Here is a 72,089-nt window from a genome sequence, read left to right on the forward strand (position 1 = left end):
TTCCAAGCATGCTCAGTGCCGCAAAACAGATCCCTGCACACGGATCTGTGTTGTCCTGGATCCGTGCTTCATAGAGCTCCATGTTAATTCCAGACGTGTAGCTGCGGATCCGTGCGTGTCCCTGTGCCTGCGTGTTTTTCAGATGACACAAAACTGCAACAAGTTGCGTTTTTGTGCATCTGATAAAATATGCAGACACAGCGATCCATGAGAACATGGTGACATCTGGATGCACACGCAAGTCCCATCCGTCACCACTGAAAGTCAATGGAGACGAAAACGGATCCGTGTGCATCCAAAGTATGCAAGTGTGAAACCAGCTGAACTCTATATAATGATTGGGGCTGGACCTAGATCTCTCCACAGGTTTTACCTAAAATCACTTTATATTACTTCCCCTACAATTAGGGCTCATACTCACTTGCGAGAAACTCACGTCATTCTCGTGCCAGTCTCTCACATGGAAACCTGGCACTGCCGCCGGCACTGGGACCGGAGGGGGCGGCTGCATAGAAGTACATGTAGCCGCATGCTCCGGTCCCTGTGCCGGCGGCAGCGCCAGGCTTTCATGCGAGAGACTCGCACGAGAATGACGTGAGTTTCTCGCAAGTGAGTATGAGCCCTTAGCAGCAACAACTGACGTCAGCTATCCTCCTCCCTGTAGTGTTGTCCTGAATCCTCCTCAGTCCTGACTTAGGCCAGGTTCTCATTGCGTTAATGGCCCTGCGTTCCACAGGATCCGTTACATAGCGGCACTAATGCTGTAACAGATGTGTTAACGCACCCTTTGGCAGCAATGATACCAATGCATCCACAATCGACATGATGCGTTACTTCATGACGCACCCTGGAACGCGGTCTGCAGCATTTGGGGGTGAGTCATGAAGTAATGCATCATGCGTTTGGATGCGCTAGTATCATTGCGGCCAATGGGTACATTAACGCATCCGTTACATAGCGTTAGTGCCGCTATGTAACGATCCCGTTGAACACAGGGCCATTAACGCAATGTGAACCTGGCCTAACACTATGAGAAGATGATATACCAAACAATGTGCCGAGTCTCTCCTCCTACACATAACATATACTGTATGTATATGCCATGGATGAGGGGCCAGGAAAGTAGATCTTTATTTGGGACTAAGGCCGGGGTCACACTGGCGAGGAATACGGCCGAGTGAGAGGCGCTAAAAGCACGCATTAGACACGGACCAATGATTCTCTATGGGGTCCCTCGCACCAGCCGTATATTTCTCATCCGTATCCTACGCTCCGTGCCAATCTCAGCATGCTGCGATTGTCAGCGTACTACGCCCATAGTACGCCAATGCAAGTCTATGGGTGCGCAAAAAATACGCATTACACATGGACTACACATGTAACTTGCGAGAAATACGCACCCGGTGTCTTTTAGCAAAGCCGGCAATTCAGTGCGCTATACAGTAAACTCACACTGACAGTTTTAATAAAGAAACGAAAGAATAGATATAGACACATATAATACATATAGAATGCATATATATATATATATATATACATTCTATGTGTCTATATCTATTCTTTGGTCTCTGTTATAAACCCTGTCATAGGGCTCCATTATATGTCCATTTTGCAAGCCTGCGAGAAAATCTCACCATACGGATGCCATACGGATTACATACGGATGCTGACATGCGCAAAATACGCGACCACACCTTGATTACGGATGACATACGGAGCACTGTATAGGGACCATTCATCCGTATTACGCATGTAAACTACGGACCGTATTTTGCACAGGTTAGTGTGACTCCAGCCTAAAGGTAATGCACAGGTCATTGCAGATGATGACAAACACATCCCCCTACACAGTCACACGCCATATATGCCATGGAGGAACTGGCAGGATATATTTGGGACTGAAGGGTTAACCCATGTGCATTTATTCACAGTCCACAATTACACCTGTCCTCCATGAGTCACAGTCAGGCTTCAGTAAGCTGAATGTGATAAGCTGCTGCCAGGCGCCAGAAAAAAAAAAAAAAAAGAATCGGCTCATTCTCCCTGCAGAGCCGGCTCTTGGTATCGGATCGTTCACAAACGACACAGACTGGACTGGACGCTGTAGCGCCAGCAGCTGTCAGCTGTGAGGTGCCGGAGTCATGGCTTCGTGGAGGTTTCTCCAGCTCGTCCGTCAGGTTCTCCCCCGGGGAGCAGCGGCTCCCAGGACCGTGTACCTCAGCAGACCATGCGTCAGAGCAATGAGCGCCGGTGGTGGGTATGACCGTCGTGTGGACAGTGCTAGCCGCCTGCTGTCTGCGGTGTGTGAGTGTGAATTCCTATGTGTGAGGCTGGTGTCCCCTGTGAAGGGCATAGGACGGGACAGTGGACGTGACTTTGCAGCAGTGCAGTAGTGTGCGCCGCCCATCCGCACATACTCAGCCTCACAGTGACAGCAGGTGACAGCCAGGACCGACCTGGAGCACGGTGTCTGTCAGGCTCCTGCACAGGTGACACCAGCGTCGGACTGGAGCACCTTGGGCCCACCAGAGAAAATCATTCTTGGGGCCCACTATGTAGCTACAGAAAAATAAATACAAGACCACCAATTGTGCGGTAAAACACACTAATATCCGGGTATAATATAAGGTAGTACATGTCTTAATTATGTAGCAGGGGTTGGGGTAGAATCATAGAGGGGTAGCCTCCCTCATAAGGTATAATGCAGTCCCCACCATAGAATATAATGTAGGACCCTCATAGGGTATAATGCCCCCCCCCCCCCAGAATATAATGTAGCCCCCTGAGAGAATAATGCAGCCCCCCTTAGAGTATACTGTAGCCCCCTCATAGAGTAATATGTAGCTTCCCAGAACATAATGTAGTCCCCTGAGAGAATAATGCAGCCCCTCACAGAATATAATGCAGCCCCTCTCCACCCCCATCATTGTCCTCATAACCAACTCCATCATTGCCATCTCCCACCCAACCCCCATCACTGCCCATTCCACCACCTCAATCATTGCCTCCTCCCCACCACCATCATTGTCCATTTCCTCACCTCCATCATTGCCTCCCCCCACCATCACTGCCTCCCCCCACCATCATTGTCCATCACCTCCATCATTGCCTCCCATCACCTCCACATCATTGCCTCCCATCACCTCCACATCATTGCCTCCCATCACCTCCACATCATTGCCTCCCATCACCTCCACATCATTGCCTCCCATCACCTCCACATCATTGCCTCCCATCACCTCCACATCATTGCCTCCCATCACCTCCACATCATTGCCTCCCATCACCTCCACATTATTGCCTCCCATCACCTCCACATCATTGCCTCCCATCGCCTCCATCATTGCCTCCCATCGCCTCCATCATTGCCTCCCCCACCACCATCATTGGCCATCACCACCATCATTGTCCATCACCTCCATCATTGCCTCCCCCACCATCGTCCATCACCTCCATTATTGCCTCCCCCCACCACCATCATTGCCCATCAAAACCATCATTGCCTCCCCCCACCACCATCATTGCCTCCCCTGGCCCCACCACCTTTCTCTCACTCACTCACACACACAGCAACACACCACATGCAGACACACAGCACAACTCACTTCTCCGCAGCACATCTCGGCGTCCTGCTTTCTGCCCGGCAGCTTTCTGTCTGGGACAGTGCGCTGGATAATGACGTCATCCAGCCGGGCAGGAAGCAAGCTGCTAGGATGTGCTGCGGGGAGGTGAGCTGTGCTGTGTGCCTGCGTGTGTGTATGTGGTGCTTTGTGTGTGTGGGGCTTTACATGCGGGCAGTGTTAGCTGCAGCCTGCGGCTAACGCTGCCTGACGTTAAATAGAAATGGTATTCATGCCCATAGCGGCGTGGGGAAGCGTGAATATTCATTTCGCTTTAGCAGCGGGGACAGGATCCTGTCTCTTGCTGCTGCTACGCTGGCACAGGGCGGCCCCCCCTTGACTCAGGGGCCCCATAGCCACTGACTGGGGGCCCCTCGAGCAGTGGGGGCCCTAAGCAGCTGCTGGCAAGTATGCCAGCAGGTGTCTGTGCCTGGGCCCACCGGAGAATCCTCTGGTTCTCCGGTGGGCCAGTCCGAGCCTGGGTGACACCTCTCAGGAAGCTGTGACCATGAAGTCGCAGCTGCACCCTCTGTATAGAGCAGATTGTCATAGAGCCACTGTATACCAGCTATTGTCCTCTGTTATCAGCCACTCTCAGGTCACTTCTCTTGTCCTTTGTTTTTCCTTTGTATTCTTGCTGTGATCTTTCTTTTTTGTGGCTTTTTTCTATGTTTAGGTATCCCCACTGATGAGGAGCAGGCGACCGGCCTGGAGAGGAAAGTTCTGAATGCTTTGAAGAAAGGAGAGGTAAGTGACATAATGAAGAACATAAAGAAGAGTGACATGTACGACTAGGATCAGGATGAGCCGTGTTCACACACTTGCATCTTACACTTAGTAGTGTCTTGTTTTTTTAACTGCTTTCTTGGATTGCATCCAGGTAGAATAGCAGACTCCCCTCCTGTCTGGGCGCCATTCTCTGGCTGGCTCTCTCGTCCCCCGCTGTCTCTCTGGCTGGCTCTCTCGTCCCCCGCTGTCTCTCTGGCTGGCTCTCTCGTCCCCCGCTGTCTCTCTGGCTGGCTCTCTCGTCCCCCGCTGTCTCTCTGGCTGGCTCTCTCGTCCCCCGCTGTCTCTCTGGCTGGCTCTCTCGTCCCCCGCTGTCTCTCTGGCTGGCTCTCTCGTCCCCCGCTGGCTCTCTCGTCCCCCGGTGCTGCGGCTCCTTTAAATGTCCTCCAAGCCGCATCAGGGGCCGCATGTACATCCGGTGTCACCGCTGCAGGCCGGATCCGGCGGCCCGGCTATTCGCCGCAGGCCGCCGGACCCCTGACACTGGATGTCTGAAAGAGGCCTAATGGGCCGTATTTCTCACTCTTCCAAGTTGTCCACGTTTCATCTTGAAGTGAGTGAAGCAGCCCGTAAGCGGCCGCTGATTATTCCATAGGAGTACGGTAGACTGTCAAATGAACGCTTGGAGACCTATTGCTGACACTGTTGGAACGGCACAGGTGTGGAAGGGGGGCTTTATTTATATAAGGAGTTGTCAAGTCTTGAACAGTCCCTTTAATGTCATTGTGTGTTTATAGGGTGGGAGGGAATTGGCTATGCCCACTTCTCAAAGTTGTCTGAGCTGGTTGGACAAGTAAAAAGTGTCAAGAAAATACGATTTGCTTTCAGCAACTAAGAGTTGTGCAAAAAAATTTACCAATCAATTTTACAGTAGAATTCCGGTGACACTTGATGAATCTGGGCCAGAGTGTGACTGAAGAGGATTGTCTGTGTTCTGCAGGGCTTGGGTCCTGGTGACATGCCCTATACCTTGTGTTGGTGTAGTTGCTATTCACACCCCCTGTAATTTATGGGATGTTATTAGTGATCTGCCAGGCAGTCTACCCACAGGGAGCACACGCGTGCTCCCTGTGGCCTTTCGCCATGCTTCTCATGTATTATTAGCGCTATTTATTTTACTGGCTTATATAGCGTCACTAATTCCAAATTGCATTACAGATATTATCACTGTTCTCATTGGGGCTCAAAACTCACAATCTATATTCCTATCAGTATGTCTTTGTAGTGTGGCAGGAAAATTGAGAACCCAGAGGAAACCCCCGCAAACACGGGGAAAACATACAAGCTCCTTGCACATATTGTTCTTGGTGGGATTTGAAGTCAGGACCCTATAACAGAGTGGAGAACTAGGGGGAGAAACTGCACACTTTTTACAGCATACAAGGCAGAATGGGAAATCTAGTTTTTCCTGAAATGCAGAGCCTCCTATAAGGGTTATTCAAGTGTTTACTATGGCTTAAGTATAGTGATGAGGGAATGTGCTCTGATGTCTTATCGGAGCATCTGGGTGTGCTCGTATATTACGTTCGAGTTCCTGGGGCTTCATGATTTGCGGCTGTTAGGGAATCCTCACGTGTTGAAGCTGTCTAATAGCTGCAAATCATCCAGCCACAGGGACTCTAACATAATATATGAGCACTCCAATATGCTTGGAAAAGACCTTATCCGAGCACATTCGCCCATCACTTCTTATGGTCTAACATGTAGTTAGTTGCTAAAGTCACTCTGCCAGCACACAGCGGTCACAGACTGCACCTGCTGGCGAGTTGGCAGCTTGTGCTGACGTCCTGTCGACAGAGCAGCAGCTTCTCTTCAGCTTTGCTCTGTTGACAGCTGGCTCTCTGCTGCCTTACTGCGGGGAGCCAGCTAAAAACTAGTATGACTACAGTCTTGCCCCATCAACAGCAGCCCAGAATAGCTGCTCTGTCATGGAGCAGCTGGGTAAAGCAGGTAGTTGTCTGAGGCTATGTGCACACGGTGCAGATCCGGCCCTGCGGATTTGCAGCAGAACTGCATGTCATGTACAGTACCATTAAAGCCTAAGTGAAACAAAATCCGCAGTGCACATGATGCTTTTTTTTCCACGCGGATTTGGAGCGGAATGAAAAAAACAGCATGTCACTTCTTTTGTGCAGTTTTGCTGCACTTTTCCACCTGCTCCATTCTAGAAATCCACAGGTGGAAAAACACAGGGGGAAACCGCACAAAACATGCAGTGAAACCGCACTAAATCCGCAGGAAAAATGCAGGTCATTTGACCTGCGGATTTAGTGAATTCCGTGCGGAAAATGCCTACACAGAATACGCACCGTGTGCACATACCCTTAATTTGCAACTACCTCACCATTAGTTTATAGGCTCAAAGTTAAAGTGTTCTTGTTTCCTTAACACACAGTAAATGGTGAAGGTCAGAGATTAGACTATGTACTGTATACATGGGATATATTGTGCTGATTTCATTGGATTGATCGTGTACCTACAGCAGTTCCTGTCATGAGGTTCAGGCCTTGTTCCAGTTATTCCTTTGTTTCCAGGAGAAGTAAAGCAAATGACTGACCTTATGCCATTGTTGATAAGGCTAAGTGCACACGTAGCAGAAAATTTCTGCTCAAAAACCTGACTCCCTTCCCAGAAACCACGTCTTTTTTGTCTTTGCGTTTTCCACGCGGTTTTTGCGCGGTTTTTTCCGGCGCGTTTTCAAAACTCATAGAACTACCCAGAAACGCGGAAAAATCCGCGAAATGAATGAGCATGCTGCGTTTTTTACCGCAATGCGTTTTTTTTGCGGTAAACGCATCAATGTGCACAAAAAGTGCAAAATGCATAGAAATGAATGGGAAGCTTTTTTGCCTTTTTCCCGCAGATTTTTTGGCAAATCCGCGGGGAAAAAACGCGAAAAAATGCAGTGTGTGAACACAGCCTAAAGGTCAACGTCCATAATGAGACCTTTGCAGGTACTTCCAGTGTATCTGGATATCTGGCAAGATATTATTAAATTAGTTTTTTTCACCATCTTTAAATTAACTTTTGTGTTTTCTGCAGGTAAATGTTATACCAGTGACCACTTATAACGTGTTTTGTCTTTCTAAGGATCCTTTTAACGTCCAGAAGCCAAAATCCTATGCAGGAACCAAAGAGAGTCCACACATAGTGCCATCTATCAACAAGCAGAGACTTGTGGGCTGCATATGTAAGTTTCGTTGCTGCATATTTCATTTCAGTGTACTAAACTTGTAGAAAGAGTGATTAACTTCTTTCTAAAAGCATTGGCTCTATGTACAGATCTGCCATGAGCACAGGTCACTTTGGGCTCTATGCCAGATATGTACGCTATGCTGATCACACGGAGCAACCTCTGTGATGGTGCACTCGGCTGCAGAAGCCTGACTGATAAAGTTCAGAGTATTTTTATTCTGCTCTATACAGCAGGGTTCCCCAACTCCAGTCCTCAAGGCCCACCAACAGATCATGTTTTCAGGATTTCCTTAGTATTGCTCAGGTGATAATTGCTTCACCTGTGTAATACAAAGGAAATCCTGAAAACATGACCTGTTGTTGGGCCTTGAGGACTGGAGTTGGGGAACCCTGGTATACAGGATGCAAAGTTTCCACCTCAGTTTGAAACGTTGCATGCTCTATATGGCAGAATAAAGAGGTCTTGAACGTTAGGGCTCATACTCAATTGCGAGAGACTCACACGATTCTTGTGCTAGTCTCTCGCATGAAAACCTGGCACTGCCGCCGGCACTTGGACAGGAGCATGCGGCTACATTTATTCCTGTGCCGCCGCACGCTCCGGTCCGAGTGCATGAGAATCGTGCGAGTTTCTCGCAAGTGAGTATGAGCCCTTAAAGGGAACTTGTCACAGTTTTTTCCCATATTAGATAAGGTCAGTACTCCGAAGCCCTTGAAAGCTAGCAAGAGAATGGGCTCATGAGGATTAAAGGGTCTCAGCTGTCGCTTCCCCGTCGAGCAGTCCAGGAGATAACGTATCTCCTAAGCAGAGGTCCATCAGCCAGTCCTTGTACTATCTGCAATAATGCAACATTCCTGGTTGTCGCTGTTTCCCTCTAATGTGCTCTCAGCAGTACCAGCTTCCCCTGTTCTAATGATGTCTGGAGGCGAAGGGAAAGGGTGAAGCTATGGGATGGAGGCAGCACAGGGAAGTGTACTGTGTAAATGCTGTCTCTAAGGGTACTGTCACACTTGGCGATGTACCAGCGATCCCGACCAGCGATATGACGTGGTCAGGATCGCTGGTGCATCGCTAAGTGGTCGCTAGTGAGCTGCCACACAGGCAGATCTCACCAGCGACATCGCAGGGGTCGGGGGTCGCTACTTACCTGTCACACCAGGCGATCCTGCGTCCTCACGCCCGGCTCCACGCGTCGCTCGTCGTCACAGCAGGAAGCTGACGACGAGAAACAGTCCTGGACGTTCTCGCGCGATCAGCGATAACCAGCGGGGGAGCCGGTCGTAGGTAAGTATCAGACACAGCGATATCGCTAGCAATATCGCTATAACGTCACTAGTTATAGCGATATTGCTAGCGATATCTCTTAGTGTGACATGCCCTTAAGGGCTTGGCCTCTGTGCTGATATTAGCCTCATGCCTTTTATGCTGAAGCTGGGCCTAGTGCTTTGTGCGCTGAAGTTTATCTTCAGGTATGGAAGCTAGGCCTTGGACCTGTAGACTAATGCTAGACCGCATGTCTGATCTACGTCTCATGATTTGACTTCAGTTAGCAGCTTGTCATGGCTGTACAGGGCCTTATGATTGGACTTGAGAGTTTAACTGATGCCGACCATTTTATGGTTGAATAAACAGATGTTTTCACTGCTGTATCACCATACCAGTATCAGCCTAACTACTCCATCCGTAGGAAGTTATATGGTGTTGATACAACACATTAACTCCGTGAAGACTGCCCTCCAACTGTGCCTCATTAATTGGCTCCTTTAGGTGTGGGATAGTCTCAGATGTACCACTCAGAGAGGGTTATCCTGAGTTCAGATTAAATTTAAGTCTTGAGTCAGGTCTCGTGCCTTCAAGCGGAGCCCTAGCCTGGTCCTCAGAGCGTGCCTTTGGGCCTTGGCGTTTACACTTTGTCTCTAAACTCGTCTCTGGTTAGAGAGTCCTTGTGTCTGGACCCAAAACCAGCTTCCTTTGCCTCATTCTTTGCAACTTGGCTTTGCCAAAGGAGCAACTATAAACGGGATAGCCTAGCTTTCTCTTTCGGAACCGGAGTTTCAATTTGGCTACTGTCCATGCTCTGTCTAGTCAAAGTTTTCAAACTTTGTCCTTAAAGGAAAAGAGCGTGATTTTTATTTTAATTATTTATATAATCAATTATTTTTAGTTCAAAATTAAATTAACTGTTTAACAGGGTTTTTTTTTCTTACATTTTTCTTGAATCCTAAAAATTCAAAATAAATGTCTGTGGACTCCTGCGTGTGCCATGTATAAACATCCCAATGCTCTGCCCATTTATCCGTATACTAAAAAGTATTTGTTTCATCTTCGGGCAGTCCTGTTAGTAAGCACATGCGAGTTTATTATTGGGCTGTAACAGTCCTCATTGCGGGTAGGATGGTGATAGCCACTACCACTTCTGTGCAATAGGAAGTGTTTAAGGCCTGTTTCACACTTCAGTTTTTGTGTGTCAGTTAAAATCTGCCAAAATGGCGGAAAGCGGATCCGTTGCTAACTGATGTGAACGGATGCCACCGGACCGTTTTTTTTTTTTTTTTACGGATCCGATGAATGAAGAATTTTAAAGGAACCGCAGCCCAGAGAGAGAGAGAGATTTTTTTTTTTTTTTTTTCTTCCAGGCGCCAGAACAGACTTTAGGGTTAAATTTCAGGCTGAGTGAAGTCTTTCGGGATGCGCAGTGTGAAGTGCGGATCCTGCCACCCGAAAAAACATTACATGCTCCGTTCGGGCATGTCGGCAGACGGCAAAATTTTGGCGCATCCGCAAAAAAACGGATCCAACGGATGGCCGTCCGTCAAGATCCGCCGGTAATGCAACTCAATGGGAAAAAAAACATCTGCCAAACAAAATGGCAGATCCGTTTTTTTTTTTGTTTTTTTTTTGCAGAACGGCAGATCTTGGCTGATGGACAAAAACTCAAGTGTGAAACAGGCCTAAGGTCTTTTCTATGGCAGTGGTGTTTATAAATATAACTTGTCTAACAATCGCTCAGTTCATTATTGCTGTTGGAGTACAACAGAGATGGAGCTGGGGCCATTAGTGTTTCTTGCATATGAGTTTCTAGTGCCTTGCATAGACGACCATTTGCATCCATCCTTTGGTGGTACTTTGAAAAATAATGGAGGGTGGAGTTGGTAGGGACATTTTAACCACTGTGAGACCATTGTGTATATAGTTTATTGTCTAGTGTACCCTTAAGTGGATTAAATATATAATTTAACCTTGAGCTGCTCTGTCCACGAATCCACACGTCCGTATTCTCGGTTTTAACTTTCCATGCTACCAAGGCTGTTTTTTGGACCAATGTAATCCTGTTCACAGATCTAGCTTATACAGTATCTAATAAGGAACTGGTGGCAGTCCTACCAAGTGATAAGGTTCTGTTTTACTGGTGCTATTGAAAGGGGCTTGTCAGGGTTGTGAGCAAGCGTGGTGCCATGTTAGCGACTACGTGGGCCACATCCTCACTCACTGGGCCCATGTGGACATGGTTTGTCTGTGTAAAACTGCCAAGCTGACCTTCCGTGTCCTCGGGGTGTGGAATGTTGGTGCAAGTCAAGAGACTGTACCATGTTATCCCTCAAATGTAATAGTGATGTCAGGCTGGCTGGCGAGGTACGGGTCCTTCACAGGGGGTTTTTTTCTCCTTTCTTATGGTGCCAAGTTACTAGCAGGTAGATAAGTTGATAACTACATGCTTGTTCTGCCCTGCCCTGAAGTATTCCAGTTCAGTGGTCATGGACTGCGCCTGCTGGCTATACTCCTGGGTCCGGTTAAGTTGATAGAGCAGCTCCCTCTTCCTTATCTGCTGGAGAGCTGGCTGTCAATCAGTGTGATGGCCCATTGACAAAGCCGAAGAGAGCTGCTCTGTCAACATGGGGTCAAAGGAAGCCTGAGCTGGAAGAGATCACAGAACAGGTAGGTAGATGCCCAAGGTACTTGAATAACACCCGAGTATTCTTGGATAACATGTCATCTGAGCATGCTCGCTCATCACTACTGATGCTTTTTTTATTTTTCTGGCAGCCAGGCATTCAGTGTGTTGTCTCTGCAGCTTTAGAACGTAGTGTTCAGTTTTAGCGATGGCTGGATGTGGCCATTGAACCACGATGAACAATAATGGCCTTTCCATCTACTGAAGTGCAGAGCTTATTCACTTCAGTAGGCAAGGTCATCAGTATCTTATAGGGAATCTGGCGGGTGATACAAGCAGCCCGATCCAACAGCATGTATCACATTAGCTGCATGATGGCAGCCATCTTTGACTTGAGAAAACACCACTTTAAGTGCCACCAGGAATCAAGCTGCATGGGACAGGCTGGTCCCTGGAGGCTTCTCCCTACTCGCTGCCCTGGAGTGGCACATACAGTGGGGCAAAAAAGTATTTAGTCAGTCAGCAATAGTGCAAGTTCCACCACTTAAAAAGATGAGAGGCGTCTGTAATTTACATCATAGGTAGACCTCAACTATGGGAGACAAACTGAGAAAAAAAAATCCAGAAAATCACATTGTCTGTTTTTTTTTTTCATTTTATTTGCATATTATGGTGGAAAATAAGTATTTGGTCAGAAACAAGCAATCAAGATTTCTGGCTCTCACAGACCTGTAACTTCTTATTTAAGAGTCTCCTCTTTCCTCCACTCATTACCTGTAGTAATGGCACCTGTTTAAACTTGTTATCAGTATAAAAAGACACCTGTGCACACCCTCAAACAGTCTGACTCCAAACTCCACTATGGTGAAGACCAAAGAGCTGTCAAAGGACACCAGAAACAAAATTGTAGCCCTGCACCAGGCTGGGAAGACTGAATCTGCAATAGCCAACCAGCTTGGAGTGAAGAAATCAACTGTGGGAGCAATAATTAGAAAATGGAAGACATACAAGACCACTGATAATCTCCCTCGATCTGGTGCTCCACGCAAAATCCCACCCCGTGGGGTCAGAATGATCACAAGAACGGTGAGCAAAAATCCCAGAACCACGCGAGGGGACCTAGTGAATGAACTGCAGAGAGCTGGGACCAATGTAACAAGGCCTACCATAAGTAACACACTACGCCACCATGGACTCAGATCCTGCAGTGCCAGACGTGTCCCACTGCTTACGCCTGTACATGTCCGGGCCCGTCTGAAGTTTGCTAGAGAGCATTTGGATGATCCAGAGGAGTTTTGGGAGAATATCCTATGGTCTGATGAAACCAAACTGGAACTGTTTGGTAGAAACACAACTTGTCGTGTTTGGAGGAAAAAGAATACCGAGTTGCATCCATCAAACACCATACCTACTGTAAAGCATGGTGGTGGAAACATCATGCTTTGGGGCTGTTTCTCTGCAAAGGGGCCAGGACGACTGATCCGGGTACATGAAAGAATGAATGGGGCCATGTATCGTGAGATTTTGAGTACAAACCTCCTTCCATCAGCAAGGGCATTGAAGATGAAACGTGGCTGGGTCTTTCAACATGACAATGATCCAAAGCACACCGCCAGGGCAACGAAGGAGTGGCTTCGTAAGAAGCATTTCAAGGTCCTGGAGTGGCCTAGCCAGTCTCCAGATCTCAACCCTATAGAAAACCTTTGGAGGGAGTTGAAAGTCCGTGTTGCCAAGCGAAAAGCCAAAAACATCACTGCTCTAGAGGAGATCTGCATGGAGGAATGGGCCAACATACCAACAACAGTGTGTGGCAACCTTGTGAAGACTTACAGAAAACGTTTGACCTCTGTCATTGCCAACAAAGGATATATCACAAAGTATTGAGATGAAATTTTGTTTCTGACCAAATACTTATTTTCCACCATAATATGCAAATAAAATGAAACAAAAACAGACAATGTGATTTTCTGGATTTTTTTTTTTCTCAGTTTGTCTCCCATAGTTGAGGTCTACCTATGATGTAAATTACAGACGCCTCTCATCTTTTTAAGTGGTGGAACTTGCACTATTGCTGACTGACTAAATACTTTTTGCCCCACTGTATGTGTAGATGTGATTTCAATGGCCATTTTTACCTTCAATGCAGAAATGAGCAGTACTGGGACAAAAACTTTAGAACCAGCTAGATACTGAATGCAAGGTACTTAAATGAGGGTCTCTGGATCCTCTCATCAATTTTCTGGTAATAAAATTGGCTCTTGTCATTATTGATAAAGTATTTATTTTAAATTCATCTTGCGATTCAGAAAAGTGAACAGTTAGCTAAGCTAATGAGATGTGAACCAGACTTTGGAAAAGGCAACTTATTTTGTAGCATGGCTGCAATTCTTATGAAGGTGAATGGATGTAAAGTAATTTAACCCTCCTGTCTGTCACATCTACAGATTATTACAAAGATGCACTAAAGCTATCAAACCTGATGCAGCTCTTTGATATTTAGCGGTTGCCCACTACTGGCTAACCCCAGTTTAATCCATACAGGACCCTAATCTAATATATAAAGCTCAGTGTGTGTGTGTGTGTGTCCGGGATTGGCATCTGCACCATCGCAGCTACAGCCATATAATTTTGCTCAGTCATACACCTGGACCCCGAGAGCGTCATAGGCTATGTTGTGAGGTGAAATTTTAACCCCACGCATTCCAATTCACCAAACAATTTTGCCTATTCTTATTATTTCTATGGTGTTATCGTCCTTCTGTAAAGCTGGAAATAACACAATTTATTACCGTGCCAACACAGACCACCCTCTGACAGACTGCAGGGGGAGCCCAGTATCACACAGGATAGGATTAGATACGCTCAGCAGTCAGTATCACACAGGATAGTATTAGATACACGGCTCAGCAGTCAGTATCACAGGATAGGATTAGATACACAGCTCAGCAGTCAGTATCACACAGGATAGGATTAGATACACGGCTCAGCAGTCAGTATCACAGGAAAGGAATAGATACACGGCTGAGCAGTCAGTAACACACGATAGGATTAGATACATGGCTCAGCAGTCAGTATCACACAGGATAGGATTAGATACACAGCTCAGCAGTCAGTATGACACCGGATAGGATTAGATACACTGCTGAGCAGTCAGTAACACACATGATAGGATTAGATACACAGCCGAGCAGAAAGTATCACACAGGAGAGGATTAGACGCACAGCTTAGAAACAGGATGTGCCAAAGGAGAGGACATTTCCATTCCAAGAATTCCACTCATTCCATCTGATTTGTTTTTTGATTTTAAACGCCTCCAGTTTTCAGTTCAACTGCTATTTGCAATGTCCATTAGCAAGGCTCAGGGACAGTCCCTGAAAGTAGTAGGGATCGATTTGCAATCTCCATGCTTTTCTCATGGTCAACTTTACGTGATCTGTTCAAGAGTTGGAACTGCCAAAAATCTGTTCATCTTTGCACCGAAAGGAAAAACCAAAAATGTTGTTTATCAAAAGGCTCTTGAATGAGTTGAAAATAAAATACTGGGGCGTGGCCTATGCCTTGTACCATGAGGACATAGGAACCGGGTGCTCCAGTGAAACCCGCAAAATCCGACTTAATCTGCGGCGGTTTTGAACCATCCAAGCTCAGATTCCTCTTTATTAGCTTCCCAAAAAGCTACAGGATCTTTCAAGATCATTTTGGACTAATTTTGGCCCTTATTGAAGTTGTTGCGGCCTATACCTCATTGCAGACCTGAAGCCAGGGACTAAATTTTCTACATGAGGCCTGGCTCCTCCTCCCCTCTCTCTCCTAGGAGATCTACAACCACTGGAGACGCCGCAGACCAGGAGAGGAAGACCGGGAGGAGCAGGTGCCACTGCCGAATTCTCGTCACCGGGACACTGCCACGCCTGCCACGCCAGCAGCTAAAGAGGTGGGTCATCTGCAGTGGCACAGAATCCCCCTAGAGCTGACGAGCACAGCAGGCTCCGAAAAAGCTCTGAAAGATCAGCTAGCCAGCACTGATATAGAGACAAGGATCACCGCTCACTATGAGCCAGGGAGCAATGCTGTGGTTCTAATTGTGCCTACATCAGGGAAAGGTCTTTCCTTAATAGACGGCTGGGAGCTTAAGAAGCGAACTAGTAATAATACTTACCACAAACTTTATTAGCAGGGAGCCGCTGTGGTTGTACATACTGAGGATAACAGACCCTCACATCCCTCTTGCCCAAAGAAATACTAAAATCTGAGGAGGGGTTAATCACACTGCCTGAGTGGGAAGCCCTGTTGTGTTACTATAAAAGCAAGGGTTAATCTCACTCCCTTAAATGGACAGAGAGCTAAGTTGTGATAACAACAAGCTCAAAACACACAATTCCTATTAGAGAGACTGGTCTGGGGAACACTCAGCACAATAGCACCACCTGGTGGCTTATATCTTAAAAGGTGAAGCTCTTTTTCCCCATACTCTTTGTGAACCTATATCTTCTAAATCAGCCACCACTACTCAAGTAAAAAGGGGGAAACATAAAAACAAACAAGGGGGGTGAGTCGGACAACGCTTTACACATCCATAAAATCTCTCCTTATCTCCAGACTGAGCACCACTAGAAACAAAGGTTCCTCTCCTGCCTCAAAAATCCCTAACCTACCAAGAGGCAACAAAGCTCTCCCACAACGCCAAGTTAACAGCGATAGAGCTACTACTACTAATAGAAGCAGATCCCGCTCACCACGCAGGCTTAACTCTCCCACAAAGCAAACCTACTACCCCCAACACATACCCCTAAATACTGGTAAAATTAACCAGTTCCTCGTGGAGATAGACACTTCTCAGAGACTTAAAAGAAGCGCTCCAGGAGTGTGGGGAAATGTTCATACCTCTTCACACAAACAATCTGGCTCGGACGAAGAGTCAGAGGTTATCTCTCCGAATTCCTCCCCCGCGAAATCCAAGGCCAAGAAAAATCTCCCAAGTTACAATTATGAAGAAGATTTTCCATCTTTAAAGGGTTCCAAAGCAAGTCTCGAATCGCTACAGGGAGACGTACTTTCATACTTGGTTAATCTATCTGAAAAAATGGAAAAAATGGGAAGGGATATGGACAAAAACTTCAAAGACCACAGTAAACAGCTTGACCTCAAATTAAATTCAATCTTCGAAAAGTTCTCTGAAAAAATTATCAATCATGAAGAGAGACTACAAAAACTCGAACGCAAATCAACTGATTCGTCCTTTGACTTAAAGGAACTTTCTGCTGAGGTCTACAAACTCAAACTCTCAGACGTGGAGGATAGAAGCCGCCGCAACAATCTAAAGATACGTGGCATCCCGGAAAGCATTCCTCCAGAACATCTCTCTGACCATATTAAAGATATCTTCAAAACAGCTATCCCAAACCTCTCTTCTTCCGATCTCGAGATAGACAGGGCTCATAGACTTCCACGGCCATCAAAACTAGCAGCTGATATCCCCAGGGACACAATCCTGAGGGTACACTTCTTCCAAACGAAGTAAAAAATTCTAAAGTACCTAAAGGACCAAAATACATTCCCGGACCCGTACAGTGATCTGAAGGTCTTTCCTGACTTGTCAAAATTCACATTGGACGCTAGACGCTCCTTTTCCAGCGTCACCTCTGCTCTCCGAGATAAAGGAATCCCGTACAATTGGGGGTTCCCCCTCAAGCTCCTAATCCGCCACCAGGGCAAAGTTATCCCTGTCTTCACCCCAGAGGAAGACGCCAATTTTCTAAAATCCATCTCCAGACCAAGACAAAATACTGGAAAATGATAAATAACTTTAATGTCTACTAGGTTCTTTTCACGTTTACATTGGGTTTCACTATTACCCGTCCATGTGTAATACCCCGAGTGCTTAGTAGCAGTTCATTATTTAGTGTTCTGCTTATGTTTACTGTTTATTGTTCACAATCTACTTTTCTCTTTACAGGTTGTTTCTTTTGCCGATACATACCGATTGTATTCGAGTATTGGTTTATTCTCTATCATTGTATTCATTTGCTCCAGGTTCCAAGCTACATAGCTCCTTACTGATCATCCCCATACCTAATCCAAATTAGATCTATCATGAGTTTTAAACTCACCTCCTACAATGTGAAAGGCCTAAATAGCCCATGGAAGAGGTTCTCCCTCTGGAGGGAACTAGAAAGATCACACATTGACATTGCATGTATTCAGGAGTCTAAGTTCATGATTAACAACCATCCACACCTCCACCACAAAAAGTTCCCCCACATTTTTACATCTTGTGGCCCTCAGAAAAAAGCAGGTATAATCACTATGATAAGTTCTTCAACTCCCTTTGAAATCATAGATGAACATAAAGATACTAACGGTAGATACCTCATCTTGATCTGCAAAATTAATGAACAAATCTGTATCCTAGTTAACCTATACGCCCCCAACCGGCACCAGCTTCGCTTTCTAAACAAGCTCCTGAAAATCATTTCCAAGGTTAGAAAAGGTGAACTAATTCTAGCTGGAGATTTCAACATTACACCGGATAGCACTGTTGACTCTTCCTCACACACCCGTAGTCCCTCAAATAACCTAAATCAGTGGATCTTTAAAAACGAACTTTTCGACGTCTTCAGGTGTCTAAACACGTCGTCAAGAGAGTACACTTTCTTTTCAGACGTACATCAGTCCGCATCCCGGATTGATCTAATCCTTACAGACGTGTTCACTCTCCCCAGACTCCAGGAGGTTTCTATAGGCAAAAAGTCCTTCTCTGATCATTCACCAGTACACAGTCTTATTCAATTAGGTCCCCCTCTTAAGAAAGCTAATATGTGGAGATGTAACTCCAACATCCTTCACGACACCTTTCACAAGCAAAAAAAAGAAAAGGCCATTTCCCAATTCTTCCTAGATAACAAATCCTCCTCAACCAACCCTTTCAATAATTGGTGCACCCACAAGGCTGTACTCAGAGGTATTTTCATTGATATTTCATCAAAAATTAAAAAAGAGAATAGAAGGAATATCTTGGAAGTCCAAACCAAAATCCACAATAAAGAATCCGAATTATTAGCCCATCATTCCCAATCTTCCTCTCTCCAACTTGAACTCTTGACTCTGAGACAAAAGCTCAAATCACTTATCAGCACTCCTTATGATGCTGTAGTAAAATCCTCAAAATTTAAATATTATTCTGCACTAAATAAACCAACTTCTTTCATGTCAAATAGGGTAAAGAATAAAAGAGTTCACAATAGAATCAACAGAATAGTAGCCACCTCCAAAAACGGCATTCTATCCCACCCCCAAGACATAGTTAACGAATTTGCCCAATTTTACCAAAAATTATATAACCTCAAACCAACTTCTTCCTCTTCCCAACCTAACTCGCAAGATATCAATGACTACCTCAACTCAATCAATCTTCCCTCTTTATCAACCGACGACCTGGCCTTTATGTCTGCCCCTTTCTCCCCTATTGAAATAGAAGATACTATTAACAAATTCCCCCTCCACAAATCCCCAGGCCCCGACGGTTTCAACAATTCATACTACAAAACCTTCCGTAAACTCTTATCTCCTCACCTTGCAGAAGTATTCAACTTTGCCGCAGTCTGGGGGCTATTTCCAAAGGAAATGCTTGAGGCCTCGATTGTCCTGATTCCAAAACCTAAAGGTAACCCTGAACTAATGACCAATTATCGCCCCATTTCCCTCATCAACACAGACATAAAACTGTTCTCCAAAATAATAGCCAATAGGTTGAGTAACTTTCTCCCGTATCTTCTGGCCAATGACCAAATGGGATTCACCCATGGGAGACAACCCGCAGACGCCACAAGGAGATTAATAAACGTTATTAGGTACGCCAACTCAACTAAAACTCCAACAACTTTAATATCACTAGATGCCGAGAAGGCCTTTGACCGCATAAATTGGGACTTCCTTAGACACACACTTCTCAAATTTGGATTCAATCAAAAATTAGTGACCACTATTATGGCACTATACTCAAACCCAAGCGCGAAAATAACCTCCAACAATCATATCTCAAACCCCTTTGCTATCTCGAACGGCACCAGACAGGGGTGCCCTCTATCACCCCTACTTTTCAACTTGGCCCTCGAACCCTTAGCCGAACACATTCGTAACAATGCCAAAATTAAAGGCATCCATACCCAACACAAGGAACACAAAATCAGCCTATTCGCAGATGACATCATTTTGACTTTAACTGACCCCCAAAACTCTTCATCTGAGGTTTTCAACGAACTAGACAAATTCTCGGATCTATCCAACTACAAAATCAACCAGTCAAAATCGAACATCCTTCCCCTTAATCTTGACACTAAACAAACAGATGCAATAAAGGAAAAAACATCCCTTAACTGGTGCAACAGAGAGATTCCTTACCTAGGTATTTCCCTCTGTAATAATCTCCACCTTATGGGGAAGATAAATCTGAGAAATTTGACAGATTCAATAAGCAAAGACTGCTTAATCTTTAAAGAGAAAAATCTCTCTTGGTGGGGAAAAAATTATATCCTTAAAACACACATCCTTCCAAAAATTCTATATGTTCTCCGATGCCTCCCTCTGCCCATCCCGGTCATACTTCTGACAAACATCCAATCTTTGTTCAAAACCTTCCTGTGGGGAGGAAAAAAAGCTAGGACTTCTTCCTCATCATCATACAGGAAAAAAGGGAATGGGGGGGATGGGCCTTCCCAACATTATTGCCCATTATCAAACTCTTCTGATTAAACAAAGTGTCCATTGGATTTCCCAACGTGAACCTCCGGCCTGGTTTGACTTGGAACTATTTTTAAATAATGGTAAACAGTTAAGCAACATCATCACTCAAGCAATCTCAAATCATCTTCCTAACTTTAACGCTCACCCTCTATTCCTGGCCATTGCTCAAGCTTGGTGTAAATTCTCCAAACCAAGCAGACGGACACACAAATTCCCCATTCTAAAAAACATACCGCTTACTCTTATTTTTAGCCTCTCTAACGTAACCCTCCCTACTATTTGGCCAGAATTAAAAATCACAAAATTGGGAGATATCCACAACGGCTCCAATTTCGTAGACTTTGCATCGCTAAGAAAAAACTTTAACGTCCCTCATTCCTTATTCTTAGAATTTATCCTCTTAAAAGATAATGTCCTCGCTTTTCTTAAGTCAAAAATGAACTTTACTCACGCTTCCATAAAAGTCTTACTCAATACTCATCATAAAATCTTTTGGAGTCATGGCTTTCTCTATGACTCCTTCAACAACGACGATAGTTTGTCAAAAAGCCCTTATATGGTTACCTGGGAAAAAACCCTAAAATCCACCTTTTCTCCTGAACAATGGGAAGGGGCTCTCTCCAAAACGTACAACTCCACAATCTCATTTCCACTTCAAGAGACATACTTTAAAACTATTAGTAATTGGTACCTTACTCCGGCAAAATTAGCACACTTCGGTCCTTCAAACTCATCCTCACCCCTTTGCTGGAGAGACTGCGGCTTCAAGGGAGACCTATTGCATATGTTTTGGGAATGTCCCAGAGTCAAAATAGTCTGGTCTTGGATCTCTACATCTCTCAATAAACTCTCTAACAAAACTTTAACCCTCACCCCTCAAATGGCCCTTCTTTCCCTTAACCTTGACGAACTAGACTTGGCACTCCAACCCATATTCATTCATCTTTGTCTTGTAGCAAAAAATTTCATCACTTTCCACTGGAAAAACAAACTACTCCCAAATCCAGAGGTTATCTTCCACCTAGCCCAGCAACATAGAGCACATGAACTGAATTTTGCTCTGATTAATAATCAGTTTGGAAAATTTTATAAAAAATGGAACAAATGGGACAAGGCCTTTCCGTCCCCTATAACTTAATTTCTTTCACCACCAACTTCTAGGCGCTACCATTTAATTGTATATTTCGTCTACTAATCCTTGTTAAATATTTGCTCACTTATGATTGGCCTTAATTGGCTTACAATCTCTCGTTATGTGTTTGTTCGCAGTCGTTTTGTTTATACCTTTTACACCCCCAGTGACCTGGGCATTATGTACCCTATAAGTGTAATATCACTCTTGTTATATTGTTATATTGTTGCATTGTTATTTTACCTATGTCCCTCCCTATCCTTTCCCCCCCCCTCCTTCCTCTCCTGCCCTTACTCCCTATTCTTGCCTGTTATTTTAAAATCCAAATAAAATCTTTGGAAAAGAAAATAAAATACTATCAATACTTGGGTAATCGTTTAGTTAATTTGTGTTGCAAATCTGTAGTGTTGAATTTATGAAGTGAAATGTTTTTATGTGCAATATAATCATTATAATTTGTTATAACTAACCACAGTTGGTTACTATGCCCAGGCAACGCCGGGCTAATAAGCTAGTTATAATATAAACCAGCTTGCCATCTGCAAGAATTACTAGTCCATCAGAGTGGACGTCCACTTCTGACAGAATTTTAGTGCACTGCTGTCGAGCGGCTAGCCTGCTGTCTAGTCAGCACCTGACAATATCATGTCACCACCAGGAACAGTGAGGCTGACATCACTGGAATGGCAGAGCTACAGGAGGAAAATACAGTCATGGCCAAAAGTTTAGAGAATGACACAAATATTAATTTTTACAAAGTCTACTGCTTCATTTTTTCTAATGGCAATTTGCATATACTCCAGAATGTTATAAAGAGTGATCAGCTTAACAGCAATTACTTGCAAAGTCAATATTTGCCTAGAAAATTAACTTTATCCCCCAAAACACTTTTCAACATCATTGCAGCCCTGCCTTAAAAGGACCAGCTTGTTTCAGTGATTGCTCCATTAACACAGGTGTGGGTGTTGATGAGGACAGGGCTGGAGATCAGTCTGTCATGATTAAGTAAGAATGACACCACTGGACACTTTAAAAGGAGGCTGGTGCTTGGCATCATTGTTTCTCTTCTGTTAACCATGGTTATCTCTAAAGAAACACGTGCAGTCATCATTGAACTGCACAAAAATGGCCTAACAGGGAAGAGTATCGCAGCTAGAAAGATTGCACCTCAGTCAACAATCTATCGCATCATCAAGAACTTCAAGGAGAGAGGTTCCCTTGTTGCCAAAAAGGCTCCAGGGCGCCCAAGAAAGACCTGCAAGCGCCAGGACCGTCTCTTAAAAGTGTTTCAGCTGCGGGATCGGGCTACCAGCAGTGCAGAGCTTGCTCAGGAATGGCAGCAGGCAGGTGTGAGTGCATCTGCACGCATTGTGAGGCAGAGACTCTTGGAGCAAGGCCTGGTCTCAAGGAGGGCAGCAAAGAAGCCACTTCTCTCCAGAAAAAACATCATGGACAGACTGATATTCTGCAATAGGTACAGGGAGTGGACTGCTGAGGACTGTAGTAAAGTCATTTTCTCTGCTGAATCCCCTTTTCGATTGTTTGGGACATCTGGAAAACGGCTTATTCAGAGAAGACCAGGTGAGCGCTACCACCAGTCTTGTCTCATGCCAACTGTCAAGCATCCTGAAACCATTCATGTGTGGGTGGCTTCTCAGCCAAGGGAATGGGCTCTCTCTCAGTCTTGCCTAAAAACACAGCCATGAATAAAGAATGGTACCAGAATGTCCTCCAAGAACAACTTCTCCCAACCGTCCAAGAGCAGTTTGGCGATCAACAATGCCTTTTTCAACATGATGGAGCACCTTGCCATAAAGCAAAGGTGATAACTAAATGGCTCAGGGAGCAAAACATAGAGATTTTGGGACCATGGCCTGGAAACTCGCCAGATCTTAATCCCATTGAGAACTTGTGGTCAATCATCAAGAGACGGGTGGACAGACAAAATAAAAGCATTGATTTTGCAAGAATGGACTGCTATCAGTCAGGATTTGATCCAGAAGATGATTGAGAGCATGCCAGGGAGAATTGCTGTGGTCCTGAAGAAGGGTCAACACTGCAAATATTGACTTGCTGCATTAACTCATTCTGTCAATATAACCTTTTGTTACTCATAATATGATTGCAATTATATTTCTGTATGTGATTAAAAAAAATCTGACAAACACATAAAAACCAGAGGGCAGCAGATCATTTGAAAATATAATATTTGTGTCATTCTCTAAACTTTTGGCCATGACTGTACATTGTTTTTCATACGAGTCCTGAATTGGTTAACCTGTTAACCACCACCAATGTGCCTATTCACAGCGGCCTTTACAGGACCTTATTCCTCAGCACTGATGAATCTGTGTAGTGCCAGCCAGGGTGTGAAAATCCTACAGGTGTCTTTGTGACTGCTGACACACTATTGCATCACTAAATTACTTATGGCTTCAAAATTGCATCAGTCTCGACTGATTTTGGAATTGATCAGGGCCGATTAACCCATCAGATACTGCAGTCATTAACAGCGGCATGTATGTGATTAAACAGTCAGCATGGGTTTGTAACTAATAAGTCATGTCAGACTAAAGGCGCCTTCTCACTAAGCAATCTCGGTAGCGAGATCGCTGCTGAGTCACAACTTTTGTGACGTAACAGCGATCTCACCAGCGAGATCGCTGTGTGTGACAGCGATCAGCGAGCGGCCCCCCTGCCGGTATCGCTGATCGCTGCAAGAAATCTCTGGACATTTCTTTGGTCGCTGGTCTCCCGCTGACCAGCACGCATCGCTGTGTGTGACAGCGGGAGACCAGCGATCAGGTGTAAAAATAAAAAATATAGTTATTCTCACCTTCCGACGTCGCGTTCAGCCATCCCGCCTCTCTCCACGCTCCGGTCCCAGTGATCCTTTGCACGAATGACCGCGAGACTTTGTTATCCCGCGAGACTGTGACATCTCGCGGTCATTCATGCAAAGGATCACTGGGACCGGAGCGTGGAGAGAGGCGGGATGGCTGAACAGGACGTCGGAAGGTGAGAATAACTATATTTTTTATTTTGATTCTATTTTTTACAGGATGGCCAGCGATGCCGGGCGCTCGGCATCGCTGTGCTGATCGCTGGTGAAGCTGTCTGTGTGACAGCTCACCAGCGATCACATAGCGACTTACCAGCGATCCTGACACCTTGATATCGGTGTCGGGATTGCTGGTAAGTCGCTTAGTGTGACGGGGCCTTAACTTAATTTCCTTCTAAGTGGTTAAGAGAGATAATACTCACTCTTTAACACTATCTGCTCCACATGATTGTATTCAAGGGTGCTAATAGTTCGCATTCCACCCTGAGTTCATCTGATGACGCTCCTGACTTCTCAGCCCTGACTGTGGCCTAACAGTGGTTTCTGACAACATATAGGGCATTGCCACAGTCAGGAGAAATTGCGCAACAAATTGTCTTGTGTAACTGACAAACTTTCAGCTAATAAAAAAATTTAACATTGTAACACTAAAATGTTATTTCCATACCACAAAATTGCGAGGCACCTGTAGCTTTAAAATACTCGCTATACCCCTAGTTCATGGTTGAGGAACTTCCGACCCCTGAGACCTTGTATTTGGCCCCTGGACAGGTTTCTTAGGGGCCGCAGTGCTAGGGCTGGCACCTGTTTTGACCTCCGGCTTTCCATTAATTTCTTCTTGCTTTGTGGGCACATGCACACAGTGTTCACTACTGAACTCTGAGACACTTACACCAGTGCCAGGATGTACTTTGTGGGTGGAGTTGGTGCACGGTTTGTACAGCCCTCAAAGGATGGTAGAAATAACCAAATGGCCCTTTGCAGAAAGATTCCCCCAACCCTATCCTAGTTGAATTCTTTAATCAGTCAAATTTAAAATGTGTGGTCACGTGGGAGGGTTTCTGCAGTTCTGTTCGACTAATGGAGCCCACAATTTATTCAAACAGAATATATGTTCTAAGAGCCAGATAGTGCTCCTTCCCATCTGATCCCTGCCATGTGATCAAGCAGTAGTGTACAACCACATATGGGGTAACGCCACTTCTAGGCTATTTAATAACACACTGAGTCCTAAAGTATTCACTGTTCTCATAAATCATGGGCTGCACTTCAAATAGAAAATCTTCAAAACACATTTTTTGCTTCTGATAGTGTTCAGATGCAAAAATAGAAGTGGCCAACAACAATGATTTTGTAATAAAAATATAACATTTATTAGATGAAGAAAAAATAAACATTTAAAATTTCTGAAAAAGATGTTGAAACACGAGGTACAGGAACATCAATAATCAATATGTAGCAGTCTGGTATAAACAGTGTGTGTGTGTGTGTGTGTGTGTATATATATATATATATATATATCTCCTTTTCCATCACATAAGATAAATAGGGGATTTTTATATGCCTAATAATGTAAAAAAAGTGCAAAGTGGAAGAAGCTCCCTGAAGAATCAGGGCGAAACACGCGCATTCGGATAAGGAGGATATAGGAGTGGGACAATTTCGTATTGCAGTAACAACGCAGGTATACCATGTTCCTTAATTTCATCAGTTGAAATATTTAGTTTCATCCCAGGTATTTTTTCCCTTTATAGGATTACCTCTAGACACTAGGCAAGCATTTATTGCAAAAGAGATGTCATTGACTAGTGCAAAATCTGAAGAATCACATTTATGCACAAAACATCATAGAAATAACGCAATAGATAAGACATGTGACGTGAAGCAGAATTGTCATTATGGGAGAGGGATAAACATAAATATTGTAACAGTTCACAGACTTGTGAAAGTTATATTGTCCTCTGATTGGTGTCTGGTTCTGTGTTGTGTGATGCCCCAGAAGGTCTGAAGAGCAAATTACTTAATTGATGTAAAAAGATATAAATCCATTGGGGGGGGGGGGGTTCTGTTGTTCATCAATGTTAGGCTGGTTTCACACTAGCGTTTTTTTGCGCTGCGTTTTTGCGCATACATGCGCATGCGTCTTTTTCCCCTATCTTTAACATGGGGGCGCATGGTCTAGAGTTTGCATGCGTTCGTACGCGTTTTACTTGCGCATGCGTTTTTTTGTAGTGTGCGCCCAAGCGCGCCAGACGCTACCTGTTGCATTTTTGGTCTGTCCGACCTGTCTCAAAGAAACGCATGCGCAAAAAAAACACATTACAGTGTATGGGAACGAAGATGTGCGCATGGATATGCGCACATCTGCGTTTAAAAACGCATGCTTTTTAAGAGTAAAAATGGCTAAAAAATGGTTAAAACACATGCGCAGCAAACTCATACAAAACGCATGATGCGTTTTTTGTATGCGTTTGCACGGCGCAAAACACGCTAGTGTGAAACTAGCCTTATATTGTCATTAAATGAGGTTTGATTTTTAATGCCATCTAGTGGCAGACAATATAATGGCACCAGCTTATTTGATATTTAAAATTTTATTTAATTGGACATTAGTTTTTTGTTTTTTTTATCGCTACTGGCACTTTATTAGCACTTGCACTTTTTACATTATTTGGCATATAAAAATCTTCTATCTTGACTTATGTGATTGACAAGGTAGTCACTTGACAGCAGCAACTAAGGGGTTAAACAGATATGGACGGTGCCAACGTTGGTGATACAGCAAATTGCCAGCTATAGTGTACAGTTGACAGCTGCTGGATTGTCATCTGTACGGGGATGATATTCTCATATCTCAGGTCAGTAAAAAGACGTATTGGCTGTCATTAAGGGGTTAAAAATAAAAAAAATACAGTTAAAGCTTAAACCCCATTCACAATAAAAAAAAATCACACATACACATATTTGGTATCGCCACATTTAGAATCGCCCGATCAATACAAAAAAAAAGATTAACCCGAACGCTAAATGGCGTAGCGAGAAAAAAATTAAAAACTCCAGAATTGTTTTATTTGGTTGCCACGACATAACATTAAAATGCAATAACGGGCGATCAAAGGAACGTATCTGCATCAAAATGGTATCACTAAAGTCAGCTCGGCGTTCAAAATATAAGCCCTCACCCAACCCCAGATCATGAAAAATGGAGACGCTACGGGTCTTGGAAAAGTGTGCAATGTATTTTTTTTTTTTTTTTTTTAGCAAAGTTTGGAATTTTTTTTCACCACTTAGATAAAAAAAGAACCTAGACATGTTTGGTGTTTATGAACTCGTAATGACCTGGAGAACCATAATAGCAGGTCAGTTTTAGCATTTAGTGAACCTAGTAAAAAAAGCCAAACAAAAAATGTGTGGGATTGCACTGTTTTGCAGTTTCACCGCACTTGGAATTTTTTTCCTGTTTTCTAGTACGCGACATGGTAAAACCAATAGTGTTGTTCAAAACTACAACTCGTCCTGCAAAAAAACAAGCCCTCACACGGCCATATTGACAGAAAAAGAAAAAAGTTATGGCTCTGGGAAGAAGGGGAACAAAAAACGAAAACGCAAAACTAAAAATGCCTCCGGTCATGAAGGGATTAAAATGATGCGGGAGCCCATGTATTTTTTTCCATTTAACTAACGGTTGCTGTTAGGCTGCAACCAATGTGTGTTCCTTCTGTTCTGTTCCGCTCCTACATCGGCTGTGACTGTGCTTACTTATCGGTTATTAATGAGGGTGTCGGGCTGACACCTTTTCATTACCAAGCCTAGGGCTTGGTGTCAATGACAGCTGCTGACACAAAGCCCTAATCCCATTCTGATGCTACTGCATCAACATGAAAAAGGTGGTAATGAACCAAGAAATTACATCATAAAACTTTTTTTTTTTTAAATTATCTTTTATTTTGCTCAAAAAAGAATCCATTGCTGTACAAAAATGCGTGTTTTTTTCCTGCTAAGAGATACAGAAACCTTGCAGAAACTTCTTCAAGCAAATACTCAATGTGCACACATAGCGACTCACCAGCGATCCCAGCAACGATATCAACGTGTCAGGATCGCTGGTTAGTCGCTATGTGATCGCTGGTGAGCTGTCACACAGACCGCTTCACCAGCGATCAGCACAGCGACGCCGAGCGCGCGGCATCGCTGTGTCCCTGCATCAGCGCGCTGGTAACTAACGTACACATCGGGTATCTAAGGAACGCACGTCCCTTGGATACCCGATGTGTACGTTAGTTACCAGCAGATCGTTGGTCTCCCGCCTGTCTCACGCAGCGATGCGTGCTGGCCAGCAGGAGACCAGCGACCAAAGAAAAGTCCACCGGTTTCCTTCAGCGATACCGGCAGGGGGGCCGGTCGCTGATCGCTGTCACACACAGCGATCTCACCAGCGAGATCGCTGTTGTGTCACAAAACTTGTGACTCAGCAGCGATCTCGCTAGCGAGATCGCTATGTGTGACGGGGCCTTTAGATTTAAAATAGTCATGGTCATACACTGTGTGCAGAATTATTAGGCAAATGAGTATTTTGATCACATCATCCTTTTTATAGCTGTTGTCCTACTCCAAGCTGTATAGGCTTGAAAACCAACTGCCAATTATGTAAATCAGGTGATTTGCATCTCTGTAATGAGGAGGGGTGTGTGGTCTAATGACATCAAAACCCTATATAAAGTGTGCTTAATTATTAAGCAACTTCCTTTCCTTTGGTAAAATGGGTCAGAAGAGAGATTTGACGGACTCTGAAAAGTCAAAAATTGTGAGATGTCTTGCAGAGGGATGCAGCAGTCTTGAAATTGCCAAACTTTTGAAGCGTGATCACCGAACAATCAAGCGTTTCATGGCAAAAATCCAACAGGGTCACCAGAAGCGTGTTGATAAAAAAAAGGCGCAAAATAACTGCCCATGAATTGAGGAAAATCAAGTGTGAAGCTGCCAAGATGCCATTTGCCACCAGTTTTGCCATATTTCAGAGCTGCAACGTTGCTGGAGTATCAAAAAGCACAAGGTGTGCCATACTCAGGGACATGGCCAAGGTAAGGAAGGCTGAAAAACGACCACCTTTCAACAAGAAACATAAGATAAAACGTCAAGACTGGGCCAAGAAATATGTTAAGACTGATTTTTCTAAGGTTTTATGGACTGATGAAATGAGAGCGACTCTTGATTGGCCAGATGGATGGAGCCGAGGCTGGATCAGTAAAGGGCAGAGAGCTCCACTCCGATTCAGACGCCAGCAACGTGGAGGTGGGGTACTGGTATGGGCTGGTATCACAGATGAACTTGTGGGACCTTTTCGGGTTGAGGATGGAGTGAAGCTCAACTCCCAGACCTACTGCCAGTTTCTGGAAGACACCTTCTTCAAGCAGTGGTACAGGAAGAAGTCGGTATCGTTCAAGAAACACATGATTTTCATGCAGGACAATGCTCCATCACATGCATCCAAATAATCCACAGCGTGGCTGGCCAGTAAAGGTATAAAAGAAGAAAAAATAATGACATGGCCCCCATGTTCACCTGGTCTGAACCCCATAGAGAACGTGTGGTCCCTCATAAAATGTGAGATCTGCAGGGAGTGAAAACGGTACACCTCTCGGAACAGTGTCTGGGAGGCTGTGGTGGCTGCAGCACGCAATGTTGATCGTAAAGAGATCAAGCAACTGACAGAATCTATGGATGGAAGGCTTTTGAGTGTCATCGTAAAGAAAGGTGGCTATATTGGTCACTGATTTTTTTTTTTTTGTTTCATTTTCTTTCTGAATGTCAGAAATGTTTCTACATTTTGTGTTATATTGGTTTACCTGGTGAAAATAAACAAGTGAGATGGGTATATATTTGTTTTTTATTAAGTTGCCTAATAATTCTGCACTGTAATAGTTACCTGCACAAACAGATATCCCCCTAAGAGAGCCAAATCTAAAAAAAACCCACTCCAACTTCCAAAAATATTAAGCTTTGATATTTGAGTCTTTTGGGTTGATTGAGAACATAGTTGTTATTAAATAATAAAAAAGAATCCTCTCAAATACAACTTGCCTAATAATTCTGCACACGGTGTACACACATCTAAAATAAAGATCAAGACCTTAAACGCACAAAATCTGCTCAAAGGGATCGAAACTAGAAAACTGGTGTAAAATATAATTGCAAAGGCCCCGCAATCACTTTTTCCCTTAGTCTATTTATTCCAGCCTACTAAACAATGTCAGTTCAGGGTTAGATAGTTGTGTATATCGTCGTTGAAAGTTCTGAGTAAATGCCGTTTTGTTTTAAAATGGTGGATATTGCAGTAGCATGATGGAGCCTGGCAGCCATGTAAATTTTAAATTACACAGTTTGAATTTATCATGGAACAATAAATCTGAAACATCTTTCTTTTTCTTCCAGGTGAAGAAGATAATTCTCAAGTTATCTGGTTCTGGGCCCATGAGGGGCAGGTAAATCGCTGCCCACAGTGTGGCTCTCACTACAAGGTTGTGCATTATGAGCTTCCACACTGAAGAGGGCTTGTATTACTACTGACAGCCATATCGATTTAAATTAAAAAAAAAATATTTTAATAAATACTTGATATATTAATAGTAATCTGTTTTCTTTTCATTAGTATTGGTGTTGCATACAGAACAATGCTTTAAAGGGCCACTGGGATCACATCCTTTGACTCTGAGTTGACAAAGACTTGTAAGAATTGGGCAGTTTGGGCATGAGCTCTGTAGTCTGGAATTCCACTCTGGCTTCCACTAGTGGCTTCACTCCTATAATAACTTATCCTGCAGGTCTGAAATGAATAATGGCTTTAATCCTAAAGGCCCCTTCACACATAGCGACGCACCAGCGATAACGATCCGACCAGGCAAAGATCGTTGGTGCGTCGCTACATGGTCGCTAGTTAGCTTTCAAACCGTCCGATCTCATCAACGACGCAAGACAGATCAGCGATCTGCATAACGACCTCGCCGGTCGTTGAGTCCCTGTCACACTACTTTATTGTAACCGATTCCGACCTCTGTGGGCGTGCTTCAGCGTTTCCTTGTCAACGCCCCCCAGCACTGATTGGTGGTCACTGCTTCGCTCTCATTGGCCGGCGGCGTCATAAAAGAGAACGTATTAGCGCTACAGTTTATATCTCTCGAGCGCTGTGGTTTACTTCAATACCAGCATTGTTCACGTTTGAGACACGGGATGGCGACTCACACGGAAACTCAGAAGGCAAACCAGTTAATACCATCCACTGCACAGGAACAAAGAATGGAAGGAGGCACTACAGCGTTGTCTTTTATAACTGCGTTGCCCAATTTCACACTTTGGGAGCGCTGTAAACACCAATAGGGGCAGAGGAGGCGTGGCCGGTAACATAGCTAAGTCACACCTGCATCGCTGAGCTCTGCGTCGCTAACAAGGTCGCTCGTCGTTTTAAAGCTTCAAACACAGCGATGAGTGCTGGCCAGCGGGACGCCAACGACTGAAAAATGGACCAGCTCATTCGAGCACGATCAGCGATAGCCAGCGGGGGGGGGCGGTCGCCGCTACATTTCACACGTAGCGAGATCGCTAGCGATATCGCTGTTGCTTCACAATATCGGTGACGCTTGAGCGATATCGCTAGCGATCTCGCTATGTGTGAAGGCCCCTTAAGTCTATTGTAGTAATCTAATCACTCTTCCAATTGACTTTAAAAAGTCACTGCTGTTCTCACTCTAATTTATTTTATTTTTTTTTACCTATTTCGTTTTGGGGTTTTTTTTGTTTTTTTTTTGAGAATCCCCAGTGGATGTTTTGATTCTCAAACTAAGTCATCAGGGAAAAAATATCCGATTGTTAGGCCAAAAAATATCACGTTATCTCCTATCTAATTACTAACTCTGTTTAAAATGACAATACAAAAATCTTTATTACATATGACAATTTTTGAAAAAGACCTAAGGGTTGTCAGGTAGTACATGATACGACCGCACATGGTACACTCCAGAACAGATAAAATTCTTTACTGTATGAATTCATGCCACATCTGTACTGGAGTGTACAGTGTACTGTCTTATCATGTACTACCTGACAACCCTTAGGTCTTTTTAAAAATTGTCATTGTATGTAATAAAGATTTTTGTATTGTCATTTTAAACAGTTCTCCAATTTTTGATAGGGTGAGGAAGTCATCAGGGAGCCTTGGCTTGGTCACTGCTGCAGCTTCTACCCCCATCCTGAAAGTGTCATCATTGGCATCAGTTTCAGGGGCTGGGCTAGTCCCTGCTGTACTGATCATGTGTCGGTTGTCAATTCTGACTAGGCATGAGCTCCCGTGTCACTGTGCAATACTCTTTTTCAATGTACAGTGACTGTGTGCTCCCTTGCTGTCCCCAATGGGAATAGGCTAGCTGGCAAGAAGCGCTTCAGTGTCCTTTGTATGGTGAGTACACATGCTAAGTACAGCAGGGACTGCCCAGCCCCTGAAACATGTCAGACTCATGAAGTGGGTAAAAAATAAGAGGGAACTGTAGGGACTGTAAAGTCATGGGGCAGAGGTAAATCTACTTTTGCAATCTAGCAGGAGCAGGTTATCTTCACATGTCCGATATGGCCCCAAGGGAGAAGACTGGAGCAACTTATTTCTGCTTCAGGATTCTATTTCGCTGACTACATTGTATTCAGGGTTTTGGAATTGCTAATGCTTTTATAGGACCTGACGATCCCATTACTGTGGGGTGTCTCCAAGCATGGCAAAGCTACTGAATCCTAGTAGACTTTGATGTCTCTGCCAGTGACTATCGTCACTGTAGTGTGCCATTTTCCCTTGTATATGAGGCTCTTATAAATGCCCCAGTTACATTATAACAATCAACAAAGTAGTAATAAAAAAAAAAACTCGGATCTTTAAATTGCTTGGGAGAACAAAATGTCTATTGTTTATGTATATAACTTACATTTCCTTTTCTTTTTGCATATGAAACAAAATAGTTAAGTCACAACTGCAAAACTCTGAAATCTATTTTTTTAACATTACATACATGTAAGGAAAAATCCCTACATGTTACATAGCTACTTGAGAATTTTCCAGGTTACTATGGTTATGTTGATCTTTAGGCTATGTGCCCACGTTGCGTTTTCCATGCGTTTCCGCCGTGTTTTTGCTGCTGCGGAAACGCTATTAAAACGCACCCCCATGGAATCCTATGGGATTCCGCAGTTGCTGTGCCCATGCTGTGGATTTTACCACTGTGGAATCGCATAGCGGTAAAATCCGCAGCATGTCCATTATTTCTGCGGTCTCGCGAGCGTGACGTCACAAAGGTCCTTCGCGCAAAGCATCCCTGGAAACGGAACGTACCGGGAGCACGCTGAGGAGATCGGGGGCCGTCAGAAGGTGAGAATAACCATATTTTTTAAACATTTTTTATTTTTTACATTCTATCTTTTACTATTGATGCCGCATAGGCAGCATCTATAGTAAAAAGTTGGTCACACTTGTCAAGTACTATGCTTGACAAGTGTGACCAACCTGTCAATCACTTTTCCAAGCAATGCTTCAAATCACTTGGAAAAGCGCAAGCATTCTGCAAGCTAAAAACGCTTGCAAAATGCTTGTGTTTTTCAGGAGCACGCATGTGAATTCCGCATGCGTTTTACCCGCGGCAGGGAGTTGCGGAAATGCTGTGGACATTTCTGCAGCATTTGCAACGTGGGGCACTTTGCCTTAGTGTGAAATATGAACAGTATAAAAAAAATTGTCTAATACAAATCGTAGGAAAAAAAAAACTTTTTTTTTTGTAACAGGTAGAGATAAGCAAACCTGTGGATGTTTGGGTTCGACGAACATGTACAGTACCAAGTTTTGGTTCATGTCCAAACTTGACCTCAAACTTAAATTTGGACATAAACCCAATTGAAGTCGATGGGGACCCAAACTTTGGTGGTTTAAAGTGGCTGTAAAACTGTCATAGCGAGGGCTCAGGGCTGCATTTGAAAAATTGGGGGATAATAGCGGGACAATTGCCATGCAAAAAATGTGAACAGGTAAATCACTTAAAGGGTTGTGTCACCATAGCAATCATTGGAAAAATAGGACATAAATGAATGACATAAAAGCTTTAACAGTGCCCTCAGATTGAGTCTAGCTACTTCCAGTTAAGTTTTACACACAGACCATGGAGTACAGTACCTGTACACTAGCAGCTTACACATTTGACCCACAGACCATGGGATAGAGTACCCGTACAGCTTCAAAATGTCTTCTCCAGTAGCGTATGTTCCAAATGACGCTAATGAAAAGCTTATAATATGATCTTTTATCGAGCTGGCGGTCTGCTTTGAGGCTTGCAACTGGCAGTTCAGTTAAAAATTACACCCACAGAGCATGTTTCCAAATTTTCCCCATAGAAGCTAACAAACTTCACACCCAGACAATAACCCATAGTACCCTCACAGGCAGGGTTGCAATGTACATACAGCAGCATTTGGCAAGGTACTCCCATAGATATGGGTTCAAGAATACACAGTGCGCCTTTTACCACAGTACTACCGAGCTCCCCCCCCCACCCCCAATACCCTCCCATACCTCTGCCGTCCCCAGGCCCTCCTGCTCTGTCCCCTGGCCCTCTGCATCATCTTCCTGGGGGGGGGGGGGGGGAGCAAAAAAATGGAAGGCACATGTGCAGTGTGCCCGCCGAGATCTGCCAAGTCGGTACCCGGCAACAATAGGGAATTGTTCCTTTTGATCACTTTGATAGATTCTACAAAAATGTAAATCAAATCCCCCTCTGTCACCCCCTTATAAAATATTTTTTTAATTTTTTTTTCCATTCTTTGCAGTTAGGGATGGAGTTAGAATTTTTTTTTTTTTTCCAAAGGTTTAAAAAACAAAACAAATGACGATATGACAGCTAGTGTTGAGCGCAAGTGCTCGTTACTCTAATTTGCATCGCTACTCTGGTATGCACGGAGTATCGCAGATCTCCGCATGTGTTTTTTTTCAGGTGTCTTAACAGCCGCAAAACATGTGGGACAGGGACTTGGGCATATCACTTGAGCACCTGTGATATCCAGTGCATACCCAACCACCCTTGCATACTGTAGTAGCAAGTACGTTCTCTCAACACTAATGATTATGTATTCAATATTAACATATCAAATTTTGTGCCGTACCTGTGGGTTCAAAATGCTCACTATTCTCCTGGATAAAATCCTTGAAGGGTCTGGTTTCCAAAATGGGGTCTCTTGTGGGGGTTTCCCACTGTTTAGGCACATCAGGCGCTCTCCAAACATGGTGTCCAATGTCTGGTCAGAATTGTAAAATTTGGTTTGGTCACTAATGGGTTAAAGAGCTTTGCAACATGATTTGGGATAAGAAGTTTTTGTCACTAAAGAGGTGATTGCGATATATAAACTTCTGAGGGAGTGTTGCATGATCTAGAAGTCTCCTCCTTATGCTTGCTTTATTAGAAAAAGTAGGGAGCAGAAAACTAAGGCTATGTGCACACGCTGCGGTTTTTGCTGCGGATCTGCAGCAGTTCTGCAGACAGTGTACAGTAGCATGTAAGTCTATGTGATTTACAATCTGCTGTGCACACGTTGCGGATTTTTAACTGCGGAAAAGCTGCGGTTTTGAATCCGCAGAAAGAAATGAGGCTAAGTGCACACGCTGTGGATTGGTCTGTGGATTTGTATCTGTGGAACCGCAGGTAAAATGACCTGCGGTTTTACCTGCAGATTGGCCTGCGGTTTATCACCTCTACAATGGAGGAGATGGTAAACCGCAGCAGAATCTGCAGAAAAGAAGTGACATGTCATTTCTTTCTGCGGATTCAAAACCGCAGCTTTTCCGCAGTTAAAAATCTGCAGCATGTGCCCAGCAGATTGTAAATCCCATAGATTTACATGCTACTGTACACTGCAAAACTGCTGCAGATCCGCAGCGGATCTGCAGCGAAAACCGCAGCGTGTGCACATAGCCTAACATGTCACTACTTTTCTGCGGATTCTGGTGCGGTTTACCATCTCCTCCATTGTAGAGGTGATAAACCGCAGGGCAAAACCGCAGGCCAATCCGCAGGTCATTTTACCTGCAGTTTTACCTGCGGTTCCGCAGATACAAATCCGCAGACCAATCCGCAGCGTGTGCACATAGCCTAATAGGGTCTTATCTAAGGGAAAAAAAAGGTAAAAAAAAAAGTTTAAAATCGTGCTTTCCTGGTCCAGTTGTACACACAACATTTTTATGGCATAGAAATCTAGATGCTCAGGTCCAATGGGCCCTCTGACTGAAGAAACACAGGAAATGTAGATCGTGGAGAATCTACACTGCTGGTAATTAGAGTTGAGCGACTTTGGTCGGATCGGGTTTCGTGAAACCCGAATGAAAAAATTTGAGTCGGATAAAACTGGTCCGACTAGGGCAAAAAAAGTCGGAGTTTCGTCCGAAACCCGACCCCAATGCAAGTCAATGGGGAATAAAAGTCCCCATTTAGTGGATGAATGTCGCTCAACTCTACTGGTAATCGATAACGTAAATCCAGGTCCGTAGGTAATATTGTATTTTTATTTCATCAATGCGTTTCAAAGTCTTACACACTTATGCTTGCTTGGCACTCTCTTCAATAAGAAACTTTACCCATTTTAGAAACCAGGCTTTGCACTAGTCAGAGTGAAGAAGGAAAGGTTTGCACAGTGAGGGTAGGTGTCAGGTATTACAGGGGGAAAACAGCTAGAAAAGTGTAGTGGACGTGCAGTACCTTGGGTTGACCATTAGATGGCAGGGAGGAGTGTGAGCAAAGGACTTGACATCAGCTTAGGGCTTTAGAAACCGTTGGTCATGGGGGGGCGGAGTGACAGTTTCAAGGAACCAGGTTAGCTATAAATACTGAGGGAGGGTTCCAGAAGGTTCCAGTCCCCAGGGGGAGCTCCAGTGACAGGAGGACTGCTACAGTCTGTCCGCTGTGAGGTGAATCCAGACCAGGGGGACTGAGGAGAGAGAACGTCAGGGGGGTGGTCCTGACAGGAAAGAACCGCAAAAAGGACGAGACAGAGGCGAAACATACCGTGTGGAAGAAGACGTCTGACCAGTAAAATTACTGTTGGTGTACGGGCCTAAGGCGGCCACAGTGACGGACCTGTCAGCAGCGTCATCAAGTGAAGTAGGGACGGTACGTGCATGTACGTCCCTGGTGCTAAGGTACGGTGTGTAAAGCGGGCCTAGAAACGGAGGCTCAGGAAGTGAATTGAAGTAAAGTGCGGTGTACTTCAGAGGCCGTCAGGCGGACGGCAAGCGAATAAACCTGGACCTGTTGTACCCGAATGTTGCCTCTAATTGACTCTGTACGTCTCTGCGCGGTATAACGAGGGATCACCCCCCTAGTCCGGCCCTCGCACCTCTACAGGTGTATGCAAATGGAGTTTTTGTTTCGGCTTCTTATCTGAAGTTATGTGGCCATGGCCCTTGAAAAGCTCTATTCCCATGTCCATTCATCTGTTAAGGCCCTGTTACACATAACGATGTCCCTGCGATCCCACCAATGATCCGACATGATGGGATCGCTGGGTCATCGTTAGGCTGATCGCTGGTGATCTGTCACATAGACAGCCCCTCCAGCGATCAGGACCAGCGATTAGGCTGGTATCCAACATAAACAGCGGGTATCTAAGAGCCGCGCTGCTCTTAGAAACCCTCTGTTTACGTTGGATACCAGCGTGCAGCGTCGCTGATCGCTGGCTCCCGCTGCCACACGCAGCGATGCGCGCTGGCCAGCAGGAGACCAGCGATTAAAAAATGGCCCAGGACGGTCCAGCACGATCAGCGATACCCGGCGGGGGGGGGGAGGTCGCTGCTGGATGTCACACACAGCAATAGCGGTGGAGAGATCGCTGATGTGTCACAAATCAGCAATCTCGCCAGCGAGATCGCTGTGTGTAATGGGGCCTTTAGAATGGATCCAGCAGCAATCCATTGGCAAAGAAGTTGTGCAGATACAACTTTTGTCTGTTTTGTAAAAAAACTGAGTTTAGCTGGATCAGTTTTTTAACATTCAAGTCTAAGGGCAACGGATCTGTTAATTTGCGATCTGTTTTCTTCTATTTGAAATGGATCCTGCAAGCATAAAATGGATAGCTATTTAACAGATCTGTCCATAAGCGTCAATCAAAAAATAGATCAAGCGGAAATCAGTTTTTTGACAACTTACAAAAAAATAACTTTTGCCAATGTATTTCTGCTGTTACCACTGTAACAGATGACTACTGGATATGTGAACATAGCCAGAGAGTCAGTATTGACGTTTAAAATTGAATCTTCAGCGGCAACTATTGGAATTGGTAATCTGCACAAATGGCCCAGTAATAAATCATATATTATATATATTTATAATTTTCACATTCACAGAGCAGTGGTTCAAAAAAACCTTTTTCATGTATAAAACAAGTTATTGCTTCTGAAAGGTGGCGTGGCTTGACAGATGTAGAAGTTGATCTATAGTACTCTCCTGCAGCCACTAATCAGATGATGGACCTCTTCGTACTTCAGAGGTGCACAATCTTTTCTGGTCCAAGAGCTCTCATTGTCAGATTGAACAAATTTCAAGGGCTGCCATCTGTGCCGTTTTATAAAATATTATAATTGAATGATAAATGTCAAATATATGAAAGTTACTGTTACAGGACCCCCACCTATCATTAAACTAGTAAAGTACTGCAGCGCACATGCGTCGGGGATCTTAGATCTTTAATTGAATTGTGACCTCCGGCACACTCCAGCAGACACCACTTTTCGCCGAGGATGTACTGGAGCAACGCTGGAAAACAACGAAGGGGATGACGCAAGCTAGTATGTCTATGACCAGATGATTGGGTGACCAGAAAGAGTTGCATTGCAAGCCACATGTCCCTTTGGGACACAAATTGTGTACCCCTGGTTTACATCCTGTCAGAATTGTGAATAACTGATTGATGGATTCTAGTACTGTCATTGATCGATCACTGGCAACCATTAGGTTGGAGGATGTGCAATTTGATGAGACAGTGGCATATTGGAAAAGTGTAATCTACATTAGGGAAAGATATCAGAGGGGAATAAGGAGTCAAGGTAAAAAGGCACATTATCTTGCACAGGTGTACATGAGGTATACACAAGAACCTCTACATTATTCTTGAATATTAGCCAATCTTGCACTGTGTAGGTGAAAAGTATATATACTGGAGTATTTCTTGAACTTTAAAGGGAATCTGTCCGTAGTATCAACCCTCCTAAGCCATCTATATGGGCATACAGGTCATAAGAAGCGGAATATAATGATATCTGTAATCTGATGTCTTATTCCAGAGATATCCATGTTTTTCTTATATGGAAATGAGCTGTTCAGGAATATGAGCCAGACACTGATCTGCATGAGAATCTGCTTCCAGAGATTATTTTACATGAAGGGGCATTTCCAGTGTGATGTGTGATGGCAGCTCTCTGCTCTCCTGATCTCACTGCAGAGCTGTGTGTGATTATAACTGACACATCTGCAGGTTCATCTCAGCTTCAGTATCCTTCTCACAGGCAGACATGGTTGCAAGATTGTTGTAATACAGCAGAGCTGTGAGAGCTGCAGAAAATGTGTTTGTAAGCAGATAAATTTCAGTTCTGTTCTGAGTTAGTTACTTCTCTCACACTGATAACTGCCCTTTCATTTAAAAAAAAAACCCTGGAGCAGAGTCTCATGCAAATCAGTGTCCGGCCTATAGTCCTGAACAGCTCCTTTACATAAAATAAAAAAATGGATTTCTCTGGAATAAGACATCAGATCGCAGATATCAAGGGATCATTTTATTCCGCTTCCTTTTAACTACATGCCAATATACAATAAACGGCTTAGGAGGGTTGATCTTACTGACAGATTCCCTTTAATGTTTGCTCATTTTATATTTCAGCATCTAATTTTATTTGTAATGCAATTTATTTCTTATTAAAACATTTTGAAGTTGTACAGTCAACTAAATGTGCTCTTTTTTATTTCAACCATGTTGGATTGGTCTTAATTTTTGCTATGAAAATTTCACCAAATCTATGCAACATAAATTATAGCTGCTTGAAACCTCCATGAAAATCGGTTCGAGCACAGACCACAATGCACGGACTGGCCGTGTCTTTCCCGACCTGAGTGCCACAGTCTTATAGACCTATATGAAGCTGTCACACTCTGGTAGGGAGATCTGCAGCCAGTCGGTGCTGGGACTGATTTGCGCCGACTTCTGAAGCATCCCTTACGGCTAAAGATGTGTTTACTGTGGTCTAGGATGTTTTTTCAACCTTATGGAATATATAACTCCTAAATCTTCCCATGAAGTTTTATTTTTTTTAAAGCTTTTAATAAAGCCTTTTTTACCTCATTATTTCTTAAGCTGTAAATAAGAGGATTCATCGCAGGTGTAACAACAGAGTAAAAGATGGATATAGCCTTGTCCATGTCAAAATTCTCTCCGGACGATGGTCGGATGTACATAAATATCACAGTTCCAAAGAAAATAGTCACGACTGAAAAATGTGAAGCACACGTTGAGAAAGCTTTGTGTCGTCCAGAAGATGAAGATATTCGGAAAATAGCAGATATGATGAATACATAGGAGACTGTCACGAGCAGTAAAGAACCAAGGACCACAACAGCAGAGATCATAAAGACAAAAATATCTAAGAAGAGTGTGTTGGGAGATGAGAGCTTCACCAGAGGCCCAACATCACAGAAGAAGTGGTTAATGACTTTTGAGCCGCAAAATGGCTTTCTAGAAAGTACAATTGTGGGTACAGTTGGGACCATACATCCACCTATCCAAGAGCCAAAAACTAGCTGGTAGCATAATCGTTTGTTCATGATGCTGGTATAATGAAGTGGATGGCAGATGGCGAGGTAACGGTCAAATCCCATTAGGGCCAGAATAAAGAATTCTGTGGTGCCAAATAGAAAAAAGAAATACATCTGAGTGAGGCAACTCTTAAAAGATATTGTCATGTTTCCAGATAAAAGATCAAACAGCATTCTGGGTACAGTGACTGTCGTGTAACCTATCTCAAGGAAAGAGAAGCTGGTTAGGAAGAAATACATGGGTGTTCTTAGGTTGGTGTCAATTCTAGTGAGCAAAATTAAAATTACGTTTCCCGAAAGGGTTAACAAATAGATCATCAGAAAAAATATAAAGAGTATGATACTCATGTCCTTTTCCTTTGTCAATCCAAGGAGCAGAAACTTGTCTGCCCAGCTTCTGTTTTCCATTGCACATCCCGCAAACGGGTCAGACTGCAAAATGACAAAAATATATATTTAAGTGTTGTCTAAGGTGTGTCAATACTTTTCTTGCATTCGTACATTGATCTACATGAGAATGCAAAGCCAAAACCTCAGGCATACACTTAAAATCATACTTTTATAATCAGACATATACTGTTAAGCAGTGGGATGCCTTCTGTCGACCATCAGCATATTGATTCTCATGATCTATATGTTAATGCCAAACATTGCAAAATTACAGTAGCACAAAGAGCGTTATTCCAAGGTACAAAATATCTATTTTTGTACAAGACAGAATAGTATTGTAACAACATGAAGCCACTCTGTCACCACACAGCTGTTGGGTGACCCGTGACCAGGAGCTCCTTCCCTATCCTTAACACTAGGTGGCGCCCTAGCTCACCCTGCTCCCTGGGATACTTCAGATTCGAAGATGCCGGGGCCTCCACCCTTGCCTTATCTCCTAAGTTAGCCCTTCGTCTGCTCTCTTTCCCTACCCAGGGAAGAGGGGGCGCTACTGTGCACCATAGTACACTAACCCAACAAACAAGGTTACACAGACAAGGGATAACTGAAAACTCCAGCCATACAAAATATTCACACACATGTAACAGAGGAATGCATCGGGGTGGGAAGGTAAGGGAATAAACAAAAACAGAAGGATAAGGAATTACCAAACATACAAACCAAACAACAGTCACATATAACTCCTCCAACTCTCCTTATATGAACTCCTCTCTCACCGAGAGCCATGCAGCAAATGCTTGCTCTGACAAGGATTAGTAACAGAACCCAGATTATAAAGGGGAAGGGAGTGGCTAACAGCCCAGCTGTGAACACAGGGATTCCCAACATGCCACAAGAAATAAACACGTTTAAAAAGGAGAAGTGCTTCTTCTCAGCGCCGGAGTCTTCTGGCTCCACACTGTCGTGGTAACCCCGTGACACTTTAACTAGGGTAATGCTGAAAGTAGCACCTACATTGTCTATAACAAAATTAAGCTTGTGCAAAATGTGTATGGGTGTAGAAGCTGCCTTTTATAGCACTGTTGTGGTCTGTAAAATGGACCTTTTGTCCTTGGGGATAAGAGCATGTGTACATTAGCGCATTGCCTATAATTGGTCCATGCCCTGTACGTTACACACACATTGACCAAAAGTATGTTCACGTGAATGAGCTCTAAAATAATTCATTGCCAGGTTTGGGTGAAAATTAAATGTAAAACAACCCACAAGATTATCAAAAATAAAAGCATGTATCACCTTTATTAACTGATTTGGCATTTTTACACTTAAGTAACAAACCTCTTTAATGCTATGAAAGTGGTCTCCAAACTGTGTTTAGCTTGAGAGCCATATACAGTGGGGAAAAAAAGTATTTAGTCAGCCACCAATTGTGCAAGTTCTCCCACTTAAAAAAATGAGAGAGGCCTGTAATTGACATCACAGGTAGATCACAACTATGAGAGTCAAAATGAGAAAACAAATCCAGAAAATCACCAAGATTTATTTAGCAAATTATGGTGGAAAATAAGTATTTGTTCACCTAAAAAAATGCGAGATTTCTGGCTCTCACAGACCTGTAACTTCTTCTTTAAGAGGCTCCTCTGTCCTCCACTCATTACTTGTTTGAACTTGTTATCAGTATAAAAGACACCTGTCCACAACCTCTGTCACACTACAAACTCCACTATGGTGTAGACCAAAGAGCTGTCGAAGGGCGCCAGAAACAAAATTGTAGCCCTGCACCAGGCTGGAAAGACTCAATCTGCAATAGGCAAGCAGCTTGGTGTGATGAAATCAACTGCGGGAGCAATAATAAAAAAATGGAAGATCACTGATAATCTCCCTCGATCTGTGGCTTCACGCAAGATCTCACCCCATGGGGTCAAAATGATCACAAGAACGGTGAGCAAAAATCCCAGAAACACACGAGGGGACCTAGTGAATGACCTGCATAGAGCTGGGACCAATGTTACAAAGGCTACCATCAGCAACACACTATGCCGCCAGGGACTCATCCTGCAGTGCCAAACGTGCCCCCCTGCTTAAGCCAGTAAATGTCCGGGTCCATCTGAAGTTTGCTAGAGAACATTTAGATTATCCACAAGAATATTGGGAGAATGTCATATGGTCTGATGAAACCAAAGTAGAACTGTTTGGTAGAAACAAAACTCGCTGTGTTTGGAGGAGACAAAATTCTGAGTTGAATCCAAAGAACACCATACCTACTGTGAAGCATGGGGGTGATCACATCATGCTTTGGGGCTGTTTCTCTGCAAAGGGACCAGGACGACTGATTCGTGTGCGTGAAAGAATGAATGGGGCCATGTATCGTGAGATTTTGAGTGCAAACCTTCCTCCATCAGCAAGGGCATTGAAGATGAATGGGTCTTTCAGCATGATAATGATCCAAAGAACACAGCCAGGGTAACGAAGGAGTGGCTTCGTAAGAAGCATATGAAGGTCCTGGTGTAGGCTAGCCAGTCTCCAGATCTGAACCCCATAGAAAACCTTTGGAGGGATTTGAAAGTCCGTCTTGCCCAGTGACAGGCCCAAAACATCACTGCTCTAGAGGAGATCTGCATGGAGGAATGGGCCAACATACCACCAACAGTGTGTGTCAACCTTGTGAAGACTTACAGAAAAAGTTTTACCTCTGTCATTGCCAACAAGGATATATAACAAAATATTGAGATTAAATTTTTTTAATAACCAAATACTTATTTTCCAAATCCAGTTGTGAAAAACTTGTTGCATCGTTCCCAAGAAAACTCATGGCTGTACTAGCTAAAAAGAGTGCTTCTACTCAATACTGAGCAAAGGGTCTGAATACTTATGACCATGTGATATTTCAGGTTTCTATTTTAATAAATTTTCAAAAATTTCTACATTTCTGTTTTTTTCAGTCAAGATGGGGTGCAGAGTGTACATTAATGAGAAAAAATCAACTTTTTTAAATTTACCAAACGGCTGCAATGAAACAAAGAGTGGAAAATTTAAAGGGGTCTGAATACTTTCTGTATCCACTTTACATATATAACCAGTAGTGTTGAGCTGCCATATGTTAACTAAAAATACAAACTTAATAATCCATCATAATACATTGCTCCTCAACTTTATGGCTTGTATTATGCTACACCAGCCACTAAGGCATGACAGCCGTTTCAGATGACTTTTCATGTATGTGTACTTCAGGAATAACTCTTCAAACTATTACATGACTTGTTTCTGGTATTTTTCTTCAGCTTTTCCCTTTCCAGGCGTCATCTATAATTTCCAGCTGTGTCTGATCTAGTGGGTGAAGACTAGATGCTATGATGTGTTCCATACGGTAAAGGGGTTGTGTCACAAACAAAAGTATATTTTAATCAATAGATCTTGGAATAATCATAATTTCCAGAATTGGATGTGTTAAAAAAAATGTTCCTGTGCCGAGATAATCTTCTAAATGTGCCCCTGCTGTGTACTGTGTAATGGCCATGTCTGACCGTGCAGGGACATGGTCTGATCATACCACAGCTCCTGGGCAGGGGAGGAAGCAAAAGAGAATACAGACAGGACAGCATGGGGTCACAGCTGATTCTTTCTGTGAGGTAAAACATTTCCCTGCCTGTTTTAGAGAATATTTTAACCCAGGGAAACAATCAGCTGTGATTGCGGGCTGTCCTGTCTGTAAACTCTTTTACTTTCCCTCCTGCCCAGGAGCTGTGGTGTGATCAGATGTTATTACTGCACCGTCAGATACAGCCATTACACAGGGGCACATTTATAAGATTATTTTGGGACAGGAACCTTTTTTTAAACACATCCAATTGTGGAGTTTATTTTTATTCCAAGATCTGTTGATTAAAATATACTTTTGTTTGAGGCACAGCCCCTTTAAACACACGTGTATGAAGCATTCCTGTGTTTATGCAGCAGCAACATGAAGGACATCATACAGCAGTACTGAGTAGTGTAGCTGCGAATCTAGTTCTGGAGTGAGCAATATTGTTTTTGTGCCTCTCACTTACCATAGACTTACCATAGACTGTCCTTGCAGTAAGCTAAGTCTATGGTAACAGTTCATATTGCCTTGAGCAAGATGAACTTTAGTTGTTTTACAGACTAAATGATGACGAGCTCGGGAGGCAGTGAAATGAGCAATTCCTAATGTGAAGTAAGTACAGTCTTTTTTTGGGTTATAAGACACGCTTTTTTCCCTATAATTTTTTGGGAAATGGGGGTGCATCTTAAAATCCAAATGTAGCTTACCAGCTACGGTGGAGTGGGGTCCCAGGGTCACTGCTGCAGGAAACTTCTGGTGGCCACAGGAGTGGGGCGATGCTGTGGGTCCCCAGTTGGTAGGAAGGGGTGTTCAGCACTTTCCATGCTTTTCAATGTGGTGAACTCCAGGGAAAAGGGTGCTTCATTTTACCTGAGTAAACTGCATTGAAAAGCATGGAAAGTGCGGGGGCTCCGAGCTTCCATAAAATTATCGGCGGAGCCCCCACCCCACCGAACACCACTTCCTTTCAGCCTGTGGCCTGCAGCATCACCCCACTCATACCTCTGCCGAACACCACTTCCTACCAGCCTGGGGCCCCCAGCATCTCCTGCCATCATTGCCAGCTTCTTGCAGCAGCGACCTTTCCACCTGAGACCCAGCTCCACCACCACTGCCCCCCCCAGATAACCGTATTATAAGATGCAACATCATTTTATTAAACAAAAATGTTTTCCTATTTTCCTCCCCAAAACTTGGGATGCGTTTTACAATCTGATGCATTTTATAGTCCGCAAAATACGGTATATAATTTGCTTGTACTGTGTTTGTTCTGTTGAATTACGCAAAGTTTGTTGAAATGTTAGGGAACACTTAAATGGAATCTGTCAGTAGATTTTTGCTAAGAGCAGCATGATGTAGGGCAGAGACCCTGATGCTTTGGCAGCAGGTTTACTAGTCCTCTAGTGATAATCTAGTGCTGATAAAACTGTTATTTTATAAAAACTACCACAAATTGCTTAGGCTACTTTCACACTTGCGTTTTTTTGCTGTGCGTTTTTTGCACATACAAACGCATGAAAAAAACGCATCATGCGTTTGTGTGCTTTTTTTGGGGGGTTTTGGTGCGTTTTTTTGCGCATACGTGCGCATTACAATGCGCACGTACGCGCACTCATAGACTTTGACGGGTGTTTTGCTGTAAAAAACCGCATTGCGTGCGCATGCGTTTTTTGGGGGCAAGTCGGACGCACAAAAAATGCAACAGGATGCATTTTGTGTGCCTGAGCGCACACTACAAAAAAACGCATGCGCTTACAAACGCGTACAAACGCATGTGTATGCGCACCTATGTAAAAGATATGGGGAAAAAACGCATGCTTTTTTTGCGCTAAAAAACAGGGCAAAAAAAGCAAGTGTGAAACCAGCCTAAGTAAAGTGACACCGCTGGAATCCGGGTATCAGTCACCATACTATGCTGCTCTCAGATTAGGTGGCAAAAACCTGGTGACATATTTCCTTTAATATAGGAATTATTCCTTTAAGTAAAAATGTCTACACTTGTATTTGATTACTGAGGCAATGATAAAGTATGGTCTTACCTCCATGAACTCCATCATGAAATACTGACATGGGCAGGATGTCTTATTTATAAGGGGTCTGCAAATAAAAGTGGAAAATGTTGTTATTTCAACAGGTTTTTTTTAAAGGCTTGCCTGCTTTGAACCTTGCAGGCTAGTAATGCATTAAAATCCCTTGTCAACTCCAGTAACTCCTGCCTCCTGCTCCTCTGACATGCCGTCCGCAACGTGACCGCTGGGATGCCAATGGCTGGCCTCTGCAGTCTCTTGTTCTATTCATCAGCTTGACCGCTACGAATAGTAAGTAATTGGCTGCAGCGGTCACATATTGTAGACGAGATGTCAGTGCTGCAGTCCTGTAATCAGACATGGCATTGGGGGCCGGGGCTTCTACAAGTAACATGCTTATTTTAGTATTTTCAAGCTTTAACAACCTGTGAACCATTTTATCCAGAAAATCGACAACCCCTTTAAATCCAGTATTATAACCACATGGCACTTATTGAGCCTTGTATAGTCTTCCCATTGCAATTATAATTACTGTGCACACAGGTAAGATTCTTCTTCATAGGCTGGGGTCACACATGCGAGAAATACGGCCGAGTCTCGCATCTTAATACCCGGCACTGCTGCCGGCACTCAGGAGCGGAGCGTGCGGCCGCATAGCAATACATGCAGCTGAACGCTCCCGCCCGAGTGCCGACGGCAGTGCCGGGTATTAACATGCGAGACTCGGCCGTATTTCTCGCATGTGTGATCCCGACCATACAGAAAGTAGCTGCAATGATATTTATGCCATGTAATTTGCACCACTTAATAGAACCTTAAGAGACTTTTCACAAAATCGCAAGTTATCTGGTGTGCTCAGGCAGTCCTATAGACTAGGAATTGAGAGAAGGCTGAGCACGCACTCCTCTGCTCCATTCAAGAGGTGCATTGCCTTGTTCTCAGGGTTCCGGAGCTCGGGGTCACTGGAAGTCCCAACAGTCAGACCCGTAGTGATCAGTAGGTTATCTCCTGTCCTGTGGATAACCTGCCATTTTGCAAAAAAAACCTTTAGGCTACGTTCCCACGATGAGTATTTGGTGATTTTTTGATGCTGCAGCATTTCTACACCTATTATCTAAATTATGTTACTTGCATTTTTTAATTGCATCTTTAGTGCTTTATTTTTACATGGTTTTTATCACGTTTTTGTCATCCGTTAGACAAAGCTTCTTTATTTTTTTTACACTTCCTGGTATTTGGTTTTGATTAAAACTTTATACAGTCAAATGTGATTCCGAATCATACTAAAATCACATCTGGGTCTTGTACCCCGGGGATTTTCCACATCCTATGAAACTTTGGGGGGAATGTCTGCACATAAAACTCATTGTACCTGCAAGGGAAATTGACATGTTGTGGATTTCAAACATGCACCTCAGGTAAGTTTACGCAGAGTAAAAAAAAGTCACAGTGGATGTGATATTTCTATAAATCCCATCCACTTTGCTGGAACTGTAAGATGCTGCATTTTTTTTGCACAGTGCACATACACAGCGTGAAAAACACATTGTGGGAACTTGGCTTTAATATGATATTTAATAATTCTTTGTGAAAAGAAGAGTAACTGCTGTGACTACAAAGTCAATAGAAACATATTTTGGGTCAAAAGCACTAGAATAAATACACAACACATTATTTTCATTGTCAAAATGGCCACTGCTTTATTTAAATCACAGGATTAAAACAATCACAGTAGGAGTCAGGTGAAGTGCTAGTACATTGGGATTCACAAGTACTGTGATATCCCCAGCTGTCTGACATATAGCACCAGGACAGACAGCCATAAAAGGGGTGGCACACACTGGGGGCCATTCAAGCAGAGCCAGTAAACTTTCAGGGCACCAATGACCCTATTATCCTCATTCCTGTGCTTAACCAATGTGCCCCCACTGTAACTGAGGCTGCGGGGAGTCCCCTAGCTGACCTGAGGTGAACTGATGAACATGGGAAAAAAGTCAGAAACTTTCCCACGCTTATTAGTTAATCTCCGGGCAGCCAGTGAGGCTGCGCAGAGATGAACTAAGTCATTCTGAAGTAGTTTACAGTGGGGCTGGTCGCATTAGCATCGGTCCTCATTGTAAACTATTTAACCCCTTGTGAAGGATTACAGCGTGGGACATGACTGAATGGCGGAGAGGTAAGTATATTGTTGCTTTTTTATTTTTATTTTTGCAGATCATGGTTTAATTTTGGAATAGCAGAGTAATAAAAATTGGAGAAAAACTTGTCTTTATTTCATTAAAAGACTTTTTAATTAATGTCTGTGCGTGTTTTTTAACCATTTCATAGTCTAGGGTTAATAATGGAGAGGTGTCTTATTGACGCCTCTCCATTATTAATCGGCATAACGTCACCTTCCAATCTCAAGGTAACATTAACCCTTTGCTATTAACCCATTCGCCACTGCTACAGGGCAATGGGAATAGAAAGGATAAGTGCCAGAAAAGGCACATCTTATAGATGCGCCTTTTCTGGGGTGTCTGTGGGCAGATTTTTGTAGCAAGAGGGGGGCCAAAAACAATGGTCCCACTCAAGGTTATTAAAATCTGCCCTCACTCACCTGCTTTACCTCTCTGGTTGACAAATTACAGCGAGAGCCCACGCAAATTTTTTACAACAAATTAACCCTTTAAATTAACACCTACACCTCCCAAATTTTACACACAAACCCTCATCTAATTACCAGTGAAAGACATATAAAAAAAACCATGAAATGAAATGGTTTACTGTATGTAAACCATGTGTCATTTCATGTCGGGTTTTGGAAGGATTTTAATGAAGCCGGCAAATGTTTCAGCAGCTATTCGGCTATGAAGAACTGTATGAAATATAAATATATATATATATATTCATTCTATGTGTCTATGTGTGATTTTACTGTATTGCAAAATGAATTGACGGCTTTTGGAAAAGGACACTGGGTGCGTATTTATCGCAAGTCACACGTCTGATCTGTGTGTATTGTGTATTTTTTGCGCACCCATAGACTAGCATTGGCGTATTGCGGCCGTAGTAAAATACGGCCCGTATAATACGGTCGAGAAATATACGGCTGTTGGGAGCTGCCCCATACAGTAGAGAATCATTGGTCCATGTGCAATGCATGGATTTTATGCCTCTCACTCGTCCATATTTCTCTCTAGTGTGATGCCGGCCTACTACATACAATAGACGAGAGCTAGGGCTGAAAATTGGGCCCATGATGTGTTTTCCAGAGCAATGTGCAGCATCATACTAAGAGTGCCCACTCACATCCCCGCCATGTGCGGAGTTATTAGTGGCCTCTCAAATGTGCCGAATTACTCCCCGATTATGTATTTTACATGTGATAAAACATAATCCATTCAGGCCTGTGCTATCCACCATCTTAGGTAATATAAAATAAGCACTTGGTGGGTGTACACCAATCCTGCAAACATATGATGGGGACAATATACAGAAACATGATGAATATATCAGGCAGGACAGCATGTAACATAAGAGAACTAAAGGCAGCAATAGCTACAGAAATAAAGCACTAAGCTGGAAGTCATGTCCAGATTATATGTACAGCCAGGAAAATAACCTGGAGACACAGGATCTCTATACCCAGCTTGATCCATATATAGCAGAGTGAGGCGTGATATCATGTATACAGACCTGTGGTACAGGTTAAGTATACAGCACAGGAATAGAGCCTTTACACATACAGTTAGGTCCATATATATTTGGACAGAGACAACATTTTTCTGATTTTGGTTCTAGACATTACATGGTCCCTTTAAAAACAGGGTGGCACATGTTAAGGAGCTGAAACTCCTAAACCCTTCATCCAATTTTAATGTGGATACCCTCAAATGAAAGCTGAAAGTCTGAACTTCAACTGCATCTAAATTGTTTTGTTTAAAATTCATTGTGGTAATGTCTAGAAAAATGTTGTCTCTGTCCAACTATATATGGACCTAACTTTATAGTGAGAGAGAGTAACCTGGTTACACTGGATCTGCACACCCAGCATCAAAGTATGTAACAGAGATGAGGTCACATACAGATCATCAGACTCCATAACTGGGAAGGGGGGATAATCAGCACACAGCAGGGTCAGTATACACTGCACTGACATAAAAAAAACGACAAAAAAGAACTCAAAATTATGGTCAAATAAAAGGTAATAAAATATAATAATACACAAAATATGATTATGTAAAAAATATATACCTTTACTCAACAATGGTAACAGATGGTAACACTAACAGCAAGTGCTCTCTGTATAGAAATATATTAAAACAATATCAGCCTATATAGCAAAATATCCAGGACACAGCAGGCCTACAATGCAATTTATCAAGAAATGTATATATATATTATTGGTATATAACCTACAAAAAACTCATGCCTCGTGAAAAATAGTGAAAAATTAAAAAAACAATTGATAGATATATATAAACAACAGGGCAATTAATAATATATGTGGCCCCTTTAAAAAGAAGGTGCAGAGTGCAAAAAAATGCAATATAACATTGGTGTATTTAATATATGTGCAAATATGCATTCAAGAAAGTGCCAAGTGCAAAATGTGCCAACAAGGTAAAGAGGAAGAGGGGTATATACCTTTCCACGGCCCGCCGGTCACAGAGCAGCACAGCTGGGGGCACTTTCTTGGATGCATATTTGCACATATATTGAATACACCAATGTTATATTGCATTTTTTTGCACTCTGCACCTTCTTTTTAAAGGGGCCACATATATTATTAATTGCCCTGTGGTTTATATATATATCTATCATCATCATACATATACCATCCCCCGACTGCTCCTCTCTCACTCTCACCAGTGTCTCTAGTACATGTGACTGCCCCGCTCCACCATAGTAATGGCAGACACTGCATGTGTCCCTGCTCTGTCCTATCATACATAAACCCAGAACTCATGAAGTCTCTGTATAATATCTCAGTAATGTGGTATATCAGAAATGTCTGCAGGGAGGTCACACAAAAGCTGCCTTTGCAATGAGTGAGAAATGTAGCAAGCACATGAGGGAACATGGCAGCTACATGAATTTCTGAGGTAATCTTGATCCCATATATGATGTAGGAACAGATGCTACAGTAGTACACAATGTCTGAGGTGAATGCACAGTAGTATATCAAACATGTCTGCAGGGAGGTCACACAGAAGCTGCCTCGCAGTCTGTGAGGAAAATGTAGCATGCACATAAGGGACATGGCAGCTACATGAATTTCTGAGGTAATATTGATCAAATACATAATATAGGAGCTGATACTACACTAGTAGTGATGTGTCATTCGCGAATGTTCCGACACAAAGAGCCGGCTCCCTGCTGTGAACGATGTGTCGTTCGTGAACAAACCGAGACAAAGAGATTGCTCTTTCATGTGAACAACGGGAGTCGGCTCACCACTGGGAGCAGAGACAATTTTTTTTCCCCCTGCTGTTTGCTTAGCTTCTCCCGGCGGTGAGAACCACTAAAATCCCTGAATGGCTCTCACTGGGCGTAAAATCCCGACGTTCGGCAGACGTAACTCCGCCCACCCAAACAAAACTCTGTCCACTCAGCAATTTAATTGGTTCCTAGAAAGTGGGTGGGGTTTATGCGGCAGGTGGGCGGAGTTTTAGACGCCTGAACATGTATGCAATAGGGATCCATTTAGGATCCAAAAAGAGCCGGCTATTTTTGGTGAGTGGAACCGTGAGAGCTGGATCACCAAAAAGAGCTGGACTGCCCATCACTATACACTAGTACATGATGTCTGAGGTGAATGTGCTTCTATCATCTGTAATGTGAGGTGATAACCCCAACATTATACTCAGAGAGAGAGACTTTTCAGTGCCAGAACAGCTTTTGGGGTTAAATTGAGGCTATGTGCCCACGTTAGCGTTTTTAAACGCTCAGGAAACTGATCCCCTTCACAGAAAATGCCCGTTTTATTTCCACGCGTTTCTTGCACGTTTTGTGCACAAAAGACGCGCATTTTTGACGTGTTTTTTTTCCGCGTGTTTTCTGGGAACATTGGAGAAGGCTAAAAACGCTCAGCAATGCGGAAATTAATGAGCATGCTGCGTTTTTAGCCGCTAAGCGATTCCTGAGAGTTTAAAAACGCATGCATTGGCACAAAAAGCCAAAAACGCATGCAATTTAATGTGAAGCTTCTTTTAAGAGTTTCTGCAGCGTCTGAGCCGGCACAAACGCTGAGGAAACGCTTAAAAAAGCGCAACGTGGGTACACAGCCTCAAGGAATGGAAATTCTTCCGGGCATGCTCAGTTGAAAAATACGGAATCCGTCGCTGGATTCCGTCATGTGACGGATGTAGACGGATCCGTCACTGTCAGACTTTTCGATGGAGACAAAAAACGTTCTTATGGACGTTTTTTCCAGTTGATGGACACCTATTTTCTGATAGATCCATCGCACGACAGACAAAACGGGAGGCCATCCGTCACAATCCGTCGCTAATACAAGTCTATGGGAAAAAAGATGGATCCTTAGATCCCCGCTGCCGTGAGGAAATTAACTTTATTCCTTCCTGCAGCTTTCCGATTTCAGTTGCAGGGGCGATGGAGGTGGCATTCTTTGCTTGCACCTGTTCACACTTGTCTTTCTGTTTGGAAGTGACGGTCAGTCTTTTGATATTTTTATGCACATGCTTTGTGACTGAGCACTCCACACCTCAGTCCATGGCAGTTTTAATCACAACTTGATCCTACCTACCCATATAATTGCACACAGAAAACCCAATACAGGTCAAAGGCAAAAACTCATATGATGAATATTCAACACAACAAGAAAATAGTATAAATTGCCAAAATTACAAATTTTATTATGCACACAGTGCTACAGATAAAATATCCAAAATATTCTTTATACAAATAATATATCAGGAATACTGCAATCTAAACAGGGAGCCATATTGCATGTGTGCCCAATAATCCAATAAATAAGACTTATAAATTTCATCATATACAGGCATAACCTCTAGTTACATGTAACATGGATTAATTCTTACAGATTACTGCTGAATCATATAAAATGCAAAAACCGCATGTATTTAAATATCGTGCAGCAAAGTAAGTACGTAAATCTGTTCACATGAAAACAGCCTACAGTCTCTACCAGGCATAGCCTGTATACAAATGTATTAGGAGCGCCGCTTCCAATCAGACTACTAGTGATTATATATATTCACAGCACCTTACAAGCAATCCCCCAATAAACCATCTAGGAGATAGGCAAATATATGACATAGGAAAAACTCCTGCGGGCACTTACATGAAGAGTAGTGATCGCGCTGGCTTCCCCGTCACCCCTATTTTATCTGTAGCACTGTGTGCATAATAAAATTTGAAATTTTGACAATTTATACTATTTTCTTGTGTTGAATACTACCCATATAATTGTAGGCTTTCAGCCCGGGAGAGGTATCATATTAGGTTAGGTTCCCAGCAAAGAAGATAGCCTTGTCACTGGCTGTTGGGCACACATGAATTGGCCAATTATGTAGCTTCATTTTTAACTTATTTTCTATAGCAGTAATGCAGTCCCAATTTTCATAAATTCAGTGTTTGCATACTTTAGCATTATAGGGTTCAGCTTTAATTTTTCAGTCACAAGGGCGCCACAGGTTCAGTCACAGCTCTGTGTATAGAGGGCAACGGCTGTAACCGCGCCTCCGGCACTGACTGACAGCAGGTCAGCATTAGAGTCGGCTATCAGTCAGTTCCGGGTACAAAGTTACAGCCGCCATTCTCTATACATAGAGCAGTGATGAAACCTATGCCCACACTGCTCTTATGGCTGAAATGTTGTTCACAACGTTATTAACCAACAGAATAACCCCTTATCTGCAGGTTAAAGGCATTTTTACAATTGACAGGTTGCCTTTAAGGTAACAACTATTACATTTAATGGGCAATTAAGTCCTAAATTTGTATTATACTCAATATCCCCTTTACTACGTGTCTTTGTATAATATAACAGGTAAACTAGGCAAAGCTATAAAATTATCTCTATATTATTTATTTCTGAAAAAAATCTTGATTTATTTGTATAAATTTTCTTATTATAGTTCAATAATATGTTTATCTGGTGGTTAAATTGTAAATATAAAGCTAAAATTGTTGTGTTTCTACAAAATTCTCTAAATATATGCAGTTTCTGAGTCAATTAATATGTAAATTTACCTCCAAGTCTGTAATCTGAGTCTGGTTTATCCAGCTCTATTGTTATTGCACTTTAAATACTTTATTTAATTTCCCCAATGCTTAACTCTCTAGAGTGATATAACATAAAAATAATGCTGCATGTTTACAATATAGTTAGCTGTATTCCTCAAAGACACAGTACAAGATGTGCTCCTTAAGGACATATGAGCATATGCCGCGTAGGTCTGCAGAGAGAGATTCCCTCCAGTTTTATTAGGTAGCATTTCAATGATGCTTATTGATACTTTGCCATAACAAGCAGTGATTTCACTATTCTTTGAATTAGCACAGCTCACGGCATTCATCATGATGTACATTTTGCATGGCTGCCCATATTACAATACAGAGCGCCATTTTTAAAGGGGTTAAATGATTTTGTTTTATATTAAAAGTTCTGAAAAAACTGTGTTTTCTTGTTTTAATGAGCCTCTAGTTTTGTTGCTGGGGGCAGGATCTCAAAAGAATTTGTCTCTCTTTCCTTCTGACCAAATAGTTCCGCCATGATACCTCAGTGGTTCTGCTTCTTTCCTAACAAGCAGGGAAATACGGTAACTCTTTCCGTTGAATGACCTGTACTAAACCAAGGATCACAATGTATAGAACTGGCTGTAAGGCGAGTGACTGAGTGTATGTGCCCGTCAGTGTTTAGCTTATTATTATTAAGCAGTTATTAAAATGTTGCAAAATTTTTACAACTTCTGAAATCCTGTCCATCTTTTCCAACTTTTTGAAAAGTGGCCACAGTTTAGCCACGAAGGGGCATAGTCTAGCTCTGCCAACAAACTCATCATAATCTACTCCACAAAAGTGGGATAAATTTCAAAAGAAATGTATTTGGGCCTATGACTGGTGTACGTTTCTTGCCGTTACTCCCAGCATCTAAAATATTTGACAAATTCTCTAAAACGTGTATACCTTTTAATGAATTTGGAGCATCTTGCTCCGGCACACTTTTCTTCAAGCCTCAAGTACAAAACACCAGCCTTCAATCAGGGGCAGAGCAAAAAAAACAGTATTGTCCAATATAGTCCTTTCTCTGGGCATCGAAAACCAAGTGCATTACATTTCTATTTTATAATGTCTCTTTTATTTTTCCTAAGAAACAGTCAACATGCAAATCATGTTTTCTTTTTGACTTTTATATACCTTTTAAATTGGTGCCATCAAATAGGTTTATAGCACCTGCTTATGTGATTTAGAAAGATCAGATAACAGATGCCCCATCCTAGCACAATCTGTCAGGTGATTCCAAGACAACAATAAATGAAGAATCACGACTCCTCCCATCATGGTGTTCATGATAAAAACAGGCTACCTTAACCATAATATACTGTAAATATATTATTTGATCCACAAACATTATTGGCATTATTAAAAATCATATAACCAGACCAACACCCACCACAAGTAAAGTATCTCAAGGGTGCAAGGATGTATGTAACCGGTTCAGTGGAAGAGAATAGAAAATCCTATAGATAGAAGCACTAAAAGAATCAAATAGTTTAAAAGTAAAAAAAAAAAAAAAAAAAAGCCTACAATAGGGCTTGGAATGCTGATCGACACCAACTTCTTTATTCCTCCGCTCGAGTCAAGGCCAATAGCCAGGTAAGACTGGCGCAGTACCATTCTAAATGGAAGGAGATGCATGATGTGGTAGCTACGTATTGGCCTATACTTCTTGCCGATCCTATTCTTAGACAATATTTACCATCTCGACCATCGATCACAGCCCGGAGGTCCAAGAATTTGGGTGATCATTTGGTGAGGAGTTATTTTTCACCTGTTATTCCTTCTCCCATTTTTTCCATGGGGTCTGGCCCTCGTGTTCTTCAATGGGGTTGCAGGCCCTGTGGAAAATGTGTGGCATGTCCCAATATTGTATGTGCTAATCATTTTTCTTCTTCTGATGGCCGAGAGTTTGTAATCACTCAGACAATTACTTGTTTGACTACCATGGTTATATACCATGGGACGTGCCTGTGTAATAAAAGCTATGTAGGGCTCACTACACGTGCCCTTAAGGTCCGGGCACGTGAACATGTTCGTGACATTTTGGCGGCTGCCAAAGAGGACGATGTCGAGTGTCTTAAAATGATTCCTCGACACTTTAAGCTCCACCATTTGTGTGATCCCTCTGGCTTTAAAATCAAAGGGATAGATCGGCTTATTCCCTGTCTTCAGTGAGGCAATTTGGGTCGTTTTTTGGCACAGAAGGAGGCACGGTGGATTTGGAGGCTTCGCACATTACAGCCTCATGGCCTTAATGAAACTTTAACTTTTGCCTCTTTCCTTTGATCTACAGTCTCATGCTTTTTAATTGGCATCTGTGTTTTTCTTTTATTGTTCTTTCTTTTTCTATAAAAAAAAATTTTCATCCGTTTTTGGTTTTAACATGTTTTTCATTGTATTTTCCATAGTTACCCTTGGACTCTGTGTTTCTTCATTCCTTGCTTGTTCAGACGTACTTCTTGTGGGACCCAGGTTTATCCATCCAATAAGAGGACTGTACTTCATGGCATTTTTCTTTTTTCATTTTTTTTCTTTTAGTATTATTATTTTTCACTTTATTTTTTATTTTATACCATGGGTTACAGTTCACTCTTTGTAGTGCGATGTTCCTACACATATATTCACTCTTGTTTGAATATTTATCATGTAAAATTTTCCACTTCTTTGTGTATATGTATTTTTGATGTGGGGACTGCTGTTTCCCTCATCTCTTACTCACTCCCCCCCTTTTTTATATGTTTTTTCTATGTTTTTATTGTGTATTTTATATGATGTACAGTACCGACTTTTCTACACATTTATATAATATATCTCATTTGTATCATTAGTTTTAGATATTGTATTTGATCTAATGGTCACTCAGATATACCTTCTAGGGTTTTTCTCATGCATATTTATTTTTATATTTTCATCCTTTACTCTTTCTTTGTGTCTTGAATGCATTCCTTTTTTGTTCAACATGCACGTTATACTTCATATTATTCCACTCCTCCCATTCCTTGCTTTTGGTCCCACGTGTTAATACAATCATTCTTTTTTGTATGGGTTTCCTGTTTTCCCTGCAATACATTACGTGCTTTGTGCGCATGCGCGCCGGCGCTAGGTATCACTGACGGCGTCTCCTTCAGGCTTGAGTAGGCTTGCGTCCTTGTTCCCGCTCATGTGATCCCTTGTGGGCGTGTTCGAGTGACGTGGGCTTCTTCTTCCTATGACACCCTCGGTGTTGCCGTGCTCTGGATGCGGTCCGACTGCGCTTGCACTGCTGTGGAGCAGTTTTCTTATACAAACATCTGGATTGGCTTTTCTCCCCTATAAATATCTCACTTTCTCCCATGATGCCATACCTCCGGAAGACTGCACTATGCCGAAACGCGCGTTGGGGTGGGTGGCACCAAGGTTCCTCAGGTATTCTATTTGATATTACATGCTACTTGTTCTCTTAGTCTTGGCTCTGTACTCTTTCTGATGCTGTCTGACAGTTGCTATGTGAGCTTGTAATTTGTTCAGTGTATCTACTCTTTGACTTACCTTTTACTTGTTAGAAATACATTGATACAATATGCTGCACAATGCACATGCACTTTCTGAGCTGACCATTAGGTTTATACTCTTCTACTTTATTTTTGGTATTGATTGCCTGGTTGTTACCATGAGGTTACTTTTTTTGGCTGATCCTTGTCATTTCTTTGTCATCCCTATTATGTCTTTACATCTTGTAATTTTATTGTTATTTGAATAAAGGTTGTTGTTTTTTTACTTTTAAACTCTGGTTCTTTTAGTGCTTCTTCTATAGGATTTTTTATTATTGGCATTATTGGCTGTCACACTGTAGAGGGATCAGCTATATTCTCATTTGCACAAAGAAAGACTAGAAGCAATGGGCGAAGACAGATTAGATATTACAAAAATCTTTTTGACAGTGAGGGTGATCAATGAGTGGAACAGGCTGCCACAAGAGGTGGTGAGTTCTCCTTCAATGGAAGTCTTCAAGCAGAGGCTGAACAGACATCTGTCTCAGATGGTTTAGTGAATCCTGCATTGAGCAGGGAATTGAACACGACGACCCTGGAGGTTCCTTCCAACTCTAACCTTCTATGATTTAATATACAGTAACTCCTCTCCTGCTATTTATTATCAGCCACTTAATGGTCATTTCATAGTGTTCAAGTATCTTTATAATACATGTAAATAAAATTTTTTCCTATCTTTGTCTAAAATGTCAAATCATACTTATACAATTATCCATAGTACAAATGGATTTATAAAGTTTTGCATTATATCTCATTAGGCAGGAGCGTACCGGAAAGAGAGGGACAGTAGTGTGCAAAGAGCAGCTCAGGAAGAACACAGCCAGCAATGTCCTTTGGACATAATAAAAAAAATCCGTTCTTTAGAAGGTTTTAAAATGAAGTATATGTAACCTCAGATGAAGAACACATGACAATTACACCGTGTCATTATTTAACGTATAGACAAAAATGCAGAAGCAGATTGTGAAAAATTAAGAATTCCATAGAATTTAAGGGGGTGCTGATAATCAAATGCCCTTGATTAATCACTTATCAGCAAGTGTGACGATCCCTATGAAGCCGGGATCACACTGCTGTGTGTGATGCGAGAAACTTGCACAAGTCTCTCGCATCAACACCCGGCGCTGCCGCCGGCACTCAGGACCGGAGCTGCATAGAAATACGTGCAGCCACAGCTCCGGTCCTGAGTGCCGGCGGCAGCGCTGGGTGTTGATGTGAGAGACTTGAGCGATTTTCTCGCATCACACACGGTAGTCTGATCCCGGTCTAAAAGCAGAAGTTTTGGCAGCATTTAAGCATGTGTCAATACAATGCCAGGGAGGAAAGACATAACTAATCATATTAGAAAAGCAATTGTTGCTGACCATCAATTGGGGAAGGGTACTTGGAATCCATCATACTTCAGGGAGAAAGATTATTTACAAGTAGAAACCTTTCAAGACAATTTGCAATCTTCCCAGGTAAATCCCACCTTCATTTGCTCATATGCAGTCTCAAACTTGCAAGGAACCTCCATCATGCTTCACTATTGTCTGCAGACACTCGTTGCAGACACTCCATCCCTTCTGCAAACAAACTGCCTTCTGCTACAGACAAATATTTCACATTTTGACTCATCAGTCTGGAGCACCTGCTGCTGTTTTAATGCATTCTAATTCCTATATTTTTATGCATAGTTGAGTTGCTTAGTCTTATTTCCATGTCAAAGGAATGGCTTTGTGGCTGCAGTTTTTCCATTGAGACCACTTTGGCAAAAGGGGTGTTATAAGCTCGGCTGAGTGTGACATACAGGCAGGTAATATCTTCCTAAGAATTAAAGGTATTAGACCTACGCGTTTCAACATTGGACAGATGTCTTCTTCATGTTATCTTCCTGTCTGCCACACTCAGCAGAGATTATATCACCCACTTTTTTATTTTAATTTTTAAACTATTTAACCGATACATGATAAATGACTGTCCACCAACATCCAATCTGACGAAACTGGAGAGGATCTGCAAGGAAGAATGGCAGAGGATCCCCAAATCCAGGTGTGAAAAAGTTGTTGCATCATTCCCAAGAATACTCATGGCTGTAATAGCTCAAAAGTGCGCTTCTACTCAATACTGAGCAAAGGGTATGAATACTTATGACCTTGTGATATTTCAGTTTTTCTTTTTTAATAAATTTGCAAAAATTTCAACATTTCTGGGTTTTTTTCAGTTACGATGGGGTGCAGAGTGTACATTAATGAGAAAAAATGAACTTTTTTGAATTTACCAAATGGCTGCAATGAAACAAACAGTGAAAAATTTAAAGGGGTCTGAATACTTTCCGTATCCACTGTATATTGCTCCATACAGAATAATGAGCACCATATATTGTGCCATTCAATATAATGAACCCCATATAGAATAATGAGCCCCATATATTGCTCCATTAAGAATAATGAGCCCCATATATTGTTCCAGAGAGAATAATGAGCCCATTATATTGCTCCATGCAGAATAATGGACCCCATATATTGTTCCACACAGAATAATGAGCCTTATATATTTTTCCATGCAGAATAATGGACCCCATATATAGCTCCATACAGTATAATGAGCCTCATATGTTGCTCCATACAGTATAATGAGCCCCATATTTTGCTACATACAGAATAATGGACAATATATTGCTCCATACAGAATAATGAGCCCCATGTATTGCTCCGTACAGTATAATGAGCTCCATATATTGTTCCACACAGAATAATGTCCCCATATATTGCTTTGCAAAGTATAATAAGCACCGTATATTGCTCCATACAGTATAATGGGCCCCTTATAGCGCCATATAATGCTCCATAAAGAATTATGAGCCCCATATATTGCTCTACACAGTACAATGAGCCCTCTATAATGCTCTAAACAGTATAATGGGCCTCATATATTGCTCCATACAATATAATGAGCCCCATATATTGCTCCATACATAATGGGCACCATATAATGCTTCATACAGTATATGATGAGCCACTTAAAATCCCCCATATATAATGGGCCTCATATAATGCTCCAGTATATGATGAGCCCCATCTAATTCTCAATTCACAATGGGCCTCATATTTTGCTCCAAACATAAAAAAATGAAATACTCACCTCTCCTTGCTCTTCGCTGCTCTACTCCAGACTCCTCAGGGTCGCCTTATTCCAGCTGTCTGCACTGTGACTGTTCAGAGCAGAGAGTGTGCTATAGTGATGTAATTGTGCCCACTTACCTGAAATGTCACAGAGTCAGTAAACGTCACAGTGGAAGAATGAGGAGAGGTAAGTACTGTATGTACCGAGTCCCTGAGGAAGCGGAGGGGGCCCACTCACGGACGCTGGCACCAGGCACCCATAGAACACCGATGACCCTGACGGCCAGTGGCTCTCCCTACCTGCTCAGGGCCCGACACATACCCTGGTGACCCGGGTGCAAATGCCAGATCTCCCACTGTATAAGAACATTCTGGGGCATCAGTTATATAAATGTGGCGCCCCTGAGGGTTCAGTCGCCAGAGAGGTACTGCACCTCCTCCTGAGGTGTGGTACCCCACCATCCAGGTAAGGTGGAGATGCCTGACCACGCTCCAACACCTGCATCCTACACAACATAGTAGTGTAGCAAAGTACCCTTTAGTGGCTCCCTGCTTGGAACACGAAGCGTGCTGGGAGGCGGTGGAGCTTAGTTTTGCACCAAAAGAGCGGGAAGAATTTAGGATTCAGTCAGATTGTCACAGGAGTCTGATGAGGTCAGTCTGTGAGAAGAGATCCCCGGAGTGGGATGGATGAAGGGAGTGCTGCAGCCGACCTCAGTGATCTTGGTCTGCTGGCACAGGAAAGGAACTTTGATAGAAAGCCTGACTCTCCATATGAAGGAAAGGATTAGTACAGAACGTGAGGAGAAGAAGAGAGCTAAGGATTAGGGTTAGAGGAGAACCCTTCCCAAGTTCTAAGCGCAAGGCCGGGGTCCAGGCCCCGAGGTTGTACGGATACTAATGGTCCTGCAGCAGACACCGGAGGAATAGAAGTTGTCACCACTTTATTCCCACACAAGACTTGGGGGGCACAACAGAAACGATAGTGAGCCGGGACTTGGTAGCAAGGAGTCCCCGAAGCAGGCTACAGATGTCTGCCGTACAAGTAGAGTTCATAGGAACATCTGACAGGAGGAACTCCAGTGTAACTCAGTACTGTGAGTACTTCACTAAAGGCGTTAAGAGGGAGACGTTCAGAAAAGGCACATATGTTGGCGGAGTGATGGAAAGGAGTACTTCATCTTGCCTGGAAGTTGGCTGAGCTCCTGACCCAGAGGACACGGCACGGATGTGGGCTCTTGTGCCACAACAGACTGTGAGTAAAGCTTTGGAACTACATGCCCTGGTGTCCTCCACTTATTCCTGCGTCAAACTGCCCGGCACTGCTACATCCCCTCCGCCCGACACTGCACCATCTACTGTAAGTGTCACTTCACCTACTCTGTCCTGGGACTACAGCCCTGCCTGTGGAGGGCAATAACATCGCTGCCGCACCACACCATCTGTCCCAGAGTATCTGTCTGCAGTGTCGGCTTAACATCTTCATTGCCGACCACCACATGTGGCGTCACGACTCATTCATTCTATTCATCATAAGCACACTGAACATTTCCCCCTTTTCACAATGGGCGCCCAGGGCCACGGGCCGGGTCCCAGCTGCTGTGACATCTCCCATTGAGGCTCATCGGGCCCGGTACCGAGTACCCCACAGCCCTGTGAGGGCGACCCATAAATATTTCTTGCGTTTCACTGAGGAGCCAGATACAAATGAAGAACAACTTCCTCATTTAGGTCCAAGACCAGAGTTGACAATTCACAAGAGTCAATTCCAATATTAAAGGAGTTATTCACCATCCACCATTTGATGAAGCTAACAAGCTCAGTGTAGTCTAAATATTAGCTTAATATTAAAATACAGAAACTACTGTCATTTCTGTGCACCTCTGTCTGTTAGTTTTCTTTTTCCTTTTCTGACAAGGGGTCTTTTCCATCCAAGTTGAAATAGACCATCTTTAATTCTTTTCTCCTTCTTTGATGTCACCTTTCCACCATCATCCATTTTCTTTTTATTTGAGTTATTGAGAGATTGCATAACTGAATAAAAATGACTAACAATGAAAATGCTTAACTATTTAGGAGCATCATATGTGTTGTTTCGTCTTCATACACATCTCCATACATATCATATCACTCAAGTATAAAGCTGACAATTCACATTACACAGGGGCTTATAAGGAAAATACAATGAACACTTTTATGTCCCAGACAGAAATAAGGTGTTCCTGCTGCTAAAGAGAAATGAATATTCACTGCACTGGCAATGAATATTCATTTCTCTTATAGTGCACACAGTTACAGCCGCAGCAGCCAGCTTCCAGCAGCTGCCGGGCTATCACAGGTGCCCGCTCATTAAGGTAATGAATATTCACCTCTCTCCACTCCCATAGGCATAGAGAGAGGTGAATATTCATTCCCTTAATGAGCGGCCATACATGATCGCCTGGCTGCATGAGCTGCTGGCACCGGAACAAGATGCTGCGAGGGCACGCAGGGAAAGTAAGTAGGATATTTTTTTTTTCATGCTTTTCTCATGGGGGCCATGCATACAAGGATGGGAATAAGGAGCCATGCAGACAAGGATGGGAATAAGGAGCCATGCAGACAAGGATGGAGATAAGGAGCCATGCATACAAGGATATCGATGAAGAGCCATGCACATAAGAATGGGAATAAGGAGCCATGCAGACAAGGATGAAAATAAGGAGCCATGCAGACAAGGATGGGAATAAGGAGCCATGCAGACAAAGATGGGGATAAGGAGCCATGCAGACAAGAATTGAGATGAGGAGCCATGCATACCAGGATAGGGATGCGGGGACATTGCATACCTGGCTTATACTCGAGTCAATACATTTTCCCAGTTTTTCATGGCAAAATTAGATGCCTTGGCTTATAATCGGGTCGGCTTATACACGAGTATATTCGGTAATTAGCACAAGACTTCCATCTCACACACCACCTGTACTATGTAAATTCAGAGTGCAATCTCGGGGGAGCTTATGGTTGCTACCTCAAATGAGGGACATCCTGGACATCCTGTGATCGTAACATCTTTCAGGCAAGAGTTGTATCTTTTTTTTTTTTAAACATCATTTTTATTGATTTTGTAATGAAGTTGCATATTACAAGTTATAAACGTTGCATTGAATTGTTACAAAGAACATATTTAAACATGATTATCACCTAAGCCTGAATAGAAGCAAAAATAAACTTAACAAATATAAAATTATCAAACCCCCTTACGTCCACATTTTCATAGATTACTTTGACTGAAATCAGACACCTTATCTCCAGCTCCACCTTATCTTCCATATAGCTCATATAACACTTTTCAGTTTACCCAGATTACCACTCAAATCCTCTAATAGATACCAATCCGAATCCACAAAGGCGCTCATTAAGTCTTGAATTTCTCTGGTGGTCAGTGACGTTTCTATAAACACTCTCCATTTTTTTAAAAAAAATTTCGTCATTTTCTCTTTATTTCTTTCTGTTTCTCTTTTTTCCAAAAATAAGACCAATGATAAACCTTCCTTGATCTCTTTTATCCCTGGGAGTGTTTTAGCTAGCCAGTGTTGCAGAATTAGACGTTTTGTCACCATTGCAATGGTGTGAAACAAGTCATGTGGCCGTCCCCTTCTTGTTTTAACCGTCGTAAAGTGAAACAACCAACACAGTGGATCTACTTCTACCCATATCCCACATATCTTCAGATACATATCCTGGACTTTTAACCAGAGTTCTTGTGTCCTGGGACATGACCACAATCCATGTTCTGTGTCTGTTTTGGGCATTGTACATTTTGGGCATCTTGTCTGCCTATCAGGATTCTGCGGAGTCGGAGGTATATTGAAGCCAAATATTGTTTTATGCATTATTCTGAACTGACTCTCTCTCCATTGTACATTGATGACATGCTTTCTTACCAATTCCCAGCCCCGCAGAATCTTATGCTCAAGTTCTTCATCATGTATATGTTTTTCCCATTTGTGAAATATTTTGTCCTTCCCTGAAGGGCGTAATATGTCCCTCAGCATCCCATATATTGAGGTGATAGATATTTCGCCAATGTCTTTGGTAACCAAGTCCTCCCATATTTCTGAATCGATTTCCTTCCTCACATCCTGAAGGAGGTCTAATACATAATGCTTTAATTGACTATATAACATCAAATGAAATCTCGGCAGCTCAAATTTGTCTATCACTTCCAATCCCGTCAACCAGCGGCCTTCTTGTAGATGTAGTAAGTCTCCTAACATCTGTATACCTTCCCCAACCACTCTGTGTATAATTTATTTTCTCTTCCTAATCTAAAGGCAGGAAATGCCCAAGGATTCAGGTGTTTCGACACTCTCCACGTGGCAATGGTATCTTTACATATTACCGAATATTTAATGTTTGGCGGTATATGTGACAGCGGCGTATGTAGCAGCACTGTCAGGTCCCACAAACCACAAAATTCCATTTCCAATTTGTAGTCAGTATATCGCCCCGTTTTTTTAATCCAGTCTATTACATTTCTCATTAAACATGATAAATTATATGCCCTAATATTTGGCAATCCCACTCCCCCTCCCTCCTTTGTGTGCATTAGAGTTCTTATAGCTAATCTCGCTCTTTTACCCTTCCAGATGAATTTAGAAAAGGCCCTGTTTAATCTGAGAACATCTGCGTGACGAATTAAACATTGGGATAGTTTGCATTGGGTACAGTAATCTCGCAAAGCTTGTCATCTTGATTAGGTGGCAGCGACCCAGCAGCGAGAGGGGTAGATTTCCCCACCTCTCCAACTCCTTCTCTATTTTGTCTATGATAGGCTTATAATCGAGATCATAAATCTCTTTCGGCGTTCTCCCCTGTTATATTCCCAAGTACTTTATAGATGTTGTCGCTTTCGGGATACCCATTATATTACTCTCCTGGCCACGTTTTACCTCACTCCTCATGAACAGAATCTCACATTTAGACTTATTTAAACGAAAGCCCGAGAATTTTCCAAACTTTTCAATTTCAAGCAGCAACATAGGGAGATCTTCCTCTGGGTTGTTTCATGAACAGAATTATGTCATCTGCAAATAGGGCCTTTTTGACTGTCTCATTTCCCACCTTTATCCCTTTGTAGGAACTGCAATCACTTAAATATCTCAACATAGGTTCTATCACCAAATTAAACAGTAAGGGGGACAGCGGGCACCCCTGTCTCATTCCCTTTTTCAGCTCGAAGGCATCTGAGAGAAACCCTGGCGTGTATACCCTTGCTTTTTTATTCTGATATAGTACCGCCAAAATTTGTCTAAATGGACCTACCATATTTATTTTATCCAACACTTGACCCAGCCATGGCCACTTCACATTATCGAACGCTTTTTCTGCGTCCAGTGTGACCATAGCTGGATCCTCTGCCTTATCCAAATGCTTCCCTCTATTCTCGTCTAGGAATAACATGGCTTTCCTTATATTAGTAACGGCTGATCTTCCCTTCACAAAACCTGTTTGTTGCTTTGATATCAATCTAGGCAGTATCCTAGCCAGCCTGTCTGCCAGTAATTTTGAGAGAAGTTTAACATCTTGATTTATTAATGATATCGGTCTATATCCCGAAGGGTCTTCCAAATCCTTCCCTCCCATCGGGAGAAGCTTTATGTAGGCCGTATTCATCCCTTCTGACATAGCTTCCCCTTGCAAAATGTGATTATATAAATCTTTAAGCGTGCGAACTATTTTCTCACTCAGCGCCTTATAAAATGAACCATTAAATCCATCGGGCCCTGGAGCCTTATTGGCCCCCAGTCCTTTTATTGCCGTACTAATTTCTTCCTCCATGATGCAACCATTTAAATCCTCCTCCGTCAGTTTAGGGATATCAACTCTACCCAGCAAGAGTCGTATCTTATGTGTAATATATCTTATATCATGACCCCTGAACGAAGCATCCATTGTGAAATGCGCGCTGGGTACAGGGGGACCCCCTAAGTAGCTTGCAGCAGTCTTGGAGATATGTGCTTATTTACTTGTTTCCTTTGATTCTGAATTTATTCTAGCACTCTCTTTTTATAGGAGGCTTACTTAGACATAATATTATTAATTGCCACACATCCAATACTTTCTAACCATACTTTCTGTCTTACCCACATTTAGATCTACTTCCATCTTGACTTCCATACATATGACAGCAAGATTCCTATCATGGATTAACCTCTGCTTTATAGGTGTCTTCTGTTTCTTGTTCTACCTGTGATGTTTCAGTCATTTTTTCTCATGCAAATTTTTTATATAGTCTGTATTAATACATTTAATAAAAATCCAGTATGAATTTAATGGCTTGCATTTTTTGTTTATTGGTGTTATCTTATATCATAGTTGAAAGGGATAGGGGGAAACTCCCCTAGATGGACCTAGGGAGGCATAGAGCCACATCATCACAAAGGATGAACTGTATATGATGCCTGAAACATTCTGCCCAAACCATGGACAGCATGTATCACCTGACAGGTTCCCTTTAACACCTCTGTTTTTGAAAACATATCAGATATCAGAATGGAGTTAATAGCAAATATTTTATGGTGCTGTTTGGGCTTATAGGAAAGGAGATGTTTATCTGTAAAAGGTTGAAGAGGTTTTGGAGCCTTTTGATTTGAGAGTGCTTAATTTGGAGCCGATTCCATCAGGATCCGCTTAAAAACATAAGCACTTTCTTTTACAAAATATATTTTTCAAACCCTCGTCAAGAAGAGAAACAGCAAAATCGCATCATATGAACAGCAAAGTGGATTTCCAAATGTTTAAAAAGTGGTTTTTGGGGATGATGTTTGCCCTATGTTTAGATGGAGATTGTCAAAAATATTACTTTAAAAAATGGAAGCTGTCTCTTTATTTGGGGAGTTCTTGGTGAAGATTTTCTCTTTAAGCTCTTCCTGAAGTGGTTTCGTATAGTTATTTTTTCCTGCAGCATTTTTTGTAACCTTTTGATTTGATAGTCCCTAGTTTGGAGCAGATTCCATCAGGAGCAGCTTCAGAGAAGTGAAATGCACTTTCATTTTTTCAACATGTGTTTTTCAAATCCTGAAGTGGAAAATAAACATTCAAAACACCGTACATGTAAACAGCAAAGTGGTTTTAAATTTGAAAAAAGTTAATAAGAAATGTTTTCTTTTGTAAGCAATTTTTCAAGGGTATTTTGGAGCAGGCGCCCTACAAAAATGTACTGAAAAATTGAGTGTGCACAACATATTGGAGTGGAGCTATTTCCAAAATCTCGTCAAAAACGCTACGTGTACATATCATTTAAAGTCCACATTAAACACAAGATTAAATTTGGTTAAATCTGCCGTTGTTGGAGGGACTGGCTGACTGCCTTATTTTTACATGGTTTCCAGACTCTCCTTCCACAAATTATTCCAGGGGCTGGTGGGATAAAGTTTGGACAGTTTGAAATCTAATGTCCAGTCCTCGTGTCATTTAGGAAATGTGCTGCTGTCAGAGCTCTCTTGTAGCAGATTTTTAAGCTCTTCCCTTTGAAAACAGATGAATTCTTGGCCAAGCCAAAGGCTTTTGGGAAATCCGTAGAGATGCTACAGATGACGGCCAAATGAGTGCTTCCCAATAAAATATTGTATATGAATGGCTACCTTAAGATCTACATACTGTAGAACTCTAAGGCTATGTACCCACATATGCAGAAAATTCCTGACTAAAAACCGGACTCCTTCCCAGGAAACGCGCGTTTTTGCGCGTTTTTTATGCGTTTTTTCCGGAGTGTCCCCAGTCTCATAGAATATAGTTACAAATGAGGATTTTTCCACGAAATTAATGAGCATGCTGCGGTTTTTTACCGTGATGCGTTTTTTCGCGGAAAAAAACGCATCAATATGCACAAAAAGTGCGGAATTCATTAAAATGAATAAGATGCTTCTTTTAAGCGTTTTTTAAGTGTTTTTGCTGGAAAAAAAGCTTACCGTATATACTCGAATATAAGCTGAGATTTTCAGCCCGGTTTTTTGGGCTGAAAGTCCCCCTCTTGGCTTATATTCGAGTCATATACACTGGGGGGTCAGAGGGGGAGGGGGCGCGGGGGTGTCAGGTCATACTTACCCGTCCTGACGCTGTCTCTTGAGCCCCCAGCTTCTCCCCGTGCTCTCTCTTCCTGCCTTCAGCGGTCACGTGGTGCCGCTCATTAAAACTCATGAATATGCGCATATCATGAGTTTTAATGAGCGGCACCACGTGACCGCTGAAGGCAGGAAGAGAGAGCGCGGAGAAGCTGGGGGCTCAAGACACAGCGTCAGGACAGGTAAGTATAGCGATACTCACCTGTCCTGCGTCCATGGCTGCTTGCTGCTGTCTGTCATCGGTCAGTGACTTCAGACAGCAGAGGGTGCGGTGACGTGGTTAGTGCGCGCCGCGCCCCCTGCAGTCTGAACGTCACTGACTGATGAAGTGGCAGATAGCGGTGAGCAGCCATGGACGCAGGACACGTGAGTATCTGACACCCAGCGACGGAGAGGTGAGTATGTCATTTTTTTTATTTTTACATGCTGCAGCAGCGGCAGCACATGGGGAAATAATCTTAAGGAGCTTCTAATGGGGGCAGCACATGGGGAAATAATCTTAAGGAGCTTCTAATGGGGGCAGTATATGGGGGAACAATATGGAGCTTCTTATGGGGGCAGTATATGGGGGAATAATCCTTGGAGCTGCTTATGGGGGCAGTATATGGGGGAACAATATGGAGCTTCTAATGGGGGCAGCATATGGGGGAACAATATGGAGCTTCTAATGGGGGCAGTATATGGGGGAACAATATGGAGCTTCTAATGGGGGCAGCATATGGGGGAACAATATGGAGCTTCTAATGGGGGCAGTATATGGGGGAACAATATGGAGCTTCTAATGGGGGCACTATATGGGGGAACAATATGGAGCTTCTAATGGGGGCAGCATATGGGGGAACAATCTATGGAGCTTCTTATGGGGGCAGTATATGGGGGAATAATCTATGGAGCTTCTTATGGGGGAATAATCTATGGAGTATTTCCCACCCTAGGCTTATACTCGAGTCAATAAGTTTTCCCAGTTTTTTGTGGCAAAATTAGGGGGGTCGGCTTATACTCGGGTCGGCTTATACTCGAGTATATACGGTACGTGGGTACACAGCCTTAGGGTAGAAGGCAATGAAACAAAACAAGAGTATAAGCTCAATACAATCATTTTATTAAATACAATTAAATTTACTAAATAATACAAAGTACAGAAGCTGCTGTGTGTTTCGATAAAGGGAATTAGTTGTACTTAGGAAGATCTATATAGTCTCAACAACTCCAACACCACATGACGTGTCAAATAGAAAATTAAAATTGATGCTTACCAATATAATCCCAACAAAATCAATTTATATATTTGTTGTAAGAAAACTTGTTCTTGGTCCTGGTTGTAAGAACACGTTAACAAACAAAAAAGTTAAAGGCAAATCAAAAATCAAACCTCTGGATCGCAGATCATCAGTATCGGAGAATGCGCAAAGGTTCATCTAAAATTATTCTATGGAAGGACCTTTCTGGATGTTGTGTTTGAATTACAAAAATATAGTAATTGCTCAGAACAGAATATATGATTACTAGATTGAGAGTGTAATACAATCTGCTTACATTGTACACGTCATAAAACACCAGAAATTGATTTTTGAAATGAGTTGAATGTTAAACATTTTTAGGAAAGAACAAGAACGAGTAGTTTAGCAAATTAAGATAAAGTGTAAGGAGAAACAGCTGCTTTTTGGACGTTCACCCTGTTATTTAGGGCATCTAAAGGAAGTCCTGTTTAAGGCATTTGGTTAGACTGACCTCTAGTTTGTTTGAGATCAAAGATAAAAGCTTTATTTTCTCGGTCGCCTGATGAGTGATGCCAGTAAATAGTAAATGTTTTCTTCAGTTAAGAAATTCCACTGAATCACTGGTACACTCACCAACTGAATAAATATGAGGAAACTATTTATTTTTTTTAAATTCGTTTATTAAACCATAAGCAGTTATACAGTACACACATTTAGTATAAGATGTTAAGCTTGATACTAAACATATATATGCTCAGATAACCTGAAATGTAAAGCGTAATGTGTGCATCAGTTGTA

At 42.7% G+C, this 72,089-nt stretch overlaps 2 protein-coding genes across 2 annotated transcripts; one reads left to right on the plus strand and one right to left on the minus strand.

Moving 5' to 3' along the window:
- The first annotated feature begins 1,949 nt into the window (after positions 1-1,949).
- Positions 1,950-30,841, plus strand: LOC141051272 (cytochrome c oxidase subunit 5B, mitochondrial-like). The gene is made up of 4 exons (XM_073548135.1): positions 1,950-2,253; positions 4,297-4,367; positions 7,497-7,596; positions 30,644-30,841. The coding sequence occupies exons 1-4, from the start codon at positions 2,142-2,144 to the stop codon at positions 30,754-30,756; spliced, it is 396 nt and encodes a 131-aa protein (XP_073404236.1). The 5' UTR covers positions 1,950-2,141; the 3' UTR covers positions 30,757-30,841.
- A 9,707-nt stretch (positions 30,842-40,548) lies between these two features.
- Positions 40,549-41,487, minus strand: LOC141051242 (olfactory receptor 6C4-like). The gene has a single exon (XM_073548113.1). It carries the CDS (start codon positions 41,485-41,487, stop codon positions 40,549-40,551), a length of 939 nt encoding a protein of 312 aa, XP_073404214.1.
- Positions 41,488-72,089: the final 30,602 nt, after the last annotated feature.

Source organism: Dendrobates tinctorius, unplaced genomic scaffold (genome assembly GCF_039654945.1).
Source record: "Dendrobates tinctorius isolate UK_male_01 unplaced genomic scaffold, ASM3965494v1 ptg000156l, whole genome shotgun sequence".
Lineage (NCBI taxonomy): Eukaryota > Metazoa > Chordata > Amphibia > Anura > Dendrobatidae > Dendrobates > Dendrobates tinctorius.

What these genes read in the sequence shown, in the direction of transcription:
- LOC141051272 (XM_073548135.1), top strand. Translation starts at nt 2,142, where the DNA reads ATGGCTTCGTGGAGGTTTCTCCAGCTCGTCCGTCAGGTTCTCCCCCGG. An exon ending in CAGAGCAATGAGCGCCGGTG is followed by an intron (nt 2,254 to 4,296) that starts GTGGGTATGACC and finishes TTCTATGTTTAG; the next exon opens with GTATCCCCACTGATGAGGAG. An exon ending in ATGCTTTGAAGAAAGGAGAG is followed by an intron (nt 4,368 to 7,496) that starts GTAAGTGACATA and finishes TGTCTTTCTAAG; the next exon opens with GATCCTTTTAACGTCCAGAA.
- LOC141051242 (XM_073548113.1), bottom strand. Translation starts at nt 41,487, where the DNA reads ATGGAAAACAGAAGCTGGGCAGACAAGTTTCTGCTCCTTGGATTGACA.